This window comes from Cetorhinus maximus, chromosome 26 (genome assembly GCF_964194155.1).
Source record: "Cetorhinus maximus chromosome 26, sCetMax3.hap1.1, whole genome shotgun sequence".
Taxonomy (NCBI): domain Eukaryota; kingdom Metazoa; phylum Chordata; class Chondrichthyes; order Lamniformes; family Cetorhinidae; genus Cetorhinus; species Cetorhinus maximus.
This window is the reverse complement of record NC_135904.1, coordinates 10,058,892-10,130,980: the sequence shown is the minus strand read 5'-3', so window position 1 is coordinate 10,130,980 and position 72,089 is coordinate 10,058,892. Positions and strand designations below refer to the sequence as shown.

The 72,089-nt window shown below is 44.7% G+C and overlaps 1 protein-coding gene across 1 annotated transcript; it reads left to right on the top strand.

Annotated features, from left to right (window-relative positions):
- Nucleotides 1–13,743: 13,743 nt before the first annotated feature.
- On the top strand, nt 13,744–69,065 carry smad6b (SMAD family member 6b). The gene is made up of 4 exons (XM_078530089.1): nt 13,744–14,263; nt 17,150–17,206; nt 18,481–18,549; nt 68,150–69,065. The coding sequence occupies exons 1-4, from the start codon at nt 13,846–13,848 to the stop codon at nt 68,689–68,691; spliced, it is 1,086 nt and encodes a 361-aa protein (XP_078386215.1). The 5' UTR covers nt 13,744–13,845; the 3' UTR covers nt 68,692–69,065.
- Nucleotides 69,066–72,089: the final 3,024 nt, after the last annotated feature.

Below are 72,089 nucleotides of genomic sequence, written 5' to 3'. Positions count from 1 at the left end.
ACTTGCATTCTAGACCAGCCAATGGACAACCTGGAGCACCCTCACAGACCACCAGTGATCCATGGGTCACACTTTGAGAACCTTAATCTGTTTATGGTGATAATAGTTGAGGGAGGCATGTTGACCAGGAGAATGCCCTGATCTCCGTTGAATAATGCCAGAGCATCTTGACAGCAAGGGCTTGTAAAATTCTGAAATAAAAGCAAAAAATGCTGGGAAAACTCAGCAGGTCTGGCAGCATCTTTGGAGAGAGAAACAGAGTTAACGTTTCTGTATGACTCTTCTTCAGATTCTATTTGGAGAAGATCCTTTAACTGTGCTATTGTGAATTAGTAATAAATGAGGCAGTGGTGAAGCGGGGTGGGGTAGTGTGGAGCTTGCATCTTGTACTATTGACCAATGACTAATGTAGCATGGTTTGTTAATTGGGCTCTTGCATTTTGGTCAGAAGGTTGTGCATTTCTGAACTACGTCAGGGCTCAAGTAACAGGCAAACATTCAACTGAGGGAGTGCTGTATCGTTCATCATCTTCAAAATCTGTTCCAGTGTTCAAGCAAGCATTACAATCCCATAGACTCAAAAGAATGGGAGGGAGCTCTTCCAATATACTGTATGAAAGTTGCTGTAGTTCCAGAAGACCATTGGCTGCTCTCTCATGAGAGAGAAATGACTGGTGGTGAGTTTAACCTGAAGGTCACCACATCTCAGGCAAGGATGACCTCAGCTAGTACAGGAATTGAACTGTTAGTGTCACTCTGCACCATAGACCAGCTAACTGAGCTAACCGACCTCCACAATACACTGTAAGTGTCCCTCTCACAAACAATAACACCAAAAGAAAAACGGATCAAGTGGTCATTGCCATTAGTGGGATGTTACTGGCGCAGAATGGTGGTTGGCTACAGAATAACTGTCACTGCATTCCAAAAGTTATTTATCATCTGAAGTGCTTTGATGTGATAAGGCTTATATGAATGCAGCTGCTATTGTTCAGCTTGAATCACATGAATAACGTGCGGTATTGGCCCAGGTTACATAAGAAGACAAAAAATAGGAGCAGGAGTAGACCATGTGGCCCCTTGAGCCAGCTCCACCATTCAATATGATCATGGCTGATCTTATGTCTTGGTTCCATTTTCCTGCCCACTCCACATATCCCTGGACTTGACTCCCTGGAGATCATGCATCTTTCTCAAGCCTTGAATATATTCAATGATGGGGTAGAGAATTCCAAAGATTCACAACCTTCTGAGTAAAGAAATGTCTTCTCACTCAGTCCTAAATGATCAACCTATTATCCTGAGACTGTGACACCTTGTTCTAGATTCCCCAGCCAGAGGAAGCAATCTCTCAGTGTCGACCCCATCAAGACATGTCAATTTTTCGAGAGTTGAGCATCTACTGGCTGGAAAATAATGCAGTTAATTTTGAATGATGTGGATCTACCACCTGAATGGATGGTGGAACACAATCAGGGAAGCATAGAAAGTAAAGTATTCAGATTTTAATAAGGTAAACGTTAGAATATATCACATTAGTTGGAAATAAAGCAACATTAAAGAGAGAATGGGAAGCAACAACAATAGTGTTGTAGCGTAGCAAATACCATAAGGTGCTTCACAAAGGGAAGGGGAATGCCAATCAGTCCACAGTACAAGAGTCAGGAGAGGCATAATCGAGAGGAGCAGTCTCGTAAAGGGTAGCAGGTTCACAGGAACATTCCCAAGTTCTTCTCCAGATCACACACCATCCTGACTTGGAAATATATCAGCATTCTTTCACTGTCACTGGGTTAAAACCCTCCATAACAGCACTGTGGGCATACCTACAACACATGGACTACAGCAGTTCAAGAGGGCGGCTCACCACCACCTCCTTAAGGGCAGTTAGGGATGGGCAATAATTTTATTAAAAATTCATTCATGGGATGTGGGAGTTGCTGGCTAGGCCAGCATTTATTGCCCATCCCTAATTGGCCTTGTTCAGAGGGCAGTTAAGAGTCAACCACATTGCTGTGGGTCTGGAGTCATTTGTAGGCCAGACCGGGTAAGGACAGCAGATTTCCTTCCCTAAAGGGTATTAGTGACCCAGATGGGTTTTTGCAAAAAATTGTTTCATAATCATCAGACATTTTTTTACTGAATTCAAATTTTACCACCTGCGCTTGGTGGGACTTGAACTCTGGCTCCTAGAGCATTACTCTGAGTATCTAGGGGCAATACCCCTACACTACTGCCTAGCCAGTGATGCTAATGTCCCCAAGATATTTTTTTTAAATGGCAGAGAGAGCAACAGCAAGACAACAGGGTTTAGGGAGGGATTCCCAGAGAATAGGACCAAGAAAACTGAAGGATTAATTATGGATGCTGGAGTGGGTGAGTGAAGTTTGTTTACGAGAGAGGCTGAAGGGGTAATGAGGGGTGAAGCATGAGTGAAAAAGCTCAAATAAATTGTTAAGAAGTTTATAATATTTCTCAATGTTTATTACACAGTCTGAGGTTAATATTAGTGTAATTAATTCCTGCTGATGTCTGTCACTCTATTCCTGTATTATTAGGGCTAACTTACTGCTCTATGCAAGGTAGAAATTACTCTTTGGTTCTGGGAGGCTGACATTTCTTAGGAATAATAGCTAACGTTACCTACTCAAAATGCAAATTTCCCATTCTAACTTTCTAATTGCTTTATGTTAAACCATTCCTTATTGTGTTTTAGTAATCCTGACTCGCCAAAGCCTGTCCACCATCTACAAGGTACACATCAGGAGTGCGATGGAATACTCTCCACTTGCCTGGATGAGCGCAGCTCCAACAACACTCAAGAAGCTTGACACCATCCAGGACAAAGCAGTCCCCTTGATTGACACCCCATCCACAAACACTCACTCCCCCCACCACCAATGAAGAGTAGCAGCAGTGTGTACCATCTACAAGATACACTGCAGGAACTCACCAAGGCTCCTTAGACGGCACCTTCCAAACCCATGACCACTACCATCTAGAAGGACAAGGACAGCAGATAGATGGGAACACCACTACCTGGAGGTTCCCCTCCAAGCCACTCGTCATCCTTACTTGGAAATATATCGCCGTTCCTTCACTGTCACTGGGTCAAAATCCTGGAACTCCCTCCCTAACAGCACTGTGGGTGTACCTACACCACATGGACTGCAGCGGTTCAAGAAGGCAGCTCACTACCACCTTCTCAAGGGCAACTAGGAATGGGCAATAAATGCTGGCCCAGCCAGCGACGCCCACATCCTGTAAGTGAATTTTTAAAAATTATACAGGAATTTCTAGTTGGTAATCAATTGTGCCACACTTTGAGATCAAAGGCAGATGAAACTACACCAAAAGTGTGAGAAAAATGTCCTGCTTTTGCATCTTCTGAACCAGTCCACTGTTCACACATCCATTATGTCCTGAATTTTCATTCCCAGTTCAGGAGCGCAGAGTTGGGATATTTCCCAGCTCCTCAAACCCAACCAAGGATAAAGTGACCCAGAGGGTCAGATTTTCATTCCAAGGGGCAGGGTTCCCTGGGAGTCAGGCTGGGTGGACCCAGAGTGAGTGCAGAGGATGCCAGGGGTGGAGGTGGGGAGGGTGGAAGGGCTGTCTTGGTGCACCGGCACTGTATCATCCTGTGTTTTTTTGAAGCAGAAAAACATAAAATAGCCCTCAAGCCCTCATCGCTCACACTCCCCCAGCAAACACACGCTTTCCATGCCCCATTTATGTCAACTCACGCCTTATGCCCACCATCCATCCTGCCAAGGCTCATCTTGCCCTTTGTGCTAACTATGCCCCTCTGTCCACCCCAAATCCTTGCATACCTTCCGTGCACCTCTGCCCACCCGCAATGTCCCCAAATACCCTGCATGCCAACCTCTGCTCCCCACCTATCCTCATGACCCATGATAGCCACCTATGCCAACTTAGTGCCACACATGCCACACACCCACCACCCTTTGTCCTTCCCACGCCAGCTCACCCAGTATACACCATGGGCAGACCTCAGGGTGCAAGCTGAGAATAATAAAATAAAGTTCCAAGTGCCTATTGCAGACTCTATTTTTAAAAACACTCTCATTCATAAAAACCCATTTACTATGCTTACATTCCTTCAGCTTCAAGCAGTGGAATTCATAAGCCAGGATTTTCTGGTCCTGCCAGCAGTGGGCATTGTCGCAGGTGAGACGTAAAAATTTGGAGAGCCATTAAAAGTCAACCTTCTCCAAATTTGCCCACCCTGCCCACAACAATGCCCGCTGTCAGTGCGGGGGTCAGAAAATCCCACCCATAGTCTCAATTCAAAGAGTCCATAACCATTTGGAGCTGTCAATCAAACTGTGAAATGGCAGGCACCCTACTATGATAATGGACTGTTGTAATATCAGTCATGCAGCACTAATCCAGTAATGGTAGCCCTAAGGCTTATGCTAATAGACAGAGTGAAATAGCAAGCAATTATTTTTTTAAACACTTCAGATATTTTTTAATCAAAGTGATAAAGGGCAGGAGTTTTAAATGCCTTGACAGCTTGACAGCTCCTCTTGAAACTTTTGACAGTTGTTTTTAACAATTCCAATGAGTTTATGCACTTTTAAAGCACATTCATGCCTACTTTTAGCAATCCCAAAGGGCACCTGACCTCCCCCAAATGTGTCCCTGGACCATATCCAAAGGGGTGCTCAACCTCTTCAAAAGGTACCCTAGCTATCCAAACAAATCCACCAAGTTCAGACCTGCGCACCTCAGATTTCAGACACCTCTCATGCCAAAGTCACACGAGTGGAGACAGCTTCTGATTTCTACGGGCAGCTGCTTCCATGAAACGTGCAAGGGTAAATCCCAACCCGGGCCCATTCCCACGCCCACGAAAATGGTAGGTGCTGGATTCAGGGGCGAGGCTTCTGGATTTTGGCCTTTTCCCCATTTTTGCCATGATGGAGAGGCTCTCTATTGTAGGAAAAATCCAGGCCTTAGTTTCCATTTAAAACTAAAGTTTGTGTCTAACTTAGATATTTAATTATTTACCGGGTATGTAGGAACTGGGTGGTTAGGCATGGGCCTTTCACCATTGGCACCTGTATTCAAATCTAATCCCATTGATGGGATTCAAGTCTCTTCTGTCTATTCTGAGTAAGAGCTCTATGGGCAGCTTCAATTCACCCCAGCTCCTAGTGGGGAATAACTGCTGCTGGTTTAGCACTAGTTTATAATGAAGTGGTAATTTCACTCAAAGAAGCTTTAGGATACTGGTGTGGGAAATAAATAAACTTTCACACGGATGCAAGCGCCCTTCTGAGGTTGAGGTCGAGGCAGAGGGAACTTTTCTCAGCATCTTTCAGTTCCCACCTACAGCAAGACCTGGACAACATCCATGCTTAGGCTGATTCGCACCACACTAGTGTTAGGCCATGACCATCTCCAACAAAAGGGAATCTAACCATTTCCCCTTGTTATTCAACAACATTCAATTGTCGAATCCCCCCCATCAACATCCTGGGCGTTATCATTGACCAGAAACTTAACTGGACCAGCCACATTAATACTGTAGCTACAAGAGCAGGTCAGAGACTAGGTATTCTGTGGGAATTGACTCACCTCCTGACTCCCCAAATCCTGTCCATCATCTACAAGTGTGGTGGAATACTGTACACTTGCTTGAATTAGTGCAGCTCCAACAACTCTCAAAAAGCTCGACACCATCCAGGACATAGCAGCCCACCCACCACCTTAAACATTCACTCCTTCAACAGTGACAGCAACGTGTACCATCTACAAGTTGTACTGCACCTACCATCTCGTCAAGCCTCCCTCGACAGCACCTTTCAATCCCATGATCTCTACCATCTAAAAGGGCAAGGGCAGCAGGCACATGGGAACATTACCACCTGCAAGTTCCCCTCCAAGTCACGCACCATCTTGACTTGGAAATATATCCACATTCCTTCGCTGTCGCTGGGTCAAAATCCTGGAACTCTCTCCCTAGCAGCACTGTGGGTGTACCTACATCACATGGACTGCAGCGGTTCAAGAAGGCAGCTCACCACCGTTTTCTCAAAGGCAATTAGGGATGGGCAATAAATGCTGGCCTTGCCATTGACACCCACATAATGCAAATGAATAAACACCTCCTATCCCATAATGTTGTGAACTAGGAGTGCTTGGTATTGACACTTGGTACCCGTGGGATCAGATGCGGGTGGTGGAGTTTTAAATAAGTTTGGGGTTTGTGTAGAGTGGATTGCGGAAGCCCAGCAAGCAGCACATTGGAGGAGTCAAGTCTGGAATCAGTAAAGTGTAGATAAAACTTTCAGCTGTAGGGGGCGTGAGGCAAAGGTAAAGGTGGGAAACGTGCAAATGGGTCTAGTTTTGGTAGCAGGTAAAATTTGGGTCTCGGAAGGTGTGTGCCACCTGGCTCAATTGAGTAAACAGCTGGGGAGAGGAGGAGTGTTGGAAGGTATGAGGTTTTGGGGGAAGTCAAAGAGTGATTTGATCTTGAGCGCGTGCAATTTAACTAAGTTCTGATTTAAAATAAAGTTACATTTATATAGCACCTTTCACAACCTCAGGGCATCACGAAGCACTTCATAACCAATGAAATGCTCTGAAAATGTAGTCACTTGAAATGGAGGAAGTGCTGCAGCCAATGTGCTCACAGCAAGATCCCACAAACAGCAGTGTGATAAAGACCTGATATATTTTTTTCATTGATATTGATTGGGCAATAAATTTTGGCCAGGATACCAGGGAGAACTCCCCTGCTCCTCTTCAAAGTAGTGTTACTGGGTTTTTTACATCCACCTGAGAGGGCAGAAGGGCCTTTGCTTAATGTCTCTCTAAAAGATAGCACCTCCAATGCTACATTTCAGTATTGTACTGCAAGTGTCCACCTGGATGTTTTGTCCAGGTCACTGGAACGACAGCCTCTGACTCAGAGAGTGCGACAAGCTGAGCCACAGCTGACACTGACAGCAACAGCATTGACAACGTCAACTTATATTTATATAGCGCCTTTAATGCAATAAAACACTCCAAAGCTCTTCGCACGAGGTAGCTTTAAGGAGCATCTTGAAGGAAGGAGTTGAGGTAGGGAGGCAAAGAGGTGCCAGGTGGGCATTCTGGAGATTAGAGGTAGGACAACAACTTAATGTTTGGTGAAACAATCTGACAGACCATGACCCTGGAACCAAGGGTGCTGGTAGAGAGGTAGAGTTATGCCACATCAGCCTACATGTGGAGGCTGAATCCATACCTTTGGATCAATATTGCTGATGGGCAATATTTAATCGAGAAACAGGAGACGGTCAACTGAGAAATTTTGGGGTACTCCAAAGGCAACTGTATGGAGTGAAGTGGTGCAGCCATTGCCTGAGATACACTGGCTACATTACGACAAGTGAGAATGGAGCAAAGTGAGGGTACACCAAGGAGAGGTGCACCAAGCTTGTGCTTGAACAGGGATAGACTCAAAGGTAATCGGTGGAAACATTAGGCCTGATTTTAACTGTGTAAGTGAATGAGTTTTAAGTGAGTTATTATTTCAAGGAACATGTGCTCAGACTGTGGAACAGGCCTCATGGGAGACAGTGGAAGCAGTTAGTGTTCATTCATTCAAATGCAAATTAAATAGATTCTGTTTCAGATAATAACATTTTAGTATCCAGTTTATGAGTAATTTGAGACATGTAGTGTGCTTGGAAGGAACAGGTGACTTTGGACCTGTGGTTCTGAAAGCTTTCTACTATTGGGGGTTTTCCACACATCATAACTGGGTCTGTTGTAAAGGTCAATTGTTACGATTAATCAGTAATTCCATTATCACATCATGTGACTGGTAAAAGGCGAATTAAATGGACCATGGTATTTTTCCATTTGCAGTTCCTATTTTCCTGTGTTCTGTAGAAGAGGGTTAGTAGAAGATGAATAGAGTAGTTGATTGCATCAAATGTCACAGAGGAGTTGAGGACGAGGAAGAATAACACACACAGTAGTTGCATTCACAATCGACTTGGTTGGTAACTTTGATCATGTCCAGTCCTATAGGCAGGACAGAAACTGAACTAATGGGAATCAAGCAGGAAACTGTGAGAGACATGAGCATGGTGCTGGATGGCTACATAGAATTCAAGAATGTTAGGGAGGAAGGGAAATTTGAGCATGGAAAAGTAACTGGAGGAAACAGAGGACTTTCAGGTGGAGGATGAAGAAAGCAATTTTGAAGGTGAGGGTACAGTGACTGTGCAAAGGCAATGATGAATGATATCCAGGAGCATTGGTGAATAAAATAGTGGCTATTTGACAAAACGTTGGGGTGGGAAGAGATTGAGGGAGCAAGAGGTTGGTCTTGTGGAGTAGATGAGACTGCATCAGTTAAATATGGGACATGGGCCTATAGGAATGCGATCAGCCCACTTGTAGAATGGAAATGATAGTCAACAATCTGTCATTGTGTAGCTGCTTGATTGAATGACGGTGATCATAGATACGGAGTAATTGCAACATACAACATTCCATTTTCAGTTCCATCTTTGTGCCAAGTGGAGGCACAGTAGTGTTGAACTCAGTAACCCTGGGTTGAAGAGGGAAAGGCTCAACATGGGTAATTTCTGATCACTAGCCAGTGATTCTCCACTGCAACGCACCCCTGTGCGGCTAGCTGGTGAGGAGAATGAAGTTGAATAGTCCAACAGTTGTTATTGTCTTAATGGCTGTTTGGGTGAGACACTGGACACTGGGATGTGGGTTGAGGAGGCCTCGCTTGTGCCACCATATACTCCACGGGGGGAGTGGCCGCAAGGGAAAATTAGCGAAAATTGGAGAAAAATGTATCCACTAACCATTGCCATTCTGTTACTGTGCTGCTTTACCATTTAATTCCTTGTTTTACTTAATTGTTGCAGATTAAGCTTTTGGTTACCTGTCCTAATGCCTCCTGCTTTGGCTCACTGCCAATTTCTTGTCTAATTATGTTTCTGTCAGGCGCCTTGGGACATTTTGCTACATGAATGCAAGTTGTTGTTGTTGATGATTACCCTTCAACCACATTCTGTAACAATGTAATTAACTGCTTTACCGGAAAGGCTTTTAAATTGTTGATTTGAATACAAACACACAAAGGGGGATGTGGTGTATTTGTCATAAATGTCATTTTGTGTCAGTCTCGCATCTACTGGGAATTAACAAAACCAACCATTTATTAAAGAGGCTTTGTCAAGAAATAACTTTATTAACTTTTTTGAAGACTCCCCCTCTGGCTGACTTGGTAAGCACATTGCCTATCGTAGGGCTGAGACCTGAGGAATTTCACATGTTTGATTCTCTGGAAATGTTGCAACAAACATCATCGCCACTCAGCTGGGAAGGACGGGGGGGGGGGTGGGTGGGTGGGTGGGGGGGTGTGTGTGGCAACTCCTCTGGGACAATTTCCTGGAAATTTCATCTTATGAACTCACTTCCTAACACTGAACCTTGGCCTCCACACCCACACAGTCATCCAACATGTAATTCCTTGAAATGCACCCAGACCAAATCTAAAGTGAATAGATTCTGCATTATTCTGTTGAATGATCCTTGGCTGTCAGTAAAACAACCAATTTCCCCATCTCCAATATTTTTTGTAACTAATGAATGAAAGTACTTAAAGGAAATGAAAAAAGGCACACTTTTTTTTAACATGACTATGATTTTATTCTCCCGGGATTTTACTCCCAGCAGTGTCCAGGAGATTAAATTTCTATTCCTGGGGAATCCAGGGCAATCCTGGAGGGTTGGCAACCCCAAATTAGGGTGGGGTGAAGTGCAAGTTGAAATCAAAGGAGACTGCATTTATTTTTTCACGACCACCAGACATCACAAAGCACTTTCCATCCAATAAAACACTTTTGAAGTGTAATCACTGTTGTAATGTATGAAATCAATCAGTGTCGCCATTCCTTATCACAGGAAAGTTTGTGCATGTGGGTATTTGAAGGTTTGTCTATACTCAATGAAGTTTAGAAGGATGAGAATTGACCTCATTCAAACATATAAGATTCTGGCTGGCTCAAACATATAAGATTCTCTGAGGGGGCTTTGACAGGGTAGATGCTGAGAGGGTGTATCCCCCTTGTGGGGGAAATCTAGAACTTGGGTGGAGTTGGGGGTGGAGGGAGCACAGCTTCAAAATAAGGGGTCTCCCAGTTAAAACAGAGATGAGGAGAAATTTCTTCTCTCAGAGGATTATTAATCTTCGGAATTCTTTACCTCAGCAAGCAGTGGAGGCTGGCTCATTGAATATATTCAAGGGTGAGTTAGACAGATTTTTGATCTACAAGGTAGTCAAGGGCTATACTGGGGGGGGGGGGGGAGGGGGTGTTGGGGAAGGGTCACAGGGAAATGTTAAGGCCGCAGTTGGGATAAAGGGAGCATTTTCGGGATGGCAACCTGTAACTAGTGGAGTGCCACAGGGATCAGTGCTGGGGCCTCAATTATTTACAATATATATTAATGACTTAGATGAGGGAAGTGAATGTACTATCGCCAAGTTTGCTGATGACACAAAAATAGGTGGGAAGGCAAGTGGTGAGGATGACACAAGGAGGCTACACAGGGATATAGACAGGTTAAGTGAGTGGGCAAAAACTTGGCAGATGGAATATAATGTGTGAAAATGTGAGGTTATGCACTTTGGCAGGAAGAATAGAGGAGCCTGAATATTATTTAAATGGAGAAAGACTGCAGTATGCTGCAGCACAGAGGGATTTGGGGGTCCTCGTGCATGAATCCCAAAAAGCTAACATGAAAATTCAACAGATAATAGGGAAGGCAAATGGAATGTTGGCCTTTATTTCAAAGGGAATGGAATATAAAAATAGAGAAGTCTTGCTAAAACTATGCAAGGCACTCGTTAGACCACTAAGATAAAAGCAAAATACTGTGGATGCTGGAAATCTGAAACAAAAACAAAAATTGCTGGAAAAGCTCAGCAGGTCTGACAGCATCTGTGGAGAGGAAGACAGAGTTAACGTTTCGAGTCCGTATGACTCTTCATCAGAACGAAAGAGGAATAAAAATGTGGTGAAGTATAAGCTGTTTAAGGGGGGTGGAACAGGTGGAGCTGGATAGAGGGCCAGTGAAAGGTGGAGGCAAAGGAGAGATTGCCAAAGATGTCATAAACAAAAGGACAAAGGGGTGTTGACGGTGGTGATATTAGCAAAAGGATGTGCTAATGGTGACATTAAGGGTAGAAAGCAGGATGAGCAAGTGACAGATAGTCCTAGTGGGGGTGGGGTGGGGGGAAGGGATCGAAATGGGCTAAAAGGTGGGGATAAAACAATAGATGGAAATAAACTTTAAAAATAATAATACAAATAGGTAGGAAAAGAAAAATATATATTAAAAAAATATAATAATTATTAGATAAAAAGGGGATCAAAAAGGGGAGTGAGGCTGGAGAAAAGAGTTCATGATCTGAAGTTGTTGAACTCAATGTTAAGTCCGGAAGGCTGTAAAGTGCCTAATCCACCGATGCTGCCAGACCTGCTGAGTTTTTCCAGGTAATTGTTTTTGTTTTTGTTTTGGAAGATGAGGTGCTGTTCCTCCAGTTTGCGTTGAGCTTCACTGGAACATTGCAGCAGGCCAAGGACGGACATGTGGGCATGAGAGCAGGGTGGAGTGTTGAAATGGCAAGCGACAGGGAGGTCCGGGTCATGCTTGCAGACAGACCGAAGGTTAGACTACACCTAGTTAGACTAGTTAGACCACACCTAGAATACTGTGAACAATTTTGGTCCCCTTATCTAAGGAAAGATATACTGGCATTGGAGGCATTCCAGAGAAGGTTCACTAGGTTTATCCCAGAGATGGAAGGATTTTCTTATGAGGAGAGGTTGAGTAGCTTGGGCCTGGAGTTTAGAAGAATGAGAGGCAACCTTATTGAAACAAATAAGATTCTTAGGAGGCTTGACAAGATGGGTGATGAGAGGTTGCTTCCCCTTGTGGGAGAGTCTAGGACCAGAAGGCATAATCTCAGAGTAAGGGGTTACCCATTTAAAACAGAGATGAGGAGGAATTTCTTCTCTCAGAGGGTAGTGAATCTGTGGAATTCTTTACCGCAGAGGGCTGTAGAGGTTATGTATTCAAGGCTGAGATAGATTTTTAATCAGTAAGGGAATCAAGGGTTATGGGGAAAAGGCAGGAAAGTGGAGTTGAGGATTATCAAATCAGCCATGATCTCATTGAATAGCGGAGCAGACTCGATGGGCCGAATGGCCTGCTTCTGGCCCTATGTCTTAATGTCAATCAGATCAGCCATGATCTTATTTAATGGTGGAGCATGCTCGATGGGCTGAATGGCCTGCTCCTGCTCCTCCTTCTTATGTCCTGAGGAGATTTCACCAGTTCCCAATACAATCTCCAGCCTCCCCTACTCCTGCGCTTCCCATTCCACGATTTTCCTCCAGTGACATTGCATGGGCGGGATCAGCGCTGGAGCGGGGCTGGAGAGTGGGCATTCGAGGGGGCGGCCAACGGGCGAGATTTTAACTCCCTCAAAACCCATTCGCTTCGAAAAGATTTAAAACCTTGCGACTGTAAACCCCAATACCAGACAGCCAGAGGCTGCAGAGAGAGAGGGGCAGGGGTCCAGGGGAAGGTGGAACTGTATGGAATATGCAGATTGAAGGGTTTTTTTGCTCTTGCATATTCATTTTTGCAACACAAGGACACCTACAGAAAAATGTGGTGTAGGTTGGATATGAAAAGACGATGAAAATATCTACAATAAAAGGGCTGGTGTGCAAAGAGTTAAGAAACTAGAAACCTTGTTTGCGTAACAATCAGTGCAGATCAGAGCCGCGCCAAAATGTCTAGACTACCACATGATTGCAGACAGCCAATGGCTGAGATGTGCCTTAGGAGGCCCGGAGTGTTGTAAAGAGAGAAGAGAGAGTGATAGAAGCAGCGGAGAGAGAATCCACACAGTGTAGTCTAACTGTCCATGCAGGGCAAACTGATCGGAGCCACAGAGAGAGGTCTCTCTCCAAATCATATCTGCCTGTGTGTCTTATGTGTAAATTTTTTTTGTTTCTTTCTAAACTTGGAATTATTAGAGATATATATATTTATATATATATAAAAATGTTGCAACTGGTGAAGTCTGCAGTGTGATTTGCAGAGCAGGAGCGCAGTTCCTCAAGATCTCGCTTGGATCTATTGCAGAGGGGGAAAGGGACCCTTTCATTCAGTGTGAATACTGCGGCTTTTCAGAGGAAGACTGGAAAGGCGTTTGGCTTTTTGGGGGAATTGGGGGGGAGGGTGGTGGCTGTAGGCTGGGGAAGTTGGGATATTGCTGACCCCACTCTCACAGAAGAAAAATCTTGTTCCTTTTTAAATATCTTTATTGTGTTCCCTCTCTGTGTGTGTGTGTGTGTGTGGATGTGGCTGGCTGCTTCCAAGTTGCTATTTTTTTTTGCAACATTGATGTTTCTTCTCTCTGCGTTGGTTGCTGGTGTGAATTTCCCCCTCCCTCCCTCCCCCTGCACTGTATCCTTTTGCCCAGCCGAATGTTGCAGCTTCGCTTTCAGTGTGGCTGTGATCTGATCACGAAGCTAGCTGGCTGTGCAGATGCACGGCTCTCTCCCCGGCTTGATGCCGTGTGATCTGGTGCCTTTTTAAAATTCCCTTCCCCTCCCTTCTCATCACCCCCGCCCCCCCTCCTCCTCCTCCTCCTCCCCCCCCTCCTCCTGCCCTCCCCTACCCCCGAACCTGGACAAGAGAGAGGGAAAAGCCCCCGGCATAGTGAAGCTGCAGCTCTATACCTTGCCCTCCCCCCCCGAGTATCGCGTTTATAACCGGCGCATGTTCAGGTCTAAACGGTCGGGCCTTGTACGGCGACTTTGGCAAAGCCGGGTAACGGGAGGCGATGGGCAGGAGGCGGACGATTGGAGTGACCTGGCCGGATCGCTAAACGAGCTCAAGTCGGTCACGCACTCGCTGCTGAAGAGGCTGAAGGAGAAACCGCTGGAACTGTTGGCCCAGGCGGTGGAGAGCAGCGGGGGATTGCACACCGCCTGTGTCCTGATGGCCAAGAACGAGCTGAGGGTGGGAAAGCAGAGCCTGGCCCCTCAGATTTTACTCTGCAGACTCTTTCGGTGGCCAGATCTCAAGCATCTATTTGAACTCAAGCGGCTCTACTCATGCGAGGGTTTCTCCCGCAACGCGGACAACGCCACTGTTTGCTGCAACCCCTATCATTTCAGCAGACTTTGTGGACCAGGTGAGTGAACTATTCTCTCTCATCCCCCCCACCCTCCCCAAGCCCAATAGCCAAGTCTCCACACACACACACACACACATGTGGTTAAAAAAAAATCTCAGGTGTATCCATCACCTTTTGTGCATTTCAGAAAGGTGTGCAGATGTTTAATTTAGGCTCCTTTTTTTTTGTTTGAAGGGGAGATTGGGCATTGGTTTGCTTCTGGGGGTTTTTTAAAGATTTGTTTTTGTTGCAGCCGCCACTTTAAATTAACCAGGCGTAAAACCCGACCTGGAGTTCCTGGTGAAAGATTTCATTTGTACCCGGCTGATTCATACCAGAGCCAGGCTTCGGAAGGCACGTGAGACCCTGTATCCTGAAGAATGAGACAGTCTTAATTTAGATGTCACCTTCTGTAAAGGATTCTGAACTTCAATTTCACCTATAACACATAGGTAAATTAGTTTAGACACTCCTCCCCCCCCCTTTAACTTTTCTGAAATGCATTTTTATCATAATTCGATGACATTCCTTAATTTGTTAGAATTGCCTTGCCTGAAGCCCAAGTTCCTAATATCCTCATAGTTTGGAAATGTGTGCGCGCGTTTATGGTTTGCAACCTTTTAAGAAGGTGCATGCAATTCATAAATTGGATTTCAGTCGTTTTGGTAGCAGGAATACATGGAAATTGATGTCGTTCGTAAGGTCCGGGCGTATTTCATTCATGGGAGTAAACATTTTCCAGTCATTCATTTAAAGTAGTTGTAACGTTTCAAACCATTTGTAAGTTGGGTGCCTGTTTCAGTCATTCACAAAATATCTGTTGTAGCAAATGCAGCTCAGACATTAGTGGCAGGGCTTGAGAACAGGTGAAACCTGACGTTCTGAGTCTAGGTTTTTTTTTGGCGGGGGGGGGGTGTTCGGAGAGGGGAGAAAAGGATAGGTATACTCAGGATGGGGCAAAACACAAAATCCAATCGCTCTCAGTGATTTTGTCAAATGGAGATTGTGGTCCCATAGCTTTCAAACTGTGCCTTGTGATTTTTTTTCTCTCGGGGCAAACGACATTCAGTCTGAAACCATGAAACTGTCAACAACATGTCTTAATAAATAAATGTTACAAAAAGTGTCCCCACAGACTGGATCTGGTGGGTTACCGAATTTAATCTGTGTCGACGCCACAAGAGGATCAGGCGTTTCGGGTTGTAAAAGTTTTTGACATGGTTTGGTTAATGGGCACCGGGTTAAGGAAAATACATCGAGTTTTAAACCTTTGCATGAAACTTTTGTTAAATAAATCAAAGGCCAGTTTTGTTCTGATTCCGGTTTGCCTTCATGTAGCCAATTCATTTGCCCTTTTATTCAAATAACCATTTTACAGAAGAAACTTCGGATTGCCCTCCCCTTTTTTTTTCCTGTAATCAGTTCATTGTCATACATCCAATCAATAATTGGGATTAACACTCAGGTGCTGTCAGTCGGTCTGCAAGTCATGAAAAGGGGTCTGAGAAATGGGTTGACGCTTAGCACTAACCTGGGTAGGGTCATTAATCACTGTCCAGGAGGGACCATAGGCCCCTCTCTCCATTAGAGAGAGGGAGAGAGGGACAATTGGCTACGTATAGCTTGAGGGGGGCAAGGCGAGGGAGGGAGGATTGAACCCCCGCTCATTCTGGGATCATTCTGCACCACCCGCTGGGCGACTGAGCTCTGCTCCTTTGGAAATAAAAAAAACTGTTAACTTCATTTAATCGCGTGCGGATGGTCTCCAAACTTGACAAACCCCCGAGTTAGGGGTGGGGGTGAAACCTCATCATGAAGAAATAACCGGGGGTCGCTCCTATTACAGGACAGCAGAACTTGTTGGGTCCGTGCAAGGGATTTGAACATTCACTGGGGGCTGACAGTGACAGTCGTTACAATCCATTTCTGTGTAAAATCAATGCTGGATTCAAGGCTGAAGGTCCGATAAGAAGGGAACCAACCCCCCGTCGCTCTTAAAAACAAAAATCCCCAGCCTTGCCTCAAGTCCCTCCGTTGCATTTTGCAAATAGCTGAGATTCACTGATGCGTGGACCTGATAACGTTTTTTAATGTCACTGATGCAGATTGTGGCTTTTACCCTGGGTAAAAGCCTCTTTGTAAAATAGTTGTTAAAAAAAAGTTTAAAACGTTGCCACTTGCAGTTGCATTTACCTCCCTAACCCACCCCACCCCACCCCAACCACCTCCCCCCTCCCCCCCCCCAAAAAAAATATTTTTTTTTGCTGGAAAGGGGTCTTTAAGCTGATGTTTGGCCCGGCGTCGCTATGCATTTGAAACGTTTCGGTATCTCTGGGGTAAAATATCTTGGAGGGGTTTTTTTATTCTGCTCTCGGTGAGTTGGCGAGTCCAGTTCACCGCAGACACAAACACTTCCCCTTTTTTTTCTAAGGAAACTGCAATAGTCTCATCCCCCCCCCCCCCCCCCCCAAAAAAAAAGAGAAAATCCTCTTAATTCCACAGACGGGACCAGAACCCAGCGAATGTGATTTAAATCTAAAGCTTTTTTCCTCTCTCCTCACCCCCCCCTCCTCTCTCTAGTGGGAGGGGATTGAGGTCTGGAATTATCCCTTTGAAATGAGATCGATTTCCACTCGTGTTTTTTTTCTCTCCCTTTTCCCTAAGAAGTTCCAAAGCTATTTAGGTGAAGGAGTGGCGATAATATGCAGTTTGCATATGCCCGGCGCCAGCCTGGCTCCTTCGATCATCTGACGACTGAATATCCAGGCAATTACTGCAAGCTCAATCTCCTACACTTAAACCTTTCCCAAGACAGAGAAAGGATTTTTTTTTTCTCTTTCCACCCCCCCCTTACCCTCTCCTTCACTTTTTCTTTCTCTTTAACTCCCATGTCCTTATTTTCAGATTCTCCACCTCCTCCCTATTCGAGATTCTCCACAAATGACGAGGAAAAGCCACTGGGTAAGTTCTTAAATATATCTAAAATTACAACTTTTTTTTTTATAAAAAAAGTGGCTGTTCGTTAAGGGGAAGTGGCTGGAACATTACAATAAACATGTGCCTCAGCAGTAAGTGTGCCAGTAATTCAGCGAAAGCTCAGGGTTTTTTAAAAAAAATTTGTGATAGGCACAAAAGTATTCTCTGACTAAACATTTTTTTTAAATGTCTTAATTGAAGTTAGGAATTCATCATTACATGTTACCACGGGGCGCCTGGCACCTGTGGAACTGTACCCTGCCTAGGACCAGTGCTTTTAGGAGGGATGGTGCGGGGGAAGGTGGGGGTAGGTGGGGAGAGGGGGGGGGGGGGGGGGTGGGAAAGAGCTCTAAATATTTTTTCCCTGAATTGTGTGTGTTAAAACAAGGATTTTGATATTACGGCAATATAATGGCTTGCAAGAATTTTAATTGTGATTGAATACAGTAACTGCACATTGCCCAGTTCAGCTGGGCATTTACCCCACCAAGTGGAAAGCTGTAGCTTTCAGGAAAGCTTGTGAATTCTGCTGATATTTTACATGGTGCCCTGCCAAACACTGCAAAGCTTCAGTGAGCCGAGCTGCGGTTGGGAGTGTGTAGTGCTGGGTTGCAGAGGATCATTCAGAAGGCAAGCTCCAGTTTGGCCTGCATTAAACCCTTCCACTGCTTAAAATATAATAATTGCACCATTTTTATATGGCATTAAAAAAATCAGTTGTGCAAAAACGTTTTGATTAAAATTGACTGAAAGTAACTAAACTTGGAGAAAAGCAACCAGAAGAATGTAGGGTCCCTGATTATATTCTGTATCAGTGTTTGAGATTGGATTGAGGAAATTTATAAATATTTGCTCTTTGAGAGCTGGATCTTGGCCGGTGCAGTTTTTTGATGGCTTGGAGAATGAATGTTTTGTGGATTTTTCTGTAGTTCCTCCTGGTCTCCATTTATTCTGGACACCGTTAACTTCTCTCTCAAACTTTTGTGAACCTTATTTGTGGCATGTGATGGTGCTTGCCCCACAGCTGTGTACAGCACGTGTCCCACACAGCACCTCACTTCCCTATGTAACTTCAGCATGCTTGAGAAATAGGGTAATGTGTGGGGTTTGGCTGTTTTCCATTGTACTACAGCTGCTGTATACAATAGTGTGGGCTGAGAAATGTGTGGGGGATTCATCCTTTACAGTGGTGTAGATAGTCGGTTCTCAGTTCCTGCATCCTTAAAATCTACTCTTTTCCTGTTTTGCAATTTCACCAGACTGCACGGTGACCTACACTGAAACGGAAGCCACCAATTCCCCAAATATCACACCTGGAGACTTCTCAGGTAAGCCTTTTGAATGTCTTTTGAATGCCATTGTGTTATGGAGGAAGTGAGATTGATAAAGGAGTGAGTGTTGAGAGGCTTGAACTGGTTTGGAATAATGGATATCACAATAACCATGACAGACATTGGGTATTGCTATCTTTTTAGAATGCTTCTTGGTGGTACGCCCTTCTGAAAAACATTCGAGGGGATTTCCTATGGTGCTAAGCATATTATGGGATGATGCCTTCCTTTATTCTGTGCTGATGTTACGTGGACTCACTTTTGAACCCTTTTGAGGTTATGTTGCTTTGTATTAGAAACAGAAAGGCTGGAAATGCTCAGCAGGTCTGGCAGCATCTGTGGAGAGAGAAAAACAGAGTTAACGTTTCAGATCGATGACCCTGTGTCAGAACTGCATTGACTTGTACTTGGTGGGTTTCCCATTTTGGGATGTCTTTGCTTTCAGAGGCTGGTATTATTAATACTTCTTGGAACTTTTTGTGGAATGAGAAATCTGTGTTGACCTCCTTTGATTGTACATTGATCCTAGCACATCGGGGGACTTCTGTAGCTGGTTTTATTTTCCCCCCCAAATGTTTCCACAACTCTTTTTGGGAGTGCAGAGATGGTGACTGTCCAAGGAAGAGAGATCCCTCTTGGGGTGGGGTTGGGGGGAGGAATGTGTTACAATGGAAACGGCGGCAAAATCGTTGACTACTTTAGGTTGACTCAATTTTAAGTTGCTTCTAAGGGAAAGAAAAGTTTTGATTTGTAATTCAAGAATGGGTTTCCTCCTGTCAAATTACCATGTAAGTGCAGAGCTGGGTTTCTGTTTTTATATTTATAACCCTTTTGCTAAAGTTTATCAGTAGGGGAGGGCGGTTTAGTCAGACCTGTTTACAGCATGGCTAGTGCTCTCACATGCCTCCTTAATCTCCCAGCTAGCTATGGGAGGGACCAAATCTGACCACACCCACCAAGACCGCAGGAGCTGATGGGCAAGGTTGGCATAAATGAAACCCTTCGGGGCCTGTGGTTTCAGAGTGGCAAGCTATGATAATGATGAGATTGATAAGAGGGATTCCAGCCCTCAAGTGACTGAATTGGCTGTTATATAGGACTACAAAATAATAAAAATCAGCATCCGTAAATAATAAACATCAGCATCCGTGTGATGGTGAGTGCTAATTATGCTGCTTAGTTCTGGATTTGGTAGTAACGCTTAGAACTAATGTATCTTTTTGTAGTGGTGGGGTGCAGGGTGGGTGGGAAATGAAGGATTTCTCTATAAGTGTAATTAGCTGATCCACAACGGTTCAATTAGGAAATGGTGGTGTGGCGCTGTATCATGAGGACTGAAGTCCGAGGCTTGATTTCCCACAATCTGTGCTGCATTCACTGGTCTGAGATGGAGGAGTGCTGCCCCTGGGTTAAGCTGGTGAGATATAAATTCAATCCAGGGTGGCTGCTGGAAGGTGTGCACGTTTCCTTGTGGCTGGGTGTCGGGTCAACACTGCACTTGGCTGTGACACACCTCCATACTTGAACAGTCTGCAGTTAAATCACTGTCCAACCACGTACCAGAAGAACAGTCACTTGGCCGAGCTACCAAAAAGCCAATGGTCAGCGTGAGTTAGCACCTTCAGGAGAGGAGGGTGAGAAAAATCAGTGCTCTTACCTGTAGTGTTGGTTTGGCATCCATGTACTTTGGTTTCACTATTGAAACAGCAACAAGTTGCATTCATATGGCGCCTTTAATGTCCCAGGGCACTTCAGAGGAGTATTGCCAAACAAAATTTGGCACTGCCCTAATATCTCCTTATGTGGCTCAAATGCGCAGTCAAAGATATGATGTCTGAAAGGAGGAAACAAGCTTAGGGAGAGAGTTGCAGAGCTTGGGGTCCAGACAGCTGAAGGCATGCCTTACAATAATGGGGTAATGAAAATTGGGGTTCACAGGGTGGTTTTGCAAGGCTGATGGCTGCATGTTTAGACTGGAGTCAGTTCCGTGAGAAACACCCATGTTGCTATTTTTCTGTTTATTAGTGCTAGCTATGTGGTTAATCTGGAGACTTTGGCTCTGTGGTATCCGAACTGTGCACGTTAACTGTGGTTGACCAATTCTTTATCATGCCTTGCAATGTAAATGAAAGGATTATCGGGAATTCTTGCCGAGTTCATTTGTTTGTGTGTAATGTGGTTTCAAAGCCCAGGCTGGCATAGAGGTGCAAGCATGCTCTGCTACGACAGGAATGTGTGGGGAAGAAGATTACGGTGATCATTCGCTCTGTAGGACTGTATGAGGACAGCCTCCCAATTCCTGTCCAAATCTGTTGTTGGCAGGATATGTGCCTCTAGCTTAGCACACTGGGCTGTGAGTGACGTGTAACAATGGTGCTGTTTTTTCCCATATAAATTAATTATTGATAATTGACTAGGCGCCAGACTAACTTTCTTCAGCAAAATAGCACCACATTTGCAAAAACATTTCTCTGCTCATCTCCTTGTGCTGCAGAGTAGGAGCCAATGGCCCTACAATAACCTTGGCCAAATGTCTATTCTTAATGCTGGAATAGGAAAATCTTGGCAGGCAATTTGACCATGAGGGCATCACTTTATTCCAGTCCTCTCCTCACCCACAAGTGCACTACTTCCAGCAGAGAGTGATCCTGGGCAGTGTCCCTGGCCAATTTTCCCTCTTTCTCACCACCACAATCCCAGGGCCAATTATAGAACCCTGACAGTGATCCATTAACTTGGCCCAGACTTCAGGTCTGACACTTTAAGCTAGTGTTACAGCAATGGTTCCTCAGCCTGGTCCATCAGGGAGTTCTATTTCCTCCATCGACACCACACAGCGTTCTGAGACTTCCACACTCCCTATTGAATCACGGGGAACCGCATCACCTGACGCTGTTCCAAGTGATATGAACCAGAAGATTCCAGGCTCTACTGACAAAGCCGTTTTTAGTCGACTCCTCGTTTAGCCTGTGATAGTTGTCCTCTTGTGTCCCTGGCCTTGAAGGAGGTAACACTATGGTTCCAGTTTCAATCACAACAAGGGGGCCGTACCTTCACCCCCTCCAGCCTTGCAGCACCCCGAGATCTCTGCACTCCTCCAATTCTGGACTCCTCTAGGACTCCAGCTGACTTCCTGGTCACCCTGTCCTGTGCTCGCTGACCCACGCTGGCTCCCGGTCCAGCAATGCCTCAATTTTGAAAAACTCTCATCCCATGTTTTGAAATCCATCCAAGGCCTCACCCTTCCCTCCCTATCCCTGTAACCTTCTCCCGCCCAACAAAGCTCCAAGATCTCTGCGCTCCTCCAAATCTGGCATCCTGTGCATCCCCAGTTTCTGTCCTTCCACCATTGGCAGTTGTGCTTCAGCTGCCTGTGCCCTAAGCTCTGGAATTCCCTCCCTAAACCTTTCCAACTCTCTCCTCCTTTCAGACACCTTTGACCAAACTTTTGGCCATCTGTCCTAATATTGCTAGGTGTTCCAGGCTTGACAAGCTGAATGGCTGTTGCTGCTCCTATGTGGCTCTATTTTGCTTTATAATGTTCCTGTGAAGCACCTTCGGGACATTTTGTCACATTAAAGGTGCCATATAAATATAAGTTGTTGGTGAAAGTAGTCATGAACATTTGATGAAGACGGGCACAAGCTGTATTGAAATACCTAATGTGAGTGAAGACCATCTTCTCTCTTTCTCTAGGTTTGCAGAGAGTGAGGTAGCAGAAAGATTTTGATACCCTCAAGAGGTAACCAGAAGCTAAATTCCAAACCCAAAGAGCATTTTTCTTTTATTAACTATGCACAGAAATAACCGTACCTCTGTTTAAAAGAAAGCAATAAAAGGTCCTTGCCAGTGGATTTTAATATTGGGGAGAGGAATCAGCCAATTTAATAAATATTAATAAAATATCTGTTTGGCTAACACTTCCCTTGATCTTACAGCCAAGTTTAGTAATAAACATTTGCAGAGAAATAGAGAGAGAAAAACACACAAAGAAAGAATGCTGTCAGAGCTGGCTGTAACTTTAATCATTTTTCTTTGCAATTATATTACAGCTGAACAGCATTTAATGTTTTTCCTCTTGGTCCTTTGAAGTCAAGTCAAGTTTTTTTGGTTGGTATTTTTTTCTGTTTTTAGTCTGTCCAGGTTGTGTAGAATTTATTACGTTTTACAGACTGGAAATAGCATGTGACTTGTTATATGTTATGATCTTAAAGGAGAAAATTGGTGAGGTTTTCCGTAATGGAAATGAGTTTAACTAGAACAATATAACGATAAAATGGAGTGCAGGGTCCGTGAAATCGGATACCTCGTCTCCCAACTGTGCAAGTTCAGATGCTGAGACTTCTAATAGCAGATTGTCGCACTAGGTGATTAATGCACTCCCAAAGGACAGACTTCTAGTTAAGAGGATGGGAGTTTTTGAGTTTTCAAACTGACCCATACTGTGCATTAACCCCGGGGGCTCATATTAACCCTTTGTGTAAGGCTGATAATAGCTTGTGCACACTTGTAAAACAGGAGGTTGAGCTGGAGCAATGAGCAATTAAGTGCTTCTCTTTCTCTTTCTCTCTCTCTCTGCCCCCACCCCCAACGCCCCCCCACCCACACTTCTCAAAGTGTTTTTTTTCTGGAGTTAGCAGAGCTAAAGACTTAATTTTTTGAGGACCTGAACCATTGCTAATTTGAAATTCTGCTTTTCATCCAGTTGGGGTTTTAGCAATGGGAGGGTTGGTGAATTTGTAAGCTATCTCGCTAGTCTTTAGAAGCACTGGAAACATTTTTAATATACCAGGTGAGGCTGGGAAAGGAATAAAATTTTCACTTATTTGTTTTTGTGCAAATTCTAATCAGGAAGACAACATTTTGCAATATTGAACTATTTTTCATTTTTCCAAGGGATGTGGGTGTCACTGTCTAGTCCAACATTTATTGCCCATCATTAATTGCCCTTGAGAAGGTGGTGGTGAGTTGCCTTTTTGAACCACTGCAGTCCATGTGGTGTAGGTACACCCACAGTGCTGTTAGGGAGGGAGTTCCAGGATTATGATCAAATGACAGTGAAGTCAATCGAGGCATTCAAGAGGATATTAGATGATTATTTGAAGAGAAACAATGTGCAAGGGTACAGGGAAAAGGCAGGGCAATGGCACTAGGTCATAACACTCATTTGGAGAGCTGGTGCAGACATGATGGGCCGAATGGCCTCCTTCTGCGCTGTTAAGATCCTGTGAACGGGTATAGCTCCAAGTCAGGATGGTGCGTGGCTTGGAGGGCAACTTACAGGTGGAGGTGTTCCCATGCGTCTGCTGCCCTTGTCCCTCTATGTGGTAGAGATCATGGGTTTGGAAGGTGCTGTTGAAGGAGGCTTGGCAAGTTGCTGCAGTGCATCTTGCTATGGTACAGACTGCTGCACTGGTGGCGGAGAGAGTGAATGTTTAAGTTGGTGGATGGGGTGCCAATCAAGATCACACCTGGAGCACTGTGTTCAGTTTGAGTTCCACACCTATGGAAGCTTATATTGATCAAGGAGGGAGTATAGTCTAGATTTTCCAGAATTATACTTGGACTGCAAGGGTTAAATTACAAGGAGGTTTTACACAAACACACAGATTGTATGCAACATTCCCTCTAATTTTGTTTTTGAGTGCACAAGCGATCCCTTTAAGCACGCAGCCCCTTTAAGTTTTTTTGTGCGGCCGCACATACATGTTAATGTAAAATGTCAACGTGTGCGCAGCCTCCGTGGTTACTTTTGAGTTAAAAGAAATATTGGTTGTATGCATTGGAATTTAGACGGTTAAGGGGGTGATTTTGGTTGAAGTTTTCAAAATATTAAGTGGAACTGATGCAGCAAGTAGAGAGGAACTATTTTTGCTGGTTGGGGGAGTCTAGAACTAGGGGACATGGCCAAAAAAATGTGAGCCAGACCTTTCAAGAGTGAAATTAGGAAACACTTCCACACACACACAGGGTGGGAGAAGTTTGGAACTCTCCTCTGCAAATGGCAATTGATGCTAGATCACTTGTTCTGGCCAGTAAATGGAGTTAGGTTGAAGATCAGCCATGACCTCATTGAATGACAGAACAGGTTTGAAGGACTAAATGGCCGCCTCCTGTTCCTGATGTTCCCAACACCAGGTGCAATTTCTAGGAGGAAGCATTGAATAGTGACCATCAGCTGGATTGTATGGGTTCCTGATATTTCAGAAAACTTCCTGACGACATGTTCCTCTGTTACCCAGTCTATAGTCGTGCGGGTGGGTGGTTTAACTAAAATATCAGGAGTCAGTGCCTCTACTAGTAATTCGGGGTCTTCCCAGATAACTTGATGTACTACCACCCACACACAGATATCTATTATTCAATCTAGAACATACCTATTATCCATGGTTCAGTCTTCTACTGGGCATGTGTTTACTCACTAAACCCCTTGGCAAGGATGGGGTGGCCATGCATGTGACTCCCCAAACCTTTTCCAGGACTGGATTGGCTGCCGTGGCTGAATGACCCATGACATTTAGAATCTGATTAGGAATACAGCAGGTTGGCCTTAAAGTCAGGCTTTACATGTGGAAAGGCCTCTGTGATTAAACAACGACATTAACATCTGCAGGATTTTTTTTTAATGAAATTTTTTTTGCAAATATGTGTTTCCAATTTCTCACACACAACTTTCTAACTTCATCTGTCTTATGAAATACCAAAAATTCATGTCCAATTATGGAAGCATTACAGGGTGAAGTGAAGATTATGTCCCAGAGAAGGCTTTTGCACCTTCTGTCTATTGTAAGTGTTTCTGTGTGTTCCACAGAAGCAGCAATTCCCTGTTGCTCTTTCATTGTCTTATCCTCCTGTGTCCCACCCACCCCCCACTGCACCCCACACCATTCCATGCTCTTGAGCTAAAGTCCCCTCCTTGTATACCTCACTGCACAATCCCCGTACCCTGTCCCCCTTAAACCACCCTTTCTAGAACTACACTCTGCCCCCATCCCCTCCGACCCCCACAATAGCAGAGCTGTTTCCCCCCCAGGCTATGTGCTGGTTGACCCACCAATTCACATTGGCAAGAGGCAAACTCAAGGGCTGTCTGCCTCCATGCAAACACACAATCTCTTTTTAGACTTTTTAAGTGATTTCTCTCCCTCTTGGGATTAATAGTATCAGGACTGAGCGCAGTGCAGACTGGGAACTTGGGTGCATGAGTTATTGTGTGATATTATCAGCACAGAGGCTTTTTGACTTCCTGCCCATGGCATGCTTCAAAGGAGAAGCTTGAATTTCTGCCGTGATTTATGCTAACCACTAGAGCTAATCCATCATAGTAACCTCCATGAGACGCAGAAACAAACTGGAGCCAGTTAGGATAATGGTTATTGAATTCATTCATGAAAACCATTTTTATTAAGATTAGATCTCAATGTGGATTTTTTTTTTTACCTTTTTGAGTTCCTAAAGTGGAATGTTGCAAGATTTTCTTTTTAATCAATGAATTCCTTAACTTGTCTACAAAATGAACAGCCCTCCTCCGCTCCCTAGGGTGAATGTATATAGATACACTGAAGAGTTATCATGTGGAAGTGATTACATGCCATTACTATATGTGTGCATTGTACTTTTGTTAGCTTTACTTTTCCAAGACGAGGTAAAAAATAAACAAATCCCTGCCGTCTAATCTATACCCACCCCCCTCCTCCAACTCCCACAACGCTCTCTCCTCCTCAGGAAGGCACTGACCCTTCCTGGAGTGCACTCGATGCTCAGTACCTCTGGGTATCTCACCCATATTCTTCATGTGTGAACTTGGGATGGTACCACAGTGGGCATCAATGCTGAACCTCACTCTCTCTATGTGAAAACACAGCCATACACGTTTTCATCAAGGGTCAGGAGCAGAGGAGACTATTCAGTCCCTCAACACTGCTCCATCATTCAATTAGGTTATGGTTGGTCTGTATACTAACTCCATCCTTCTGCTTTGGCTCCATACACCTTTATATCCTTGCCCAGCAAAAATCGATTGCTCTCAGATTTAAAATTATTAATTGAGCTCCCATCCACTGTTTTTGTGGGAGAGAGTACCACACTATCACCACTTTTTGTGCCAAGAAGTGTTTCCTAACTTCTACTAAATGCCCGGGCTCTGATTTTAAGGTCATGTCCCCTTGTCTTAGAGTCCCTACCAATGGAAAAAGTTTCTCTCTATCTACTTTATTAATTCCTCTCAAAATCCTAAAAGTCTTCAATCCGATCTCCTCTTAATCTGCTATATTGCAAGGAATACAAACTCAGTTTACCACAATTTCTCCTCATCCTAACCCTCAGAGCCCTGGTACCATCCCATTATTCCAAGATAATGGAATCCTGGAATCTATTGGGAGCCAAGACCCTGCTGCCATAACCAGGGTTATTGCAAAAAAAAAAACCATAGTTCCCACTAAAGCCAACCACGGTGAGATTGGCGAGCTCGATGTTGCACCTTTTGGTCTGTTTGGAACAGTTACAGCTGCCTTCCCCATGATATCATTTTCCAGTCAATGGGTTTTTAAAGTTGCCCTGTAGTTGCCCCTGGAGCTCTAACCTTATCCACACACACACACATTGAATAAACGGTGGTGACTAGGTGTGCAAGCAGTGGTTATTAGATACGTTCTGGTGCAGTGGTCCAGTTTACAGACCTGCAGAGTCACAACTGGGTTACCAATGGCTGGAGCTGCCATCTTAGCAACTGATGCATTTCATAGAGATTTATCTGGGGCTGAGGGGGTAGATGGGCAGGAACTTGGGCTTGAGCGAGAGTGGAGAAATGAACTTGAAAGATATGGGGAGGTGAAGGCTAGGGACAAAGTTTGAGACTCCTGCTCTAACTCATTCTTTGCCAGGGTCTCAGAACTTTGGAACGCCTTGAGTCCATCAGTCTTGGCTTTTCCCCTGCAATCTATAGGCATTCAGAACCTAATCTGTAAGCCACAAATTGTTGACCTGCATCCTTCTACTTTTGTCAGTCTGGTTGGTTGCTGGCATTGTGGCTTTTGGCCCTACACCCAGGCTCTCAATAAAACTGAGAAAAGTCAGCAGACTCAATGTACTTTGGCCATCTTTAAGAGTGCAGCCCAAATGTTCTGGCAGGGCATGACAGCGAGCGCGTGCATCATATGGCGGCCTCCTGTCAATTCTCCATTTAGATTATCTGATAATTCACGTTCTTTAAACACTTAGTTCACATTTTGTTGTGTTAATTGCATTGCTTAGTGCAAAATCTTTCGTCTTTAACAAAGAGTAGCAGTGAATGTAGACACCCAATGTGCAAATGTTTGGTGCAGCATTTGTGTTTCATGAAGGGACCCAACAATAAGACACGTTGGGGGAGCGGAGGGAGAGACGAGCCCAACGTTGTCAGTACTGCTCAATGGTTGCTAAGGTCCCCTGCCAACACCACCACGACCCTGCTCACCTCAAATGTCAAATGTTAGAAAGGGTGACAGAGAAAAGCTGTTCCCTATTAAAATAATGGACAAGGGGATACAGATTTTAAGGTTGTGGGCAAGAGGTGCGGAGAGGATTGGATAAGAACTGTTTTGCGCAGTGAGTGGTAATGAGGGTGATGGAAATGGAGGGCATCAATGCTTTCGAAAAGAAATTGAGGGAAATAAGCTTGCAATGCTACGGGGATAGAGCAGGAAGATGGGGCTGACTGGATTATTCTGCAGAGACTCGATGGGCTGAATGGCTTCTTTCTTTCCGTAATGACACTGACTCAAAATGCAACTGGTTGTGAACATTGGGTACTGTAATGGGGTGGGGGGGGGGAGAGAAGAAAACTTTGATGGGCTGAATGGACTCATCTTGTCAATAATGTATCTTGTGTTTCCTGCTTCTCGGGTAGCTCTTCCATGTGATATGTTAATAAGGGAGAAGGAAGGGGAGAGGGAAGTTGATGTCTGTTGCTCAGAGTTAATACTGTGGGTCTCCTCCCTGTCTGTAGGCATCTTGCCCAGCATAATTTGCATTGCAATGGAACAGATTTTATTTTCTGAAAGAAGTAGAAAATAGTAAAACTAAGCACCCCGGCCACAATTAAACACAGCTGTTTGCAGGCTTTACACAAGCTGATTTCCTAGAAACACAAAACACAAGCTAACACAGACAAGAGCTGTGTAAAAACACAACTTGTGTGTGCTGATCAAGGTAAAGTCAGTTTGCTGGTAAATAGAATATGTTCCTATCCCAGTCGTTCTGTATCAGAATCAAGCAGACCCAGGTCAGGTCCAGCACCAGCTAGATGTCCCTCTCAACTCTGCCCTACTAACATACCTTGGCTCCCAGTGTTCCACTTGTTTTGCCAGCCATCCAAGGGGACCTTAAAGGTGATTGGATCCTCGAATGTGTTGTTGGTATTCCAACATCCCAAGTAACACCTTTTTTCTTTCTCTTGCTGAAGTTGCTGATACCACCAGTGCCTGGGACTCCAATCTATGCCTTATACTAAAGTGTCAGCTGTGGCTCAGTTGGTAGAACTATCGTCTCTGAGCCCAGTAGATTGGGGGTTCAATACCCACTCCAGGACTCATAGCACAAAAGTCAAAGCCAACATTCCCAGTGCAGTACTGTGAGAATGCTGCACTGCCAGAGGTGCTGTCTTTCAGATGAGGATTCCCCCCCCATCTTCCCTCACGGGTGTAAAAGATCCCATGGCATGCTTTTAAAGAACAGTAGGGGAGTTTGAAACAAAAATGCCTGGAAAAACTCAGCAGGTCTGGCAGCATCTGCGGATAGGAGCACAGTTAACATTTCGAATCCGAATGACCCTTCAACAGAACTAAGTAAAAATAGAAGAGAGGTGAAATATAAGCCTGGGGAGTTTGCCCAGGATCCCAGTCAATACTTATCTCTCAAACAACATCACTAAAATAGATTATCTAGTCACTAATGCATTGTCATTTGTGGGAGCTTGCTGTGTGCAAATTGGTTACTGTGTTTCCAATATTACAGCAGTGACTCCACTTCAATAGTACTTCATTGGTTGTAAAGCACTTTGGGACATCCTGAGGTCATGAAACGTGCTATAAAATGCAAGTCCTTTTTATGGCTTAATAGCTGGAAGGCATTCATTCTGAAGTTTATTGTTGAGTTATAGTTAGACTCTTTGTCCCCTTCCCTCAGAAACTTTTGCCCTGTACTTGTTGCTGGTGATAACATTTACCATGTTGGATTAAGACTAAAGAGGTCATTTGTACCAACTTTTAGGCAATGTACACTGACTGAAAGGTGTTAAGATTTAATCTGATTAGAGAACATGAAGGCTATTCATCTGGAAAGCCTGTTTGAAATTCAAGTGACCAGTGATCCAGCAATTTCCTCCTGAGAAGTGCTTATATGTTTACACATCAAATGAGAACTGGGCTGGGCTCAGCAGTGATTCCCCCCACAGTTGAATAGTCCCCTGCTCTTTCTGTCTAGGGTAGTATTGAAATTACATGAGCTACTGGGGAGGTCAGGGGGGCCTGGGTGGGTGGGCTGGGGGGGTTGTGAGGGGAGGGGGAGGGAATGTACCCAAGTGATCATTCTGAGCAAAGGAACTAAATGGGGTTCACATTCTTCATGGCACTGTCATTAGTTACACTGGACTTGTGGCATTTGATGAATCTGTTTGTTTGAAGGCTGTTGCTGGGTGAAGTGGCAGATAGCTAAAATGAGATGAATTAGATGACTGATTTGGTCATAGTTTGTGTAAATGTGGTGTGTCGATCTCATTCCATGTCCCTAGGGGAGCTGGCGGTGTAGTGATAATCTCTCTGGATTGGTAATCCAGAGACCAAGTGCAATGACCTGGAGATGTGGGTTCAAATCTCACCATAGCAGCTGGTGGAATTTAATGAATGATTTTTTCAAGATCTGGAATTGAAAGCTAGTCTCAGTAATGGTGACCATGACAGATGCCATTGATTGTTGTAAAAACCCATCTGGTTCACTAATCCCCTTCAGGGAAGGAAATCTGCCGTCTTTAGCTGGTCTGGCCTACATGTGACTCCAGACCCACAGAGATTGGCTCTTATCTGCCCTCTGAAATGGCCTAGCAAGCTGTTCTGTTCAAGAGCAATTAGGGATGGGCAACAAATGCTGGCCTTACCAGTGACGCCCACATTCTATGAAATAATTTTTTAAAATGTAGAACTTCAAGCAATTCAGATTTTCATGAACTGAGAGAACAGGACGTGGGTCTCCATTAGGTTCTGCAATGGATCTGTAACAGAGTCACTGTCACACTGTAAAGAGAAAGAAGAGAGAGAGAGAGATGCTTATATAGTTTGTCAGCTTCCTTGAACCTAAAAGAGAACATAAAAACACCACAATGTTGCACTATTAGACAATCCTAGGCAAGTCATGGACTGAGGGAAATGTCAAACAGGTGCCGTGGTGGCTGTTATTCTGAGGTTGTGACAGTGTTTTTATAAAAAAAAGAGCTTTTAGTCTCATCGCATGAACAAAGCCAATCGATAGTGAACTGCACAGCCAGAACAAGACAATCTAAGTCGAGGGTAAGTATTGATTAAAATTCATGGTGATCTGTTCAGACCGCACCTTGAATATTACATCCAACTCCGAGAAGCAGGAGAGATTTTCACATGTTGGGAACCACGCTGAGAAGCCTTATCCAATGTCATGATCGGAGTTACGAGGAAAATTGTGGAGAAATTTGGTCTCTTTAACCTGGGGAGATGAATGTAACGTAAGAAATAAAGGCTGGAGTGGGCCATTCGGCCCCTCGAGCCTGCTTCATCATTCAACAAGATCATGGTTGATCATCTACCCCATCCCCGCCTCCCTGCACTATCCCCATGTCCCTTAATTCACTTACTAACCAAATAAACTGTTGATCTCTGTCTGAGATGGCCTGAGAGATGACGATCTAGAGCTAAGTGTAAAGGTTTAGAAAAAGTTAATCCAGAGAATTAGGCCAAATTAAATTATGGGTATTGAACTGAGAGTCATGGTTCAAGCTAGTGAGAGAGAGGGCTGAGACAAGGATGTCCTCCACACACAGACTGAGTGACACGTGAGATAAACTTTCCAACAGAACAGAGGTGAAAAGAGTGGGTATCATTTCAGAAACGATGGTCTGGAGAGACTAATGTAAGATCCCACTGGAATTAAGATGGGCTGATTGGTTCAATTTCCCTCATTACCTTGTGTTTTATGGGACAGTTGGAGAATACAACCTGAATCCCTGCTCCTTTCACACTGGCATGGAAACATGTCACAACTGCCCACTCTAATTCCCCCTCTACCTGACAGCCAGTGTGACTATTTGCGTGGAAACCCACAAGGGGCTGGCTCCTTTAATTGGCTGCAATTGTGTGTAGTTAGTTGCATGCGCTGGTCTAATAATTTTGTTACCTCACTGATTTTCTATTTCTCTATCTTGGTTCTGCCTTGAGTGTCCCCTCGTCAAAGATACGAGGAGTCTAGATAGGGGGAAGCTGTTCAAACTGGGGGAAGGGTGGAGAACCAGAGAAACCAAAGGCAACATGAGGATGAACGTTTTCATGCAGCGAGCGATTAGGACCTGGGACGCACTGCCCGAGAGTGTGGTGGAGGCAGGTTCAATCATGGATTCCAAAAGAGCATTGGATAAATAACTTGAGAAAAAAAATACTGGACCACGAGGAAGGTGCAGGGGGGTGGATAGGACTAACTGAGCTGCCCTTACAGAGGCCTGGCATGGGATGCAATGGGCCGAGTGGCCTTCTCCAGTGCTGTATTTATTTGATGAGTCTACGATTCTCCCTTCCTGGTTGAACCGTGAGTGCTGTTGTAGGGAGGTGGTTGCTGCGCTACTTTAATTCTCTGAACCGCACCCCCCCCCCCAACCAAAGGCCATTTTAAAGAAAAGAGCTGTAAAGTAAAAGCAGCTGGCCCTTTAAAACAAGCCCCTGGAAAGCAAGGTCAGGCTGCGCTGAGGAGCAGAGGCCTGGCAGGGGTTTCTCAACCTGCTGTTGCCAATGTGCCAAGTGTTTTTTTTTGTGTTCCAGTTCTTGCTTTTTAAGGCTCCATCCTGGTAGACTTTTACAGCAGCTCCCAGGCGAGCTAGATTCATCAAGGTAAGGGATATGGAAAAATAATGACTTGAGTACTTCCACTATGATGCCTGACACTCTCTGAATTGGTTGTGAATTGTTTACTGGGGGGAAGTGTGTGCCTCAATCAGGCTTCCTGTTTTATTGCTGCTATTGTTTCAGACACGCAGTAGTTCAACTCGCTGCAGTTCATATTTGAAGAAACTTGACTATTTTATCTTTGCCGTTTTTTTTAGCCAGTTGTCTCCCGAAGGCTTGTGTCCTGTAGCGCAGGAAGGGACTGAGCTTTGTTACTGTCTGCGCGCCCAAATAGCATGGTAACTGGCTGTTCAACTGTGAAGGCATCGGCATGTAGTCCAATTCTGCCTTAATGCCCGTCCGTGCATCCTCTCGGGCAGGTTCTGTTTTGGCCTAAGCTGACCTTGTTGACCTCGGCCGAAGGGGATGCTACAGTCGGCGGAAGAGAAATCAGCCACCACTCCTGATCGGTGTGGGTCTGCTGCCCCTGGAGAGTCCGAATTCTGGAATGGGCCATCTGTTCCCAGGTTGCTGTGGGCTTGTGTCCCTGTTCCCAATTCGGATTTGGAGCTACTTCATTTAGGAACCCTTAAACGAGTCACCTGACTCTTTGCGCTCTTCCCTCCCTCCCTCCCTCCCTCACCCCAGTTAATGCTGAATGAAATCTTAGCATTGCACTCTTACTGGATATCAGAACGCTGTTCGATATGTAATCCAAAGCCAGGGATAATGTCAGCCAGAATAGAAAGTGTATATCTCTCAGTCCAGTCACTATCAAAAGGTGCTTTGTAATGAAGGCTCTAGGATAGACTGAAGTCCTTCTTTTGGAAGAGTTGAGACAAAGTAAATGCTGAATGTCATTGCATGGAGTGAACTTTAAAACTGGATTTTCACTTGAGATTCTGACTTTGCTTCAGAGCTGAGATGTTTCAGCAGTTTGGTTTCAGCTCCTGTTTCCCCCTCCCCCATTTACCAGACCTGGTTACCTCTGATGTCGTGGTTACTGTTGGAGATTCTTCTCTGATATAAATAATAGTGGCTGTGCCTCTCAGGGCATTAGAACCTTTTGCTACCTGGCGAGTGTGTTTGATCATCTTCTACTCCAGCCCAGCTTTTTGGATTGTTTTCATTTTAACTAGTTTGGAGGATGGCAAAATTGAAAATGTTGGCTTGCTGGGGGTATTTGACGAACTGCATAACTGGAGAGTACAAATGTACTTAGGTATTCCTGAATGCCACCCTTCTCTTCATATTATCCCCTTTTCCTATCCCTCGTCTTCCCTTCCATCTTTTACCTTCCCACTTGTTCCGTCATTTTCATTTCCCTCTTCTCCCTTCCTTCCCCCTCCCCTATTCTCTTTCCTTCCACATTCTTTTCCCCACAGGGAATGTAGTCGAGCTCTCCCACGTCAGCATATAAAAATCGGTATAAGTTTTACAAAGTAGTTATGAGAAGGTTAATACTTCAGTTGATCTGCTCCAGGGACGGCCCAGTCTCGAATATATTAATAGTATCTGCTCAATACATAACTAATCCGCTGGTACAGCAAACATGATTGCAAAGAGATTGTGGTTTACGGTATAATGCTGGGCCTATTTGTCCAGGTTCCTTTTCCTCACCGACCCAGAGCTGTGAGGGTGACTCTTGGTGCTAGAGCAGAGTTATTAGCAAAGGTAGTCCTCATGAGTGACGTTTTTTGTTTGCTAGTAATTAAGGTCAAAGCATTTGGCACCAGGTCAGTTGAATAATACAGGGTAAACATAGAGAGCCTTGCATTTATATTGTGCTAGGAAGCGTAAAGGGCATTGGAATGTTTCTGAAGAGTTATTCATTTATGTCATCAGTCCCTTGAAATGAAGATGACGTCTGCCAGGCACCCTGATTCGGGTGTCCTTGGGTGATTCAGCAGGCTAACCCTGGAGGTCACAGGTCTTTGGGCAGAGAGGATGTGTTGCCCTGAAGAAGGGGGAGGCTCTTGAACCTGGGCTCTGGTCTCTCTCCTTCCGCTGTTGCCGCTATGCAGCAGAGTTTATGCGGCTGGTTTCTGACTGTGTTGCGGTTAGTTGGATGAGGCGATGTTGCATGGCATGATTTGCAGCAAGTTGTTCCCACACACTGATGTCAGTTTGTCCCCATTTCAGTGAGGCTTTCAGAGTGTCCTTAAAACATTTTCTCTATCCTCCTTGAGATCGGGTGCTACCCCTAACTGGGAAAAGAGGACCTGCTTCGGAAGCCGATTATTTGACGTGTGGATGCAGTATCCAGACCACCGGAGCAGATTTCACATGATCATGGTTGCAGTGCTGGAGGAACTGGCTTTGATGACAATGCTGGAGTTGGTTCACTTGCCTTCCCACTTGACTTTGTGTATCTTGCGCAGAAGTTGCGCAGAAATTCTCCAGTGCCCAGGGTTGCTTTTGGTAGGTAGACCCAAGTCTCAATACCATGTAGAAGGGTGGTGACAACAACGTTGTAGAGTAACCTCTTTTATGTTTATGGAGATCTCTGTTGTCGAAGGCCTGGTTGTGTAATTTTCAGAAGGTTGTGCTGGCATGATACATTTATGTAGGCAAACATGGCAGCCATTTTTCAGATAGATCCCATGAAGGACAGTGGCCAACTAGAGAACCTCCTGATCTTTTAATTGTACCATGGAATCTTTGACATCCAGCTAAACCACTGGAGGGGGTAGAGGGGGCTTTGTCAAAAGGATAGTGTCTTTAACAAGGTAGCTCTCCCTCACTCCTGCACTGGAGCCCGGGACTATATTATGAGCTCTTGATCAAGCTGTGACAATTCGACATTTATCCATGCCAATTTCTGCAGTGCTGTGGAACATAAAGTTCTTTAAAAACTTCCCAATTTTACTCAAACTTCTGGGAGCCAATTGAATTCATGCTTCATAGAGCCCAAGAAAAATCCTAATAAAGTGTCGTTGAGAAAAAATCCCCTATGTATCTTAGCAGCTAAGGACACGGAGAAACTTCTATTTTTACGCAGTGTGATTATGCTTTGGAATGCACTGCCTGATAAGGCGGTGGAAGCAGATTCAATAGTAACTTGGGAATTGGATAAATACTTGAAGGGGAGAAACTTGCAAGACTAGGAGGAAAGAGCTGAAGGGGGTTGACAGGGTAGAAACTGAGAAGTTGTTTCCCCTGGCTGGGGAATCTAGAACATGGAGGCGCAGTCTCAGGATGAGGGGGTTATCATTTAGGACTGAGAAGAGGAGAAATTACTTCACTCAAAGGGTTGTGAATCTTTGGAATTCTCTACCCCAGAGGGTTGTGAATGCTCCATCGCCAAATATATTAAAGGCTGAGATAGACTGATTTTTGGTGTCTCAGGGAATGAAGGGATACAGGGAATGGGAGGGAATGTGAGGTTAGAACCCATGATTGTTGGCTCAACAGGCTGTATGATCTACTCCCGCTCCTACCCCTTGCGTGTTCTTACAAGCAAGGAGAGTGGGACTAATTCGATAGCTCTTTCAAAGGGCTGACACAGGAATGATGGGCTGAATGGCTTTTTCCTATGCTATATCATTCTATGATTCGATGAAGGTCAGTCGATCCACGTAAGATCCAATGTTGGGCTGCTGGTCCTCAGTTACCGGGGAAAAAAACCAGGTGCCTTCCTACCGCATGGATATGGTTAAGGTGAATAACTTAGATGCATTTAAGGGGAAGCTAGATAAACACGTGAGGGAGACAGGAATAGAAGGATATGTTGAAAGGGTTGGAGGAAGCTTGTGTGGAGCATTCAGCAGCTGAAAAGTGCTTTTGCCTGTCTGGAGAGGGCATTGCAAGGCCTCCTGTCCCTCCTGCTTGGTTTAAAACGTTGGTTTTAGTCAGAAGAACAGCTCCAGGAACAGGCACTGAGCAATATTGCAAATACTGACTGGTGCCAACCTCATTGTAGCAACTTCATAATAATGGACTCAGCTGAGAAGAGAGTCTTCCTAGGAAACAAAATGGTGTTCCAAGTTTATACTCAGAAAATATTGTTCCTAAATATTTTCCTTCCTGAGGGTACACTGGAGTTGAACCCCAACATGAATCCGTGGGTTTGCCTGTTCCTGGATTCTTCACCCAAGTGCAATAGACTTACTATTGAATCTGCGGCTAACCGTAAGATACAGGCTGATAAATTAATAAACTTGCAAAATCAATTGTTTGCTGTTTTATTGCTGTGGGGTGAAATTGTATATAAAATATCATACGTGAAAAAGATTGAAGCAGTTGACTCATGCCTATTTAAAGTGGTCTGGGGTTGTGACCTGGTGCTCCCAGGGAGGAGAGCCACCAAAGGGAGCAGAGGATCATGAAATCATTTCGTGTTGCAAAACCTTTCTTCTGTTGTCAGGTCAGAGTTACCGAGCAGCAGGTTTAATGTCTGCAGTAACATTGAGCCTGGGTTACCAGTCCACAGAACCTTTTCTCACATAGCCGTTCCTCACTTGCGAGCTGAGATGGCGAGTGGTGGCAGCCTATATTTGGTCATGTGTGGTATTGCAGCTCAGCCAATATCCTGTCCTTGTTTAGTGCTGACGGCCACGTGCTTTCCCTTTAGGAGCCGCAGGAACTGTGGCCTAGTTTCCCTATCTCGGTCCTTTAGGACCTGCATCAGCTTCTCGTGTGTATTGATTTTCCTTGGGGATGCAGTGACTGTTGTAATGTAGGCAAAGGTTAGGTGGCCTTTGAGGTCGATAGTGGCCACATCGGGACCCTGGCTGAGATCAGCCAGCTCGACGAGTACTAGGCATTGACCCACACATCAGACCTCCCCCATTCGTTCCTGCCCTGTATTATATAGTGCCTTTCACAACCTCGGGAGTGTCCAAAAGCGCTTTCCAGTCACAGAAGTACTTTTAAGTGCAGTCGCTGTTGTAATGTAGGAAATGCGGCAGCCAATTTGCGCAAAGCAAGCTCCCACAAACAGCCTTGAGATAACTGGATAATCTGCTGTAGTGACACTGTGAAGGATCAGTATCAGCCAGTGCACGGTTTCAACTTAGCCTTTACGTATACTGAGTTATCCCAGCTTCTGTATTTAATAATAAAGAGGAGTTCAAGTCCCTACTTGTGGAACAAGTCTGAGGACCAGGCAAGTCCCACTCCAGAGACTTGAACATATAACCCAGGCTGACATCCTCTTCTAGTGCTGAGGAAGTGCTACACTGTTGGACTTAACGTCTTTCAGATGAGGCGTTTTAAACAATTAGTCATCTTCCTCAGGCAGTTGTAAAAGATTCCATGGCACTATTTCGAAAAGCAGGGGAGTTGTCCCCAGACTCTTTGCCGATATTTATTTATGATGGAGGTGGTGGCTTACTGATGAGATGTTAATTCAAGGCAAAAACAGAATTACCTGGAAAAACTCAGCAGGTCTGGCAGCATCGGTGGAGAAGAAATCAGTTAACGTTTCGAGCCTTCACGACCAAGGGTCGTGAAGGCTCGAAACGTTAACTGATTTCTTCTCCACCGATGCTGCCAGACCTGCTGAGTTTTTCCAGGTAATTCTGTTTTTGTTTTGGATTTCCAGCATCCGCAGTAGCTTTTAGCTTTTTGTTTTTATCTCTGTGTTAATTCAAGGGCCCATCTCCCTTTTCAGGTAAAAGTAAAAGCTGTTTTGAAAGAGCAGGGAAGTTCTCCCCAGTGTCCTGGCCAACACTTGTCCCTCATTCAACATCACGAAAACAGATTATCTGGTCATTATCAGATTAAAAATATAAGTGTGCACTTCAAAAAAGCACTTCAGTGGCTGTAAAGTGCTTGAAGATGTTTGGTGATGAGAAGCGCTATATAAATGCACGTCTTTCTTTCTCAACCAGCATCGCCAAAAGAGATGACCTGATCATTATCACTGATCCGCACAAATTGGCTGCTGCATTTCCTACATTACGACAGTGACTATACTTCAGAAAGTACTTCATGAACTTTTTGGATGTCCCGAGATGATGAAAAGCGCTATATAACTGCAAGTTCTTTCTCTACGAGGAAGTCTCAGTACGATGCAGTCAGCATGTTTGACTCCAGTGCCAGTTTGCAACATTCCTTCAAACGCAGCCAGCGACATTCAGTTTAGAAACCTTTCTCTGAACTCTTGCTGATCAAAAGTCGCATTGTTCTTGGCCGCCTGCGAGACTCCAGGGCTTGGAGTGACTGCTCGAGCTCAGCAATTCACAATCCCCCTGCTAACCCGCTGGTGACGCACTGCAGCATCACGCTTCGAGACAGGCTGGCTCCGATGGCGCGTTGCTGCAAGTGTGGCGTTGAATCCTGCCCAGCGGGAGGCTCCCTGCTTCCGTGCCTTTCCTTAACCATCCCCACGCTGAGTGGGAATGGGGTGTGACTGTTACTGAGCTCGCAAGGCAATGGGTTAACAGCCGGGAATCCCCACACCCTGTTCGCTGTTCCAGCTGCAGTTTGTGCGGGTGGGGAATTGGGGTGAAGATTATCTCGCAGTTTACTGCAATAACTCAACGGGATTAAGAAAGATCTTGCATTTTTATATCTTCCGTATCCTAAGAACGTCCCAAAGCCTTTTACAGCCAATGGATTACTTTTTGAAGTGTAGTCACTGTCGTATCATGTCAACCAACTCTGACACAGCAAGCTCCCGCAAACAGCAATGCGATAACGATCAGATTATCTGTCCTAACCTTTAAAAAAGGTGCGAGGGATAGGCCAGAAAGTTATAGGCCAGTCAGTCTGATTTCGGTGGTGGGCAAATTACTGAAGACAATTCTGAGAGGCAGGATAAGCTGTCACTTAGAAAGGCACAGATTGATCAGGGATAGTCGGTATGGTTTTGTTAGGGGAAGAGCATGCCTTACTAATGTAATAGAATTTTTTGAGGAAGCAATAAGGAGGATTGATGAGGGTAGTGCAGTGGATGTTGTCTACATGGATTTCAGTAAGGCATCTGACAAGGTCTCTCATGGCAGACTGACCAGGAAAGCGAGATCTCATGGGATACAGGGGAATGTGGCGAGTTGGATCCAAAATTGGCTCAGTGACAGGTAGCAAAGGGTAATGGTCATTGGGCGTTTTTGCGAATGGAAAACCGTTTCCAGTGGTGTTCCACAGGGCTCAGTGTTGGGGCCCTTGCTGTTTATTGTATATATAAATGATTTAGACTTAAATGTGGGAGGCATGATTGGAAAATTTGCAGATGACACAAAAATTGGCCAGGCAGTTTATAATGAAGAGGAATAGCTGTCGACTCCAGAATGATAACAATGGTTTGGTTGAGTGGGCAGAGAAGTGGCAAATGAAATTCAATCCAGAAAAGTGCGAGGTAATGCATTTGGGGAAGGCAAACAAAGCAAAGGAACACTCAATAAATGGGAAGTTATTGAGACGGGTTGAGAAGTGAGAGACCTTTGGAGTGTATGTCCACAGGTGCTTGAAGGTGTCAGGACAGGTGGACAAGGTGGTCAAGAAAGCATATAGAATGCTTTCCTTTACTGGGCAAGGTGTTGAATACAAAAGCGGGGACGTAATGATGGAACTGTATAAAATGCTGGTTGGGCCACAGCTGGAATTTTGTGTACAGTTCTGGTCACCACATTACAGGAAGGACATAATTACTCTGAAGAGAGTGCAGAGGAAATTTACAAGAATGTTGCCAGGGCTTGAAAATTGCAGCAATGAGGAGAGATTGGATAGGCTAGGGTTGTTTTCCTTAGGACAGAGGAGGCTAAGGGATGACCTAATCGAAGTATACAAAATGATGAGGGGCCTAGGTAGGGTAGACCTGTTTCCCCTAGCTGAGAGGGACAATTACCAGGGGGCACAGATTTAAGGTGATTGGTAGAAGGATCAGTGAGGACATGAGGAAAAACATTTTCACCCAGAGAATGGTGGGTGTCTGGAATTCACTGCCTAAGTTGGTGGTTGAGGCTGAAACGCTTAACTCATTTAAAAGGTACCTAGATCTGCATCTGAAGTGCTGTAACCTGCAAGGCTATAGGCCGGGCGCTGGAAAATGGGATTAAAATGAGCAGCTAAGTTTCTGTTTGGATGGTGCAGATACGATGAGCTGAATGGCCTCTTTCTGCACCTTAACTTTTCTATCGCTCTATGTGATGTTGAATGAGGAATAAATATTGGCCAGGAAACTATGGATAACTCCTCTGTTCATCAGAACATTGTGATGAAATCATTTACATTCACTCAAGAGAGTAGACAGAGTCTTGTTTTAATCTCAATAAAACAGCTCCAACAGTGCAGTCCTCCCTTCAGTTCTGTTTGGACTTTACACTTAGTCTCTGGAGTGAGTGGGACCTGAGCCCACAACCTTCTGGCTTAGAGGTAAGAGGGCTAGCCATTGAGCCACAGCTGATAACATAACCCATTTGCATTTTTAGTTCTGAATATAGGTCATCAACCTGAAATGTTAACTCTGTTTCTCTCCACAGATGCTGGCTGACCTGCTGAGTATTTTCAGCAATTTTTTTCTTCTGTTTTTATTTCAGATTTTTCAGCATCTGCAGGATTTTGCTTCTGCATTATTTTTCCTGGGTTCACCCATGAAGAATGATCACTTAGGCAGGCTATCAGCTGCTAACTCTATGGCGCTCAAATAATTTCTCAACACGATTCAGCCAAAAACTGAGCAAATAGTAACAGGAAACTGTTTTATAGCGAGGGCTGAGTGGTTGAATGATACTTTTATGGTTGTTGTATGGACGGAACAGGGAGCAGTTCACAGTACCTCAACAACTTGCATTTATATAGCACCTTTAACACAGTAAAATATCCCAAGGCACTTCACAGGAGTGATTATCAAATAAAATTTGACACCCAGTCACATAATCAGATATTGGGCCGTGTCACCAAATGCTTGGTCAAAGGTACTTAGGTTTTAAGGAGCATCTTAAAGAAGGGAAGAGAGTTGCAGAGACTTGGGGGAATTCTAGAAATCCTGTTCTCGGTTTGGCTTAAGGAACGACTGCCAATGGTGGAGCGAAAGGAAGTCGAGGAAGCACAAGAGGCCAGAATTGGAGGAATGCAGAGATCTGGGAGAGATTTAGGATTGGAGGGAGATAACAGATGGGGAGGAGTGAGGCCATGGAGTGATTTGAAAAGTAAGATAATAATTTTAAACTGGTCACAGTGTATCCCAATGTGACTTCTCACCGCGTATGCACCCAACAGACGGAGGTATTGAAGTTCAAGGTATCTTGTACTGACTGCAATCCGTTCACTCAGACCTCGACAGACTTCCTGTAGTATCCAAGGAAATGCGAGCCTCCCTGCACTTTGCGTTCAGGGAATATTTCCTTAGCTCCAGTATTTCAAGTTGGCAGCAGCAATTAAGAAACCCAAGCCCACTGACATAAAAAGTGCTCGCACAGTAAAGATCGTGTAACAGAAAGAAGATCAGAGCAGATTGCAACCTATAAAAATGCAGAGGAATAAACTATCAATGTGTGAGCGGAGTTTCTAATTGACTGAACTGGCCGCTCTCCTGTGGCGTTGCTTGTGGTGAGGTTGTCGGTGTGACTCTGGAATATGAGTCTGCTAAATCCACCCATCAAATGTCCCTTTCTCAGCACAGCCAGAAACCTTTCCCCGGCCTGTCTCCCACGGCAGGATTTCTTCCCCGTTTCTCCTTGCATGCCACTCCTATGTTAATTAATGCATCTCCTGTTTCTCACCCCTGTATTAGCAAGGTCTTCCACTCCACTCCCCTCAACAAGCTTCCTCTCTCCACCCCTCAAACAAGAGATCTGCCCCACCCCCAGCTCAGTCTCGGGCTCGAAAGGTTTTCCTTTGCTTTGGTTACTCATTTCGCTCTTTTTTTTCCTGCTGTACTTTCTCCCTACGTCCTGTCCCTCCACCTCCAGTCCTTGCAATGTTTTCACTCTGCAGTAGGCTGGGTTGGGGGAGACTGGGGAAGGAGGGTGGGTGGTTAAGGAGAGAACAAGCCCATTGGAGAAGGTGTTAGCATTTGAGCTCTGGAGGCAGCCTGGTGCCCACATACTGACACATTGGAATTCTATTCCTGGCAGTGTCAGATTTTGGCTAATTGTGGGGAGGGTGGAAATCAATCTCAAGTGCAAGACATTCAGAGACCCAGGAGCCTTACATTGTTTATTTGTAGCATGGTGCTAAGTTGATGGAACATTGGTCACACTTTTAGATAATTTTCCATGTTGTGTTATCAGTTTTATTTTGAGGGGATTATAGTGAGGGACTGTGGGTGGTGGCTGTATCTTAATTTTTGCTTTCAGGAATGTGATTGGGAAGAATCTTTCCTGGGATTTTTGACCCAGCAACAGTGAAGGATTGGCAATATTCTTCCAAGTCAGGATGGTGTGTGGTTGGGAGGGGAACTTGCAGGTGGCGGTGTTCCCATGTATCTGCTGCTCTTGTCCTTCTAGGTGGTAGAGGTCATGGGTTTGGAAGGCACTGTTGAAGGAGCCTTGATGAGTTCCTGCAGTGCACCTTGTAGATGGTACACACACAGCTATGGTGGTCGAGGGAGTGAATGTTTAAGGTGGTGGATGAGGTGCCAATCAAGCAGGCTGCTTTGTCCTGGATGATGTTGGCCTTCTTGAGAGTTGTGGGAGCTGCATTCACCCAGGCAAGTGGAAAGTATTCCATCACACTCCTGACTTTTGCCTTGTAGATGGTGGACAGGCTTTGGGGAAACGGGAGGTGAGTTACTCTCTGCAGAATTTCCAGCCTCTGACCTGCTCTTGTAGCCACAGTATTTATATGGCTAGTCCAGTTCCGTTTCTGGTCAATGGTAACCCCCAGGATGTTGATAGTAGGGGATTCAGTGATGGTAATGCCATTGAATGTCAAGGGGAGATGGTTGGAATCTCTCTTGTTGGAGATGGTTAGATTCACTCTTGTTAGAGATGGTCATTGCCTGGCACTTGTGAATGTTATTTGCCGCTTATCACCCCTAGCCTGAATATTGACCAGGTCTTTCTGCATATGGACACCGACTGTTTTGGTATCTGAGGAGTCGCGAATTGTGCTGAACATTGTGCAATCATCAGTGAACATCCCCACTTCTGACCTTATGATGGAAGGAAGGTCGTTGCTGAAGCAGCTGAAGATGGTTGGGCCTAGGACACTACCCTGAGGAACTCCTGCAGCGATGTCCCAGGACTGAGATGATTGACCTCCAACAACCACAACCATCTTCCTCTGTGTTAGGTATGAGTCCAACCAGTGGAGAGATTTCCCCCTGATTCCCATTGACTTCAGTTTTTCTAGGGCTCCTTGATCCTACACTTGGTCAAATGCTGCCTTGATGTCAAGGGCAGTCACTCTCACCTCACCTCTGGAGTTCAGCTCTTTTGTCCATGTTTGAACTAAGGCTGTAATGAGGTCAGGAGCTGAGTGGCCCTGGCAGAACCCAACTGAGCATCAGTGAGCAGGTTATTGCTAAGCAAGTGCCAATTGATAACACTGTCAACGACACCTTCCATCACTTTGATTATTGAGAGTAGACCGATGGGGCAGTAATTGGCCGGGTGGGATTTGTCCTGATTTTTGTGGACAGGACATACCTGGGCAATTTTCCACATTGCCGGGTAGGTGCCAGTGTTGTAGCTGTACAGGAACAGTTCAGCTAGGGGCACGGCTAGTTCTGGAGCACAAGTCTTCAGTACCAGAATATGGTGAGGGCCCATAGCCTTTGCAGTATCCAATGCCATCAGCTGTTCCTTGATATCATGTGGAGTGAATCGAATTGCCAAAGACTGGCATCTGTGATGCTGGGAACCTCCGGAGGAGGCTGAGATGAACTTGGCACTTCTGGCTGAAGATGGTTGCAAATACTTCAGCCTTTTGTTTTAACAGATTGGCAGATAAAACTAGAAAATAACCATTTGGAAAGTAGAACCACACAACACCTTAGAAGATGAAAGCTTAACAAATAGACTTCATGGTCACAATGTGCAAAAGGTAGTGACAAATAAAAGTTGATTAAAAAGAGGAATACCTAAGAACAAGTTTCCTAAAGATGGAGCTTCTCATTCTGTAACTGGCCAATTAGAATCCAGCTTTTAATTTGATAGTTTGGACCTTTTTTTCTTGGTGAAGGATTTGGTGCTGAATGGGAATAATGCCTGGGGGAGATCCCTGGCATCTTTGTCTCTTAATCCTCCTGCTCAGTGCAGTATGTTTTACAGATGTGACAAGGAAAAACCGCACAGGTCAAAGGTCACAATGGTGATGGCCCCTTTCAACTTTTTCCTTACCTCTCTTGAATATGTTGACTCTGTGTTCAGGTATAATTCCACACGTCAATGAAACTTGGGTTTTCTGGTCTGTAACCTAACCGCTGTATAACCAGCTGTACAGTCATCTGAGATCTCCACCCTGCTCCAAATCTGGCCCCTTGTGCTTCCCTGATTCCTGTTGCTGTGCCACTGGCAGCCTTGCCTTGAGCTGCCTGGAACCTAAGCTCTGGAATTCCGTCTCTTCTCCCTTAAGATGCTCCTTGAAACCTACCTCTCAGGGCCAAGCTTTTACATCACCTGTCCTCTAAAATTGCTTTCTGGTTGGGTGTTTGATAATGCTGCTGGGAAGTATGTTGGGATGTTTCGCTACATTAAAGTCACTATATAAATGCAGCTGGTTGTTGGTACAGTTCAGCTACACACTCACCTAGTGGGGTGGTGTGTGGGGGCTCGTTTACTGTGTCAGGGTTGATAAATTGCTGTTTGACTGATTCTCCATGTTGTCAGAGAGGCTGCACTGTTGAATACCAGTGTTCCCAAAGAAAGGAGCCTCCCCCAGTATTGAGTGTCTCTACAATGAAAGCTGCAATATCTGTTCTCTTGTGTACGCTGGGGCATTTTTACACGTGCAGCGATTAAGCTCTCATCCACTTGACTGCCAGAGCTGGAAAATAAGTCTTAGGATCAAATTGAGAAACAGAAGAGGAACTGAAGCAGGGGTGGGGAATGACTTCTGCCATTTACCATGACTGTTTCACACAGCCTGTAAAATATTTTCTCCTCTCTTCTACACCCATCTCCCCAGTTTTCTCTCCTGCTCCCCCTAAAGGAAGTAACCCATGTCAGAATATAGATTCCACATGCCAGAGCCTCCGTGCAGTACATTGCTCCGATGCCCATTCTTTGTACACAACCTTGGCAGCCTATTTGACCAGGGGGGGAGCTTCACAGCCAAGCTCAGTGATGCCCGTGAAATCCACACGGGGGTATTTTGGGGCTCATTTCTCTCTTCTTCCCACCCAAGTCCCTCTACCTCTCCAGTACCAGTTGCTGCTCCCCTACTACTGCCCCTGCTACATAAACATCAGGGCAAATGTTACGCTTTTTAACTGCCATAAATAATTTTAATGGCCAGGAAATTGTGTCAGCCTCATGTTGGATCGCATCCAAATTCCTAATGCACAAAAGTTCTGTGCTGGCGGAGCCAAATTGTAAAGTTTATTCCTCCTTTCCCAAAATATGTTCAAAAATATTTTTTTTTTTGTAATAATGGATACAGTCCTTCAGCCTCTGAAGGTCCCAGAGTTACGTTGTGTCTCGGTACGCAGGTTGGGAAGCTGTCACTCGGAGACTTTTCTCTCAGGATTGGATCCCTTGGGGTCTGACAGCCGGCACCCATCGCATGACCAGAACAAAAAGTAGTCAGAAAGTCTGGCTGAAGTCGTTGGATGGTAGTCTAGCTGGTGCCTGATGAGTTTTCCCAGCACTACTATTTAAAGAGCAGGGGACAGTGTAGATGACAGTTGCTGGCCAGGCATCTTGCTGCGGGGAATTGCAAAGACAGTTGTTCACTGGACGGAATCCAGTAAACATGGGCCCCTGGCTAACAATTTAAAAGCAATGGGATCAGCCACCTATCAGGACTGTCATGAGTTAGGATTTGAATTCCTTCGCTGCTGTAATAGATCATCCTCACACATCCGTGTTCACACAAAGCCAGGAGTACTTTTGTTTTTGCCCTTTCTTTCGTGGCCTTTCACTTCATTGAATCAGTAGAATTTTACAGCATGGAAGGAGGCCATTCAGCCCTTCATGCCTGACAAGGAGCCATGCAGCCTAGTCCCTCTTTTTGATCCTTGGTCCATAGCCTTGTGGCTGGAGGCATGTCAAGTGCCTATCCAAATACTTTCTAAATGTAACCTACCTCTACCACCCTTTCAGGCAGTGAGTGAGTTCGAAATCCCCACCGACCTCTGGGTGAAAAAGAAATTCCTTTCTAATCCCCACTAAACCTCCTACCTCTTACTCTGAATCCATGCCCCTGGTTCTGGACCCCTCAACCAAGGGGAATAGGGCTTTCCTGCCCACTTTACCTAGACCCTTCACCATTTTATACATTTCAATTCGGTCTCTCCTCAGCCTCCTCTGTTCCAAAGAAAACAGCCCCAGCTTATCTAATCTTACCTCATAACAAAAATTCTCCTGTCTGGGCAACTTCTGTGTTGCCTCTAGTGCAATCGTGCCTTTCCTAAAGTGGGATGACCAGTACTGCAGCTGTGGCCTAACTAGTGTTTTATACAGTTCCTGTCTGCAAGGAGATGGCCATAATCTCCAGCAAGAGAACTTCGTAACATGCTCCCTGCTCTTGCCTTCATTAGCCGAGGCATAGAATACAGGTATCCCGTATGCCTTCTCAACCACCTTATCTGCCTGTCCTGCCATCTCCAGGGATCTGTGGGCACTTCAAGCTTTCTCTACACTCCTACCATTTATTGTGTATTCTTGTGGCCTTGTTAGCTTTCCCCAAATGCATTGCCCCAAACCACCACCTCCCCAGTTTCCTTGCTTTCCCCCCCACCCCGGAAGCTGCTGAGCCCTGTTAAGTTATGGGTTCCATAGACACGGGCGGCTCTCCAGTACCTCATGAAAATGATTGCTCCTTGTATGTAACCCTGTGCAATGAGCAGCAGTGAGATACTCGATTGCTGACCCCAATTCTGGGTCTCGCCCAATTTTCACGCAAGAGTTCACTGGATCGCCATTGCAGGCAGATCACCTAATAACAACCAAGAGTGGGAACTTTGGCTCATGGGATTTGTTCTTTCTGTTTGCCACATCCTTTCGCCAATTAGAGCAATTGTGACCAATCGTAACACAAGTTTCTCGGGGTATGATCTGCAGACTCTGTACAGAGCGGGTACCTGGGTCAGCACAGCACCAGATATTGTGCTGAGGAATGAGACATCAAAGAGTAGCTTATTTTTTAATGACATTCCATTCGAGGCCTTTCGATTTATGAAAGGGTTTGATCGGGTAGACACAGAGAAGACGTTTCCACATATGGTGGAGGACAGAACAAAGGGTCACAAATATAAGATAGTCACCAATACATCCAATAGGGAGTTCAGGAAAAACTTCTTTACCCAGAGAGTGGTGAGAATGTGGAACTCGCTACCACAGGGAGTAATTGATGTGAACACTGTAAACACAATTAAGGGAAAGCTAGATAAATACATGAGGGAGAAGAGAATAGCAGGATGGGGGTTGGATGAAGAAGGGGGGTGGAGACTCTTGTGGAGCATAAACAGCAGCAGAACAGTTGGGCCGAATGAGTTGTTTCTGTGCTATAAGCACTTTGTAAATTCGTGGAAACTATGCGTAGGGTCATGTGGGGGCTTTGGATCTGACCTCGAGCCCAAACCATGGTTACTGAGGATGAAGTAATGGTTTGGGATCTGGGAACCTCGGGCTCTCGACAGTGACCACTTTACAGGAACTGCTGTGGGTAAAGGTTTTCCCCTGGCCCCTGTGTGGAATAAAACAGCAAACCTCTTTCTGAAGAAATGCCCCGGAAGATTTTTGCTACATGTAACCCAGAGACAGGATCATCCTCTTGTAAGTGGGCTAACGGGGACAACTTTAAAAGGGTCCCACTTAGTTCTTGCTCCCTTCGACTGGACAGCCCATCCAAGCAACAACAGAAAAAAGGCTTACCACGGCCTTAATGAACTCCCCTTGCTTTGAGAGCAGTGCTGATTATGCTGTGGTGACCCATGGGTTCAGCTTGCTTTGTATAAATTGCTTGAGGCCTCAGTTAGTGGCTGTTTCCTTTCAATCGGAGGCCCTCTCTGTCAGGGTCATGACACTTGGCCTTTTGGAGAAAGCCGTGTCATCCAATTTGAAATATGGGGAGCATTCTCCTGACTTCTCTCTTTCTCTCTCTCTCTCTCTCTTTTCCAATCAGGACTTTATTCCAGAGGTTCTTTTAATCACCTACTGTCAACCCCAAGGAAGCAGTCACTCTTATTTTCTTTCCAGAAGATTGCAAAGGGAGAGCTGTTTCACTGCAAGCATACAGTCTCATGGCAGTAGGTCAAAACTTGCCAATGATTGAGACTTTTATATAACGGTGACTAACCAGAACAGCCCATTGTAAACTCCCATTTCCAAATTAACAGGGAGTAGAGGAATGTGGGCCTGTTGTTGCTATGTTGGCCATTTTGGATTGACTCCCAGAGTTCCAAGCAGCTCTTAATTGAAGATGACAAGAGTAACTTTTTGAAATTCAGACTTCCTCCTTTGGGTTTCCTGTGCTTTTCAGCAATCAGAACATCTCTGCTGACTGTGGAATTTGGACTTTGCAGTCTGTTTAAACGGGTGTATAGAGTTGTAATTTTCATTGTTGAAATCTGGCTCACGTTTTCAGGTACTGAAAAGGATACTGGAATGTCAAGTTAGGGCCCAGTTGACAAGGCTCAGCTTTGCTGTTTCAACTTTTTCTATGTTTTATTTTCTTCAATTTCTCTCCCTCCTTGCCTAAAGGCTTTAGTTAACTTCAAAGGGGCCTCTGCTTCCCTGTCTAATTGATCAGGTGTGAGCTCTGACAATGCGGTGGGTTTTGACTTTGTGTGATTGTGTAGAACGGGGGACAGTCAATGGGCAGCATGTTTTACGTCTGATATAATTAATGGCACTTCACAGAAGGCAACCATTTGGCCCATTGTACCTGTGCCGAAGATAAACATTGCTCCCCATTTCCATCCATCCATTTGATGATGGAGGGAGGAAGGGCTAAAGTGGCAGCAGCACCTGAACCCGTCCTTAGCCACTTATCATACGTGCACTTACTACAGAGGTCCCCTCGTAGGCAGTGAGGATACTGGGAACCCAGGTTTACGTTTTGATTGTCCTTCTAGTGTAAACCTGGGGCATTCAGGCCAGCAGCTGGTCTGGTTATGACCAGACCAAGGTCACAGGGATTGAACCATGCACCTTTAGGACTGTAGGGCTCGATCACACACCTTTGCCAAATGACCCATTACCACCTTTATCGTGGTGTCATGCACCACAAAAAAGGTTAATAACAAGCCTACCTGCACATTTATGATTAAACTATAGCTAACACATAGAGAGAAACAACAGAAGGACATGTTCGACGTAAAGGGGATGTAGCACAGAATGATACCGGGGCTAAAAGCAGTAAATTATGAGGACTGGTTGTGTAGACTGCATCTTTATTAACTTTAGGGTAGAAGATTAAGGGGTGATCTTATTGAGGCATTTAATGCAATCAGAAGAGCTGATGGGGTCGAGGGATTTAAACTATTTCCTCTGGTGGGAGAGTCCAGAACAATGGGGCATAACCTTCAAATTAGAGCCAGGCCTTTCAGGGATGTCAGGAAGTGTTTCTTCACACAAAAGAGGAAATCTCGAACACTTCCCCCCACCCCCCCAACCACAAAAGGGCTTTTGAGCCTGGAGATCAATTAAAAATGTCAGAACTGGGATTGATAAACTTTTGTTAGGGAAAACGGTATTAAGGGTAATGGAATCACAGAATTGTTACAGTGTAGAAGGAGGCCATTCGGCCCATTGTGTCTGCACCATCTCTCTGAGCATTTTAACTTAGTGCCAATCTCCTGCCTTTTCCCCTTAACTCTGCACATTGTTTCTATTTAAATAACCATCCAATGCCGTCTTGAATGCCTCAATCGAACCTGCCTCCACCACACTTCCAGGCAGTGCATCCCAAACCCTAACTACTCACTGTGTGAAAAAGTTTTTCTCACCTCGCATTTTCTTCTTTTGCAAAACATTTTAAAACTGTGCCCTCTGGTTCTCGATCCATTTACAAGTGGGAACAGTTTCTCCCTATCTACTCTGTCCAGAACCCTCATGATTTTGAAAACTTCTATCAAGCCTTCTCTTGGCCTTCTCCTCTCCAAGGAAAACAGTCCCAACTTCTCCAATCTTTCCTCATAACTGAAGTGTCTCATCCCTGGAATCATTCTCGTAAACCTCCTCTGCACTCTCTCCAATGCGTTCACATCCTTCCTATAGTGTGGCGCTCAGAACTGTACACAATACTCCAGCTGAGGTCTAACCAGCATCTTATATAAGTTCATCATACCCTCCCTGCTCTTATACTCTATGCCCCTATTAATGAAGCCTAGAATACTGTGTGCTTTAGAAACAGTTCTCTTTACCTGCCCTGCCACCTTTAATGACTTATGTGCATATACACCCAGGTCTCTCTGCTCCTGCACACCCTTTAGAATAGTATCCTTTATTTTATACCGTCTCTCTATGTTCTTTGTACCAAAGTGTATAGTTATGGTACAGTTCAGCCTAATAGTGGAACTGGTCCTAGGGGCTGAGTGGCCTCTTCCTGTTCCAAAAGAATTCTATGAACAGGACCACCTACCCTGTCAGGTGAATGGCATTACTTCAAAGAAGAGCAGGGGAGTTCTCCTTGGCGTCTTGGTAAACTTTTCCCGTTCCTGTTTGCGGGAGCTTGCTGTGCAGAAATTGGCTGCCACACTTCCTATGTTACAACAGTAACTGCACTTTAAGCACTTTATTGGCTGCAAAGCGCTTTGGGATGTCCTGAGGTCATGAAAGGCACTATGTAAATTCAGTCAGTCTCCTTCCTTCATCTAACACTTGGTATACCAATGAAAAACAAACTGAGAATAGGTAGGACTATACCGAACTCTCACTTTACCTTTAGTGTGGAATGAGTAATTTCTTACACGATCTGCCAGTGTCTGACCTGTACCCATCAGGACTTCTCCCTAATGCTATAAAGCTTAAAACCTTCCTTCCAGACACAAGTCAGGTTTGGCAGGATAACAACCTAACGTTGTGTATTTTTTTTTCACACAGTACAACTGAAGATCATACAAAAATTTCACACACCCACCAGTGCACTCCACCAAAACTCACGTGCCAACATTAAGAAGCTTTTTTTTAAAAAAAAAAGAAAATTATGAATATATAAATTGGCAGACACTTTAAAGTCAAAACAATTATCCTCCTCAGGAAGTCATAAATGACTAAGATACTCATAAATGGAGGGAGACTCTCATCTTGTGGACCTACAGAGAGAATTAATTAGAGGCCTTAACTGCAGAGGTAACCCTTAGTCCAGTAGTAGCGTCAACCTTCACCCTTTCATACTGAGGAATTCCAGGAATTTTCATTATTTTCAGTGGGAATTTGATGGGCCTGAGTTGTAGAGAAGAGTTAATACTGGGCTAATTCTTGGCGTAGTGGCCTCTGGTAAACATGGGAACTGAACAGTGATAGTGTTCAATCAGCCAGCGACTAAGAACAGTTATTGTGTGTGTGCGCGCGCCGTCCAGGGTCTTGTCACTCTGACGTGCTGTCACACTTGCGTGCTCTCTTCCTGCACAAAACACACTAATGTGGTCACACTAATCCTTCCCAATCTGTGCACTCCAATCATAGACTGGTACAAACTCTCGCTGACCCCAAAAACCAAACTGTAGGAAGTGGGACTGTAGCTTTAATTCCAACACCCTAAACTGCAACAGCGACTACACTGCAAAAATACCTCACTGGCTGTAAAGCACTCGCAGCCGAAGGGTGCTATAGAAATGCAGGTCCTGAGATATAGAACTAGATGGAAGAGAAAGGACTTGTGTTTTTAAAATGATTAGAGGCCGATTTACATTAGGCTCACTCAATGCTCTCGATCCGAAGGGGGATAGATAAGGTTTCTCTTTTTCTCTCATGTCCACCATTCACGGACTTCAGCAGAGGAGGCCCATCTTGTTTGATGAGATTACTTGATTCTCATCACAATATTGCTGTCGCCATGGTAACTTCAGTCTCGAGGTGAGGCAGGAGTCACAGTCCCTGGAGGGGCTAACGAATAACAACCTTAAGATTTAATTATCTTTTACGTATTTAATTTTTTTTTTTAACCGTCTCCTTAATGCTTGCCGGTTTTCAGTCCGGCAACATCTCAATTTTAGAATTTTCACCCTTTTTTCTTTTCAAATCCCTCCGTGACCTGCCCCTCCCTATCTATATAACCTTCTCCATCCCTGCCACCCTCTGAGATTTCTGCGATCTTCCAATTCTGGCTTCCTGCGTTTCACTCTTTTCCACCCTCTCCACCGTAGGCGGCTGTGCCTTTAACTACCAATACGCTTGGCTCTGGAATTCCCTTCTTGAAGTTTTCCATCTCGCTACCCCTCTCTCCTCTTAACATGTTCCTTAAAACCTTTTTTTTGACCAACTATTAAGTCACCTGTGGGAAGATTTCCTCATGGGGCTCGGGATTGGATCTTGCTTGCTAATATAGCTCCTGTGAAGTGCCTTGGGGTGTTTTTGCTATGTTCAAGGCGCCATATAAATGCAAGTTGTTGTTTTTGCATCGGATAAATCATTTCTTCCTGTTGGTCATGCGAGAGGCAGGCAGAAGGACTGTGAGGCCATACACTCGATGAGCTGGCTGGCTTTCTCCACTGAGTTGATGGGTGGGAGATAGCCAAAGGAAGTGGTTTTGATGGCTTGGAATGCACTGTGTCATTGAGATTAACTCAGTGAGGCCTGGATGTAGGCCATTGCAAAGACTGAAGAGATAAAGCACAAGGAGGGACAGCGAGTGTTGTGGGGTGGGGGGTGGGGTGGGTGAGTTGGAATCTGCAGATACTGGGGTGGAGGGGTGGTAGGAAGCACAGGATGATTTATTGAGCTGAATTACCCTGTTGCAGAAGGACATATGTTCTTGGCATCCATTAAGACTCGTTTACTAGCAAAATGCCCTAAACGTACTGGCAAATGGAGCTGCAAAAAGTACACAGGACATACGGTTTATAAGATTTCAAATAAAAACCTCTTCGAGCCAAAATTGTAGAACTTAAAAAAAAACACAAAAAAAAATAAGTGCGCGTTTTGAATTCAATACTTGGGCGTAATTGAAAAAATCTGGATTGGGATAAATCTCTATCTCTGTATGTGTGTGTGTCTCTCTCTCTCTCTTTCTCTCTCTCTCCCTCTCTCTGCCCCTACCTCTCTCTGCCCCTTTTTCTCTCTCTCTCTCTCCCCCCCCTTCTCTTTCTCTCTCTCACTTTCTCTCTCTCTCTGCCCCCTTCTCTTTCTCTCTCTCACTTTCTCTCTCTCACTCTGCCTCTACCTCTCTCTGCCCCCTTCTCTTTCTCTCTCTCTCTCTCACTTACTCTCCCCCTCCCTCACACTCTCTCTCTCTCCCTCTCTCTCTTTGTCTCTTTATCCCTCTTTGCCTCTTTATTCCTCTTTGCCTCTTTCTCTCTCTCTGCCCTCTCTTTATCTCTCTGCCCACCCCCCGCCTCCCTCTCTCTCTCTCTCTTTGCCTCTCTTTCCATGTTTAGCCTCTCCAGACTTGGTCCAGGATGAGGTGGGTTTGTGACTCAGTAAGAAAAGTGTTCTTGAGGGGCATTGTTGGACAGATATATCTCTTCCCCTTCAAGGAGCTTTATTTGAAAAGCATGTGGGACTTCGTTATTTTGGATAATGTTCTTTTCATTAAAAATTACGCCCTGTCTCATCTTGTGACTCCTGTTTTACTTGGATCATTCTAAGTGTTGGTTCAAGTCTGCCTTAATCAGCAGTTAACGTGAGGCACCATTGTGCTGGTTATCTTCGAACCCCCTCCACTCCGCTTGACTAGGTGTAGAGTAGGCTCCATGTGGCTCAGTGGGTAATACTCACACCCCAAGTCAGAAAGTTGTTGGTTCGAATCCCACTCTAGAAATCTGAGCAGAAAATTCAGGCTGGCCCTCTTGCTGCAGCACTGAAGGAGTGTTGCACTGTTGCCCCTTGGCTTAGATATTACATTGAGACCTTGTTTGCTCTCCAAGGTGGGTACAATGCCACTCTTCAAGGAAGAGAAATTATCATCTATCCCTAAACCAATGTCACTAAAAAAAAAACAGATTATTTGTTGCTGTTTGTAGGATTTCACCTGGCTCTGTTTCTGATGTTACACTTCTGTCTGTGCTCCAGAAAGCCTTCATTGGCAGTAAAATCTCTTGGGACATCCTGAGGTTGTGGAAGGTGCTATAGAAATGCAAGTTTTTTTTCTTGTTAATAGATTGGGAATTTACCTGTGCTCCTTTAGTGAGAGTGACCGTACTCTGTAACCACTAATTACAGAAGGAGATTCACACTCACTGTGCAGCCCCGAGAGAGCTCTGTCTCCATTAATACAAACTGCACTCTTTCCCCCCTCTCCCCCCCACAGCCTGTAGGATAGTGGAGTAGGAGACTGGCAACAGGACAAGGTAAACTGCATGGGAATAATGCTGAGCTTTATCAAACTTATCCCGATGTCCCGGAGTTGAAATCCACCTTCTCAAAATCAGAAACCATACACAGTCTGCGCGCGCTCTGGAGTATAACTGCAGGGGCGCACTCTGCTCTGCCCAGTGTTTACCCCTTTGACTGGCATCACCAGAATAAATGATCTGGTCATCGCACTGCTGTTTATGAGAGTTTGCTATGTGCAACTTGGCCAGCACATCTCCCACCACTGTGACTACACCTCAGTGAGTTCTCTATTGTCTGTAAGGTGCTTTGGAAGGTCCTGAGATTGTAAAAGACACTACAAAAAAATATTGTCTTGTTCTCGTGCACTCTCTCAGTCTACTCTCATTTGCTGTTGCTCTCAATTGCAATATATATTTCTCTTTTTCTCTGCTCCTATTACCTCTTGTGTTTCGTTTAGCTCCTTTTCCAAGTGCTGACAATGTGTTTTTTTCTCTCTCTCTTCTCCCTTAAATCGGTTTGGGCTTTTGCACAAACTTTAGCTCACCAGGAATGTACCTTCTGCTGGCTGACTTGTGTTCCATGCAGGCTGCAGACAGCGCGGGGTAATAAGCAGCAGCTTGGAATGAACGTTAACCCGGCTGCCATGAGCTTTGTGTGTGTCAGTAAAGGTTAGCAGTAAAGCACATCTCGGACCTTGCTTAATGAAGACCTTTAGCTTGAAGGCGTGCTGGGAAGGGGTGGGGCAGCTGCCATGTTTCCTGTGACGCAGGGGGTTCTGCAGTATGTTCAAAAAGTGACCGCATCAGTTATCAACCATTAAACCTGAAGTTTCCTGTTTGCCCAAAACTTTGCAGTGGTTAAAACTGGAGCTTTGTAGCAACGACCTCCCTCCCAAAAATGTTGAAGTCACTGAGAATGGAAACTTGAAACTGATGCAATGATTTTTTTTTTCTCCCCTTTTTTTTTGGCCGCTGAAAGAATAATAAAGTGCAGCTTTGACAAAGCAAAAAAAAAGAGAGAGGAGGGCAAGAGAAATTCTAAAGCAATTTGCCTCTCCAAGCTCACTACATGCTGCCTGCCCCAGAGATGTAATCTGACTCCATCCTCAGTGTGCACTGAGATAAGGAGGAGGAGGTCAGCAATTGGGCTTTAGGAAAAAGAACAGATCCGACCAGAGCCTCCTTATACGTGTGGAATTCACTCCTGCAAAAACCCACATTCCAGTTCCCGAGCTGGGTAATCTGATTCGTGCTCCCCAAACTGGCACAATGACTTTCGATCAAAAAAAAGTCTCCTTGACAATTGCCTTATTGGTCAGAGAGGGGAGCAAAGTTTTGGTTTCTGAGCATTGCCTGGGATTTTACTTTTTCCCACATTCTTCCCCCCACTTTCCACTCTCTGCACCATTCTGCCGAGTGATGGAATGAAGTATCTGGGAATCCTGCTGTCATCCTGCTACAGGTGTCAGCAATGGGCAGCGTACTCACCTCCGAGTCAGAAGATTGTGGGTACTAAGCCCCATTCCAGAGAGTTAAGCACAAAAATCAAAGCTAACGCTCCAGTGCGGGCCTGAAGGGGTGCTGCACTGTCACAGATACCATCTTTCAGATGAGACATTAAACCAAGGCTCCATCTGTCCTCTCAAATGGATGACACAATATTGAAGAAGAGCAGGGGAGCTCTCCTCATGGTCCTGGCCAATATTTATCCCTCAATCAACATCACAAAGAGAGATTATCGGCTCATTGTCGCATTGCTGTTTTGTGGGAGCTTGCTGTGCACAAATTGGGTGCCGTGTTTCCTAACATTACAGCACTGACTGCATTTCAAGAGTACTTCATTGGCGGTAAAGACCTTTGGGATGCCCTGTGGTTGTGAAAGGTGTTATATAAATGCAAGTCTTTCTTTACTGAACTGCCAGACTTCATTTGCGATGGCACAGGACTTATTCAATTGTGGAGAGGGTCACAGTGAAGCTCAAAGCTCTCCTTAATCGCACTTCTACCCAGAAAGGCCATGGGGTGATTGTCCGTAGTAGGTGCGCCTTGCTGGTTCATACTGAGGTTAACTGCTGCCCTCCCAGTCACCACTTATACCAAGACCAGGGGGGTGGAACCTGGGATCATCTGGTTAGTGTGGCTCTGAACCACACTGACAATGCATTTGCCTACTGAGGCTTTTTTTTTTCTCTTTTTTTTTAAAGCATATCCCCATGCCCACCTCCCACCCCCACCTACAATTTACCCATCTGCAGAATGTCCTGACTCTTCCTCTACAATGTCTGCCCTCCACTGGATTGTGAGTACAGTTAAACTGCACAGACTTGAACTCATTCGGAACACTCCTGCCCGAATTCTAGATTAGCACCAAATCCTGTGCGTCCATCACCCCTACACTTGCTGATCTGCGTTGGTGCCCGGTTATGCAACACCTCGAGTTTTAAAATTCTTATCCTTGGTTGCATATCCTTCCATGGCTTCACTGCACCTTATCTCCGTAACCTCCTCCAGCCCCACGCTCCTGGCCTTTCCCAAATCCCTGGACAAAATTTATCCTTCAACCAACGACACTAAAAAGCAGATTATCTGGTCATTAGCACATTGCTATTTCTGGGAGCTTGCTGTGTGCAAATTGACTGCTGTACTTCCTACATTACAACAGTCAGTACACTTTTTTTAAAACAGTACTTCATGGGATGTCCAAAGTGCTTTATGGCCAGAGGACATGAAAGGTGCTATATAAATGCAAGTCCTCCCTTTTAGAGAGTATAAAGAGTTAAAACAGAACAAAAAATGATCCGGTGGGTTTGACACCAAAAGAAACGCTCCTTTTCCTTCAATCTTTTTTTTCTGGACCCACCCAACTTTGCTTTTTTTAAAAATCTTTCTTCCCTCGTTCCTTGATAGTTTTTAAAAATAATTATTTTGGAATACACATTTAATATTTTCTTATTGAGAGACATGTTTTATGTTTCCTCAGTCATGTTGATCTGCCTGCCAACAAGCACAGTTCTTGCAGAGGGGAAATGGTGACTGCTTGAAACAGCCCCATATATAAACAAGGGCAGCGTTTCAGTGTATATGTCTGGCTGATAAGTTGGCTTTTGATGGGAGAGATAGCTGTGTCGCCAATCTGAATGTTGCTGTTATAATTTCTCGTTGTCCCTGTAATAATAGTTGTTTAAAGCGTTGGGCTTGTACCATTTCACTCAAGGGGAGAGGAAGAGAGAGAACCATTAGATTTAAACCTGTTCTTTTTCACATTACAAGTACTTTTCCGTCAAAAAATTGACTGGGCTCTATTGGCACAGCGTTGGGTTTTGAGTTCAAATATTGCATTTTCTTTCCATTTTATGTGGCAAAATTGTTGTTCAACATTCAAAGCATTCAGGACCTCCCGCTGTCTCCATAATGGCATCACCTAATGGCTGCAGGCAAAAGCTAAGAGTTGGCTACAGATGAGACAGCGCAGGCCCCTTGTAGTAGGGCTGGCTGAGAAAGCTTGATCTCGTCGGGTTCTGGTGGTTGAATCCATCTTTTCAAAATTTTGTTTGAGTATATGTTTGGAGATTTGAGGGGGGGAAAAAAATAAATGAATCCATTTCAGCAAAGCCTTTTGCAAAGAGCCCAAGTAGGGGCACAGCACACAGCACAACAAAGCCCCCCCTGTTTGCTGTGTAATAGTTTCCTTAAGGCACAATCCTTTTACTGCCTGCCTCTCTCTCTCGCTCTCTCTCCTCTGCTAATCTGCCTTCCCCACTCTCCTCCCATCTTTTTCTCTCCCCCACTCATCTCTCACTCATCTTCCTTTTTTGTATCCAATTTTTTTACCTTCTGTCCCTTTGTCTCTATGTGTCTCTCTTTCATTGTCTCTGTCTCTCTGTCCCTCTCTCTGAATCTCTCTCTCTGTCTCTCTCGTTAAATCTGGTCCTACCCTACCCCTGTAACCTTTGCTGGATTTTCACCTCTCTGAACCCTTGCTAGTTTAACCCTTTCAATTCTCTTATCTCCTGATGTGTAATCACTGACTCACTTACTAGATTGCCGGGTTACAGTCCGTATCTGGCACTATCAAGTCTGCTTGCACGCACATTTTAACCCCTTCAGGGCTTAGCAGCCCTTAAGAAAAGGAGAAAGCCATTCAGCCCCTTTATTCTGTCCCATCATTCAGTTAGATCATGGCTGATCTGCATCTTAACTCCGTTTACCCACCTTGGTTCTGTAACTCTTAATCCCCTTGCCTAAAAAAAATTTTCAGTCTGAATGTCGAAATGACCCCCATCCTCGACAGCCACTGGGGGGAGAGAGTTTCAGATTTCTCACTACCCTTCGTGTGAAGATCTCCTTCCTGACATCACCCCTCAACAGCTCAGCTCTAATTTTAAGGTTATGCCCTCTTGTTCTGGACTGCGCCCCACCCCACCACCCCCCCACCCCCCTCAACAATGGGAGCGGGATTAGGTGGAGAGGAGCCATCAGCTCCTTTAATGACCTTAAACACCTTGGTTAGATCACCACCTAGTCTCTTATACTCAAAGGAATACAAGCCTGGTTTATGCAACCTGTCCCCAGAATTTAACCCTACATTAAAAAATCAGGATCTTCAGTTGGTGACACTTGAATGGTTTATGGTCAGAGCACTGTAGACCGATATCCACTGATGTTCACAGCAGTTCTGGTCATGTTTGGTTACTTGTGCCTCCAGCCCATGCGACCTAGGGGCAAACCTTAACTGGGAACATGGAGGAGCGTCCCCCTGGGGTGAGGGTGCGTCATCCCCACCCCTCCCAATTGCTGTTCTTTACTGTAATGCAACTGGTTGGGGACTTACTTATTTATGTTGGGCTGGGGGAATGGATCGGTTGCCCTCTAGGAACAGCGAGGAGAGAAAGAGGTGGAAGAAAGGAGCAAGATGCAAATCCCCATTCAAAAAATGCTCAGTGGACTCGAAACGTTAGCTCTGTTTCTCTCTCCACGGATGCTGCCAGACTTGCTGAGTCTTTGCCGCATTTTCTGTTTTTATTTCAGATTTCCAGCATCTGCAATATTTTGCTTTTATCTTAATATGATTAATTTGTTTTTTTTAGTGATGTTGGTTAAGAAGTAAATATTGACCTGGATACCAGGGGGATCCATCTTGCTCTTCTTTGCAATAAGTACCATGGGATCACTTAAATCCTCCAGAGAAGGGCCTTGCTTTAATATCTTACCTGAAGGACAGTACCTCAGGCAGTGCAGCACTCCCTTGGGTGGTAGCCGCAATTTTGGGCTCAAATGTCTGAACCCACAACCTCCTGACCGGGTGAAAATGTGACCCATTTGATCAACAGCTGACACCAGTCTACCCCATTTTGATTGCAATGTTGTACTCAGTTCCTGGTAACCGTGCAGGTTCTAAGAGGGGGATTGAGGGCAGAAAGTCCACGAATTCCCTCCCTAAACCCCTCTGCCTTCTCTTCTCCTTGAAGGCAATTATTAAACCTTATCCCTTTGACCAAGCATCCCATCTTAACAGCTCCTCAAGTGGCTCGGTGTCAAATTTTGTTTAGTAATGGCTCCTTTAAGCGCCTTGGGAGGTTTTTAATTATGTTAAAAGTGCTATATAAATGCAAGTAGCTGTTAAAGAAAATGAAAAGCTTTTTGGAAAAACTTCTGGAGCAATCACTAAACAAACCAGCCCGAAGCTGTGACTCCCGGAAGGTATTTTCAAATTTTCAGCCACCGGCCTGTGTGAAACACTGGGAGAAAAGTATCACCCGATTAATTCCGATGAGCCATCTTTCGGGTGAGACGTTAAATCTACCCCTTGGGTAGATGTAAAAGACCCCAAGGCACCATTTCGAAGAAGAGCAGTGGGAGTTTCCCCCGGTGTCCTGGTCAACATTCGTCCCTCAATCAACATCACAAAAGAACTATGACCTGCTCATTATCACATTGCTGTCTGTGGGAGCTTTCTGTGTGCAAATTGGCTTCCACGTTTCCTACATTACAACACTGACTACTTCAAAGAAAGAAGCTGTAAAGTGCTTTGAGAGATCCAGTGGTTATGAAAAGTGCAAAATCAATGCAAACTTTTTCTTTTATCAGCTTTTAGTCCTATTTTGATCCTATTTAGTCTGATTTTGATTGGCTTTGACAGTCTTTAGCCCTGTTCTCCATCCAATCGCTTGGCTCCAACAACCTTCAGCCCTGTCCTGAGTATGATCTTATTGGCTCGGGTAGTCTTTGGTCTTGCTCTCTCTCTGATTTAATTGGTTTTGATGGCCTCCAACCAGTCTGGTGGTTCCAAAAGCCTCCAGCCCCATCCTCATAGCCCTTTTAACCAATCCAATTGGTCATTACTACCCATCTCCAATCTCGGTGGGAAAAGAATTGGATTTTCCTTATGGAACACTAACCAGAGGATGTGTGGCTTATAATGTCGGTAGTCAGCTCGTATGTCACGTTGTTATTAGGCTGTAGTGGCTTAACCAGATTCAGATCAGGCTCCTATGTGATGCTTGGAAACCCTTGCATGCTGGCGTCTGTTGATATAAGTACTTGAGCAAGGAGCATTGAGTCCAATCAATCAGCAGCAACGTAGCTGTTGGGGAATCCAGCCTCAGATAAGAAGGGTGTGAGGAATGGAAGCAAACAAACTAGAGGGCCCCAGATTGAATTCCCAGCCAGTGAGATAGCTGCAGTCGTCTCCTGGGGCCTTCGAACAATGGAGGTGGAGAATCCATCGCCCAGGCATCCTCACTCACTCCTGACTGCTGTCCAGATAACCCTGCTGGGGAGAACCATCAAGTCATACAGCACAGGAGGAGGCCATTTGGCCCCTTAAGCCTGTACTGGCTCCTTGACAAATCCATGCTCTTTCCCCATAGCACTGCAAAAACTTCCCCTTCAAGTATTTATCCAGTTCCCCTTTTGAAAGTTACTATTGAATCTGTTTCCAATGCCCTTCGAGATCACAACAAGTCACTGTAGAAAAGAAAATATTTCCTGATGTCCCCTCTAGTTATTTCACCAATTATATTAAATCTGTGTTTTCTGGTTTCCGACCCTGCTCCAGTATCCCAGTGTTAGTTGAGGACAGGGTAAAGTTCAGCTGGCACAGCCCCTCCTCACAGCAAAACACAGCACCAGTACCTGCTGTTTAGGCAAACACAGGAGAAGAAACTGAGAAACTGGAGAGTTTCCAACTCCCATAGAAATGTGCATAAAAACTGCAGGAGTTAGTGATGGGGAGGGAGGTATTTATTGAAGCAAACGTTCCCCTCAAATATTGGAGTATACAATTCAGAAGGAGAACCGTGCAGATTAAGAACTGAAAAATGTATTAAATTTCCACTGAAGACTATTGATGGGTTACCAGGTACAGCAAGTTAAGATTAACTCTGCTGGCTACACCATGGGACAGCAAAACATGTACTCTTTTTAAACTCATTCCTCGATTAAACTTGGAAGCAGTTGTAAAGTGAGAGCAGAAGGGAAGCTTGCCTTTGAGTTGACAATAAAAATATCTCTAGAGTTCACCACCTCCTCCTATTCCACCACCCACCACAAAATGCGCCAGAGCTGCAGAGAGGGGCCAGGACTTGTACAGGCCCGGCGGTGTGTATCTGCTGACAGAGTGTGTTATTCAGGGAGGGTGGTGGGGATGGCTGAGGACTGGTGGATGCGGGGGGGGGGGGTGGGGGGGGATGTGGGTTTACAGTTTGCATTCCGTACAACCAGCATCAAATGCATTTTGCCAGACAATTGTGCTATGTCAGAGAGTGAAGAAGAGGATCGGTGGTGAGGATAGGGGAGCTGGAGGAAAGGTTTAATGTGGGTGGGAGGGGTTGGAGAGAGCGTGCGTTTGGGGAGGGAAGGTTTGAGGAGAGGGAGTCATTTGCAGGGCGTGGGCTTTGGAGAGAAGGTTGAATGGGGGGAGCGCTGAGGTTGGAGAGCAGATTCCAAGGGGGGTCTTGTGAGGCAGCTCGTTTTGAGAATGTGAGGCAGCCTTTAAAGCTGCCATGGCAGTGGGCTTATCGAAGGGGAAGAATGGCTTCATCCTGTGAGTGAGTTAATTAGAACTGATGGCATGAGGGGAAGGAGGTCGAGAGGGCTCTGTCTGCTGATAAGTTGTCAGAGAGCTGAACGCAGCCTCGGAGACAAACTGGCTCAGAGCAGCAGCCCCCTGCTCAGCTAGAAAACCTGGGACCAGTGCCCAGATAGAGACTGCTGGACATATTTCTTTTCTTTAATTATGTGTGTGTGTGTGTGTGTTAGGTTGGGAAAGGAGTGCATAGTGTGACCAAAAGGAACTTTAAAAAAGTTAAAACAAGCGGATATGGCCTTCCTTAGTGTAATTAGTCTGCTTTTTAATGACTTGTGGGTGTGTTGTATAGAGAAAAATGCATGGAACTGTTTGACTCTCATTAATTACATGTTTGTACTGTGCTTAATGGACCTGGCACAGACACAGCTTTCCAGAACCTCGCTTTAGTTGAAGCATTATGATCCTGTCCTGAATATCATACCCCGTGATGTTCTGTAGCATTTTTGGAAGTACAGTACCATAAAATCAGGTGCATGGGTTGCACATTTCTCTGAGATTCTCAGGCCTTAACTACAAGGGGTGGGGGGTGGCGGGGGCGCTGCTGTGTTGGGGGCTTGCCTATTATCTATTAAGCAGTGTGTTGGCTTGACACTCTCGCTGCTAGATCCAGGATGTTGAGGCTTCCTCGGGAGGTGAGCACGTAATCCAGGCTGATCCTCTAGTGTCGTACTGAGGGAAATCTGGACTGTCAGAGGGTGAAATGAATGAAGCAACAGCCCACCTGCCTCTTCCAGTGTATGTTAGGGTGTGCCGTAGAATTATTCAAAAAGCAGTGATCCTACTACCCTGGGCAACATTCTGCACTCAACCTAATCTTCTCCTGGTGATTCTTGGGATCTTGCTTTGCACTAAATGGTTTCTGGGATTTTGCTGTATTTGCCTACATCACAAGTACTGCACTCCAGAGTAATTTGTATTGATGTTCCTGAGAGATGGGTTAAGATCCTGTCGAAACATCCATTAACCTTGCTCAGTTGGTTAGGTCACTTCTCACCCGTAGGACTTGGGGTTGATGTCTGACTGGCTTTGGGTTGGACAGTGCAATCGATGATTGGGTTGTGTATGAAATTATAAAATGGATGCACAAAATCTCAATCGTCAAATTCCAAGAAAAGTTATTCCTTCTTCCTTTTGAGGAGGAAATCTCAGTAACTGATGGTCCCAGCAATCTCCGAATCAGAGTCCTGACCCCACAGCTCTGTTCATTTCATGACTTGTCATCGGTTAACATCCGGACCCAGTTTGAAGAGATGAGAGTTAGCCCAATGTTCACAAATTAACTGTCGTAGTAACAGGTGTTTCAGACGATGGAAAATTATGACCGGAATGCAGGAGGAGGCCATTCAGCCCCTCCGGCCTATTCCACCTTTCAATGAGGTTGATCAATATCCTAACTCCATCCACCCACTTTGGCTCCATATCTGTTAACATACTCATCGCAGAGTGCACATTGTTGGAACATTGCAGTGGGAGTGTTATTCTGCTTGTAACCCATCCAGTGCGAGTTCTGGGAGTCCCTGGGACAATGTAGTGGGAACTGTACACTGCATGTAGCCCATGCTGTACATGGCCACACACGGTGGCTGAAATGGGAAAATCTTGTATTTCCAGCATGAACTCCCAAGCACAATGGGCTGAATGGCCTCCTCCTATGCTGTAGTGTTCTATGATTCAAACTTCCCCCTCAATGAAAACAAAAGGATAAAAATAGTAACGAAGGTTGTGAGAGATTGCAATTGGACAGCTTGTCGTCACTTATAGCAAATGAATGGGAGGTGATCTTACTGAAATTGATCGACAAGAGAGTCGAGGGTTTGTGGGAGGCAGGAAAGTGGAGTTAAGGCTATAATCCGATCAGCTGTGAGCAGGTTCGAGGGGCCGAATGGCACACTCCCGTTCCTTTCATGTTGCAGTACAATAATACCACCTTGTACAACATATGGTCAGAAGTGGAAGGTTCTTGACCTACTGGCAATTGAGCCTTAATCATAGAGAGCATTAATAAGGCAGAATCACTCCAGTCTTGTCACGACATCTATTCAGTTAACAGGTATAAATTCAATACAGGAAAAGCTACATTTAATTGAATACACTTTGATATGGGATCCACTTCTTGTAAGGTATTCTTAAACCAGCCCAGTTGCCCCCACTAAGACCTGCCCCTGACAGTGCACAGCGACAGCTTGTGAAATTCCTTGTGCTTAAGCAAGACAAGGGCGACATAAACGTGTGTATTTCTGCAGGGAAATGATGTGAATTATTTGTGGTCGCACAGGAGATGTTGCATGTGATTCTGCAGGTTTGTGTTTCTATAGCAAAGATGGCTGCAGTGGGGTGGACTGACTGACCCCACTGATTCACAACTTGTGTAAACTTCCATCAGGCGCTATTTTCATTCAGTCTTATGACCCAGATTGTGGACCTGTTTCTGCTGCGTTCTGAGGTTACACTGTGGGGTGGGTTCGGAGAAGGAATGGGCATCATGTGCTAATGTTTCACAAGCACGATTACTGCCAAGTTCCATTCCCACCATTGGGCCAGGGGAGAAGGCCCATTCAGTGTTGAGATTGCAGTCAGGCATAGTAATGTTACTGGACTAATAATGGTAATGTTACTGGACTAATAATCCAGAGGCCAGGATTAGTAATCAGGAGACATGAGTTCCAATCCCACTAAGGCAGCTCAGGAATTTAAATTCAGTTAATAGATTTTTTAAATTCCAGATATTTTTAAATTATCAGTAATGGTGACCATGAAAGCACTGGACTATCATAAAAAATCCAACTGTTTAACAAATGTCCTTACCCAGCCTGGCCTATATACGACTCCAGACCCACACAATGTGGTTGATACTTAATTGTCTCCTGGAATAGCCTATCGGGGCATTGAGTGTCAAAACTGTTGTGATGGATTGCAGTAATTCTAGAAGGTGACTCACTATCACCTCCTTGAGGGCAATTAGGGATGGGCAAAAATACTGGCCTTGCCAGTGATGCTCACAGCACATGAATGAATATTTTTTAAAAGTACTGGCCTATAAAATTCAATCCTGTCATCAGAAATTCCTCGAGCTAGCACCAAACATTTTACATGATGATAAATGATGAATCCTTTTGAGAGCCCACGTTCTATAAAGACCTATAATTACACTGCTAAAGGGATGGTTCTCTAATGAGCTATTCCACCAGTACAATAATGACAAATGATTCAACTTAGTTATAAATTGAGAAGAATGAAGAACATTTTTGATCACTTTTTTGGAATCTATTAATAAATCGCTGAGGTCAGAACTATGGGTGACTGCCTTCAATGGGTGACCACTTATTTTTAAACAGAGATGAGGAAATTTTACTCTCAGAGGGTCGTGAGACTTTGGAATTCTCTTCCCCATAAAGTGGTTGAGGCAGAGCCTTTGAATATCTTTAAGGCAGAAGTAGATAGATTCTTGATAAGCAAGGGGGTGAAAGGTTATCAGGGGTAGGCAGGAATGTGAAGTTGAGGTTAAAATTAGATCAGCCATGATCTTATTAAATGGCGGAGCAGGCTCGAGGGGCCGAGTGGCCTATTCCTGCTCCTAATTCATGTGTTTGTATGTCAGATGATGACCAAGACCAGATGGTGATGGAATTGGGAGAACCTCACTCCACAGCACCACCTCCTGGCTGCAGCCTGCAACTTTCCAGGCAACTGTTTACATACAGGATTTTCATTCTAAATGTTTACATGGGCAGTTCCAGTGTTGACATAAAATTGTGTTATGGCAACAGGAAGTCCATGTGGAATCAGGTTTTTAATATAATAATTGGTGACAATGACAAATGATAAATTTCTGCTGCAGAGACTGTAATATTATTTAAAATGGAATTGATAGACATTAGAAAAACAAAACGTTTTCCTGTATCCTTTTATAATAATTACACAGCTTCAATTGAATAGCAAATGTAAAGAAAGGCTTCTACTAATATAACAAACCTTTCAGGACCTTGGGACATCCCAAAGCACTTTACAATCTATTAAGTAGTTTTAAAGCGTAGTTGATGTTGTAACCAAGCTCCCACAAACAGGAATCTGGTAATGACCAAATAATCCTTCTATAGTGATGTTGATTTGAGTGATAAACATTGGCCGGGACACCAGGGAGAACTCCCCTGCTCTTCTTTGAAATTTACATCTGCTTTAGAGAGGCCTCAGTTTAACCTCTCATTTGAAAAACAGCATCTCTGACAGGGTAGCAGTCCCTCAGTACTGTACTGGAATCTCGCAACCAATTTTTGTATTCAAGTCTCTGGAGTGGGACTTTAACCCACAATCCTCTGATTCGGAGATGAGAGGGATACCCACTGGAGCCATGGGTGACATAAATGGCCCCTTTATATACCATAAATTATGTAATTCTTCAATTCATTTTTTAAAAATATTTCATAACAACACTGAGGTCTCCTTTATATTAACAATGGTTATTGAGTTTGTTTACCATGTTGGCACCAGTAGCATTTGGGAAAACTGACCTTCAAGACACTGTAAAGTTGTACAAAGCATTACTTTTTCGGTGATGGTCTTACTGGATTTGCTTCAACCATTCCCTCTACCTGTCCCATACTCACCGATACCGTACCCTGGTCTTGCATAGCTCGATGAACCCTCTCCACACATCAGCCATATTTGGAAGGTCAGAATTGTTCATTGGGCTACTTGGCTTTCCTCACAGTTAAAGTGAAATGGTACACATCTACCCACTAACCTGCAAGTCCAGTAAGAGTACTAGTGTTGTGTCCAGAAGGGCTGACATGAGTAATGTAGAAGAAAGGATTGGTACTTTAAAGAAGGAACGTTTTGGTTACTGGGTTGATGTTGAGCCTCTTGTGGGCGTTGGTGATATGAGCTTCATTTGTCCTAATGTTTGTTTGTCTTCCCTTTATCCAGATGCCAGTCTCTCGCCCGACACAATGAAGCAGAGCCACTGGTGTATCGTGGCGTACTGGGAGCACCGGACCAGAGTTGGCCGCCTGTACACTGTTTATGAACAGTCTGTCAGTATATTCTATGACCTACCTCATGGGAACGGCTTCTGCCTCGGACAGTTAGCCCTGGACAACAGGAGTGAGACCGTCAAAAGGACTCGAAGCAAAATCGGCTATGGGATCTTGCTGAGCAGAGAGCCAGATGGGGTCTGGGCCTACAATCGGAGTGAGCATCCAATCTTTGTCAATTCCCCAACGCTGGATATTCCCAATTCTCGGACTTTGATTGTCCGGAAGGTGATGCCAGGATACTCAATAAAGGTTTTTGATTATGAAAAATCTTGCCTTCTGCAGCAAGCCACAGATACAGATTATGCAGATGGGCCATACGATCCTAACAGTGTTCGAATCAGCTTTGCAAAAGGCTGGGGACCTTGCTATTCAAGACAGTTCATAACTTCTTGTCCCTGTTGGCTGGAGATAATGCTGAACAGTAGCAGATAACAGTCAACCTCCAGGAATGAAATCCTATATTAGAAAAAAAAACAAGACTATTCCAAATATCATCTACCTAGATTTAATATAAAGTTTTATATATTATATGAAATATATATTGTACTTGTAAATATGGAGTCATTTTTACATTGTAATTATTTATGTATGGTGCAATGTGTATGAATACAGAACACAACAGGAAAATGCACTTTGGTTTATATATACTCATTCAACATCAGATTAAATTATACAGCAAAAATAGGGAGAAAGCCTAGTTTTGTTGTATAGCTCTGCCGTACTATTAGTACCCAGACAAAAAGCTAACTTACCAGTAAAACAACAAAATGAGTCACTCATTGATAATAAAGTATTTGCATTATAAATCAGTTTCACTTAGTCTTTGTTTCAGGTCATAGTGTATCAACCTCTCAGTGAAGAGGCCAGTTAGATACTTAAGTCCCCATGCAGCTTTCCTCACCTGTAGACTTGATTTAACCTAATGCTCTGCTCCCCGTGTTCTAAATGACTCCGAGTACCATTCACCCATCACTCCTGTCCTCACTAACCTATATTAGCTACATTACACAGCAACTCCATTTAAAAATTCCCATCCTTGTTTTCAAACCCCTCTCTATTTCTGTACCTTCCTCTGTCTTCACACTCCTCAGGTCGCTGCACTCCTCCAGCTCTGGCCTACTGAGCATTCCTGATTTTAATCACTCCACCATTGTAGGCCGTGCCTTCAGCTTCCTACATCTTGAGCTCTAGAATTCCCTCTCTGAACCTCTCTACACTACACCTCTCTCCTTTTAAGACATTCCTTAAAACCTACCTCTTTGACGAAGCTTTTGGTGAGCTGCCCTAACAGCTACATCATTGACCCAATGCCAAATTTTGTTCATCTAACCCTAATCTTCCTTTTCATTTGAAGGCATTTTATAAAAACGTGTCGTCGTTGACTTCTCCGCTGGAGTGGGAGGGGCATTTAGGAGTTCCCTCCAGGGTGCGGTGCAGTATGGAATAGTGGGCCGCAGGTTCTCACTATTGCACAAGTGATGAACTCTTGGATTTCACATGGTATTATTGCAGGGAGTTTCCGAGTGAAGACCAAGCACTTTTCCACAAGAAGTCACAAATTAATCCAAGAGGGAGTTCAGGAGAAGCGTCTTTACTCGATGAGCAGTTAGGCTGTGGAACTTGGGAGTGGTTGAGGTGAATGGTATAGCTGTATTTAAGAGGAAGCTAGATAAACACAAGCGGAAGAAAGGAATATAAAGATATGCTGATAAGGTTAGAGGAAGTAAGGTGGGAGGAGGTTCATGTGGAGCATAAATACCGGTATAGACCAGTTTGGCCGAATGGCCTTTTTCTGTGCTGTAAGTTCCATGTATTGCCATTGGTTTTATTAAGTAGCTGTATTTTAACAGGGCTTTTTCACTTATTACATGGAAGCTGACTCAGCCACAGCTCCTGTTGGCATTGTCTTGCATTGTTGTGTTAGACATGAACCCACCCCGGTTAACATTTCGCAGTGAGACTGGCTGCAAATGTACAGCCACAGGCCCATCAAGCAGCAGGTGAGGGGGAGGTGGGTTGTAGGCTGTCCTGTGAGTTTTAACTACACTCTCGTGAACCTGGTATTTGGCACATTGTCAAGTTCACTTGTAAGCAGTTGCTAAACATTTAGTCGATTGAGGGCTTAAACAAAAGGAGCAGTAAGATTCCTGGTTCCAATCCTCGGTGTATGTTGGGTTTGTTGATTTGAGGCAGGGTACTTGCGGGGGCACTGGAGTACGGGCTCCTGTAAGGGGGTGGGCAAACCATCCTGATTGACCTGATCCTAGAAGGTGCATGTATTTGGATGTCAGATGAGGACATTACTTCATATTTATGGCCCCCAGTTGGACTCCCCCCACATTATAACATCAAATATTCAGATGAAAACACTTCAAGCCTGATTTACAGAACTGTACGCATATTAATTAGCCAATCATTGAAGGCTACTATATGGCCACGGCCGTGATTTTAGTCATTTGTAGCAAACTTGCTCCTTCCCGATCTACAGGTCACCCTTGTTTCACTGTCACAGTGACACAAAGTTACCTCTCCAACATCGCACGTTTTCACCTTACAATAAGGGCAGGATTTTCCAGCCCTGCCTGCTGCTGAGATCGTCCAGTCCTGCAGAAACTCAGTGGACTTTTGGCCGGGCTGCCTCATCCCCCACGGCGTGACTTCCTCAGAGCTTCAGTGGACTCGAAACGTTAACTCTTGTACCTCTCTCCACAGATGCTGTCAGACCTGAGTGTTTTTTTTCAGATTTCCAGCACCCGCAGTATTTTGCTTTTATCCCAGGGATTGATTCCTGTTTCGTGCTGAAATTAGCTGCTTTCAACCAAGGATCTGTGAACTCGGTAAGGCTGAATGAGAATCTTCACTCCTGATCGCTAACCCCTCCTGAAAACTATATCTGTGGACTCGCGAGTGGTGACAAAGCTGTGACATCCACTTCCACTGTCTGTCGATCTGCTGTGCTGTCTAGGCTGACGTGGACAATGGCTGTGTGGGTAAGATGCTGCCGACGCCAATGGACCTGGATCAGAAGGTTTAAAACCTTCAGACGAGGAGCAAGGAAACTTTGGGAGGAGAGCGAATGCAGCATCAGAGAGAGGTTGAGGGTTGAGTCCGGGTGGCGATGTCAGTAACATAACTGAATATCCACATGGTACCCATTGTTTCATTACGGGATTAATGCTACCAGAATGGCAGGAAAAGGAAATTACAAACCAAAGGCAATATGGTGACTCATCTTTTATCTTGAAAAAATTGAGTCCCACCATCAGTTTTTAAGCTAGTTTTAAAAGAGTGACACCAAATAATGGCTTAGCCCAGGCATGAGTTACATATTGAAACCGAGCAAATTGCTTCAGATTATTTTCTCTAACATACACTCAGGAATCAGTTACAAACTTGAATCTAATTGTAGGATTTGGATAGTTTATAAATATAAAATAATCGATACTGAGAGTGAACTACAGATTGACCTCTCATTGAAGCATTCAGATAGTTTATTTTTAAAATACTGGCACCTAGGAATGGAATCTAATGGAGGGGATTCAGATAGTTTACATATTGAAATAATGGATACCCAGGGGCAAAGTAAAATCTGGAATCTTAATTGATGGATTAATGATATTTGTATAGATTAACAAATACCTGGGAGTGGGTTGCAGATTGGAGTCTAATTAAGGGGTCCAAATGCTAATGAAAAGACAAAGGAACTTGCATTTATATAGCATCTTTCATGACGCGGAGGACACTCCAAAACACTTTACAACCATTGAAGTATTTTCAAAGTGCAGTCATCACTGTTGGTATGTTGGAAACAGCAGCCATTTTGCCCCCCA

Excerpts from the sequence above, each read along its gene's own strand:
- smad6b (XM_078530089.1), top strand. The coding sequence starts at position 13,846 with ATGTTCAGGTCTAAACGGTCGGGCCTTGTACGGCGACTTTGGCAAAGC. Across the intron at positions 14,264-17,149 it reads CAGCAGACTTTGTGGACCAG|ATTCTCCACCTCCTCCCTAT; the intron begins GTGAGTGAACTA and ends CCTTATTTTCAG. Across the intron at positions 18,550-68,149 it reads CACACCTGGAGACTTCTCAG|ATGCCAGTCTCTCGCCCGAC; the intron begins GTAAGCCTTTTG and ends CCCTTTATCCAG.